Here is a 69,486-nt window from a genome sequence, read left to right as displayed (position 1 = left end):
CACACACCATACACACATAAATATATACACATACCATACATACATACACTATACACATACACACACTATACATATGGATATACACACATACTATATACACATGCACACACCATAAATACACAGTACACACACAAATATATATACACACACTATACACACCACAAAAAATACACACCATACACGCACACTGTACACACACACAGTATACACACATATACTCCATACATAACACACTATACATATACCATACATACATACCATACACACTACACATATGCACACACACCATACATACAAATACACACACTATACATATGGAGACACACAATATACACATACCATACACACACATACACATACCATAAGTAGTACATACTATACACACACACACACATCACACACATACTACACACACACACACACACACACACACACACACACACACTCATTCTCTCTCAGGATGCTCTCCAGGCTGTTTCTATAAGAACTGAGACAAGAGTAGAGAACTTTTTGAGTGGAGATGAGGGTGGGGACAGCAATGGGAGGACCACCAGGAGCCCCATTTGAAGACAGAGCTAGCCTTACTAGGCACTCCTTTGATCCTTCAGGGTGTGACATTCCGAGTGGAGGGTGGTGAGCTGGTGATTGCCCGCATTCTGCACGGGGGCATGGTGGCTCAGCAAGGTCTGCTGCACGTCGGTGACATCATCAAGGAAGTGAATGGGCAGCCAGTGGGCAGCGATCCCCGGGCACTGCAGGAGCTCCTGCGCAGTGCCAGTGGCAGTGTCATCCTCAAGATCTTGCCCAGCTACCAGGAACCCCACCTGCCCAGACAGGTGGGCCTCTGCCTGAACCCCGCCCAGCTCGATGCCCAAGGAACGGCCCCGCCCAGCTCCAGGGATGGCCCCGCCCCACTCCAGGGATGGCCTCGCCCAGCTCGAGGGACCGCTGAGCCTCTTAACTGAAGTCTTAGGCCTCTTGCTCTTCACCTAAGGGAAAGCAGGACCTCCAGGCAGGCGCCACTCGTTATGCCACACAGCCTCTAAGTGTGACACATAACCACGCGTTAACCTGTCTTACATGTAGGCATTCACGCATGTGTGCAAGGGACATGTGAGCGTCTGTGACTAGGAGGTTCTACCTGAGTGTTCAAGAGATTGTCTTGAGTGTCCTGAGTGTGCAAAGGGATGCAGATCATTGTAGACTTTGCACCTTGTATGTATGCAAGAGCTCACCCCTCAGATCTGTGTAAGGTGTGGTTTCTCACCTGCCCTGGTAGCAGCTTCCTCATTGGTGGACTGGGGCTCTGTTCACCTCCTCCTTGGCTTTTGAACTCAGAGCTCTGTCCTCCTGGAGGGTGGAAGGAAGAATACAGGATTAAGTGACCCCTCCATGGGGCCGGCTTCCCTTTGCCTGAGGCCTGACCCAGCCTTGGGTAGTTTCTCAGTCGCCCAATCTGAATCTCTTAGTTCCAATCCCCAAGAAAGAGTATCAGCAAGGCAGGGTAGGCCACCCTGGAGGTCTCACTCCTCCAGGGAGGGGGAGTGGCCAGGAGGGAGTGGCCCAGCTCTCTGTTTGACTCCTTCCAAATCCCTGGGCTCAGGTATTTGTTAAATGCCACTTCGACTATGACCCTGCCCGGGACAGTCTCAGCCCCTGCAAGGAGGCGGGCCTGCGCTTCAACGCGGGGGACTTGCTCCAGATTGTAAACCAAGACGATGCCAACTGGTGGCAGGTGAGCCTGGGGCACTCCTGAAACATCTCTAAGTACGGTGCTGGGAAGGGTCCTCTTACCCAGGCAGGTCTTTGGCATGTGCCGTTTCAGGCATGCCACGTAGAAGGCGGCAGTGCGGGCCTCATCCCCAGCCAGCTGTTGGAGGAGAAACGGAAAGCATTTGTCAAGCGGGACCTGGAACTGACCCCGACCTCAGGTAGAAGTCCCCTCCTTCTCCTCAGGCCCCGGTTTCAGACCTGGCATGGCCCAGCTTGTTTGCTTACTTATTTCCTTGTGGCCAGGGACCCTATGTGGCAGCCTTTCAGGAAAGAAAAAGAAGCGAATGATGTATTTGACCACCAAGAATGCAGGTGGGTATTAATTCTTGTCCCAGTTGCCTAATATGTCATATCTCTCTTCCTCACAAGTGACCAGTGAGTTTTCCCTGCCTCTGATACTGCCAGCCTCGATCCTAGCCCTGCCCAGTTCCCGTTTTTTTTTCCTGGCTGCTTTTTTTTTTTAACCCTTGACGCATTCTGAGAGAGTTCCTCCCCTCCCCAACGGGGCAGCCTGGTGAGCGGCTCCATCTCTCTGTCCCCAGAGTTTGACCGCCATGAGCTGCTCATTTATGAGGAGGTGGCCCGCATGCCCCCATTCCGCAGGAAAACCCTGGTGCTGATTGGTGCGCAGGGTGTGGGCCGGCGCAGCCTGAAAAACAAGCTCATTCTGTGGGATCCAGACCGCTATGGCACCACGGTGCCCTGTGAGTGAGGGCCGTGGAGCGGGAGGTGCGAGGGTGGATGTGTCCGAGGTGGGGTGAGGGGGAAGGAGGGAATGGTCGTGGAGGGGTGCTGAGCAGCACTGAGAGAGCATCTTGGGGACACACGAGGTCAGGTGGTTCCTTTGGGTGTGTAGTGTGCGCCCTCTGTGGGTAGATGGGGGAACTGCAGACTCAGGATCCAGTGAAGGGGATGGCTTTATTTATATCAGGATTTCTTTTCTCAGGGTTTTACTTCTAAAAAGCTGTTTGTTTTGTTGTTGTTTTAAGTGAGTGTCTACCTCGGGTCTGGTGAAACAGGATCAAACTGTATGTGGCCTTCCAGCAGTTAGGGCTTCCAAGTGATTGGACCGCAGGAGGTGGGGATGGGAGGTGATTCCTGGAAGCTATGCCTTAGGGCCAAGATCACACAACCCCCAAGGAACCCACGTGTGGATGTTTTAGGTGGGGTGACTTGACTCACCAGTTAGCCCTGCCTTCCCTCTCCAGACACATCTCGGAGGCCCAAGGACTCAGAACGGGACGGGCAGGGCTACAGCTTTGTGTCCCGTGGGGAGATGGAGGCTGACATCCGAGCCGGGCGCTACCTAGAACATGGCGAGTATGAGGGCAACCTGTATGGCACACGGATCGACTCCATCCGGGGCGTTGTTGCCTCTGGCAAGGTGTGCGTGCTGGATGTCAACCCGCAGGTACTTATAGCTCTTCCGGTTCCTGTCTGTCAGAGCCCTCTTCCCACACTCCCCAGCGCACCTAGATCCCCTTCAGTAGGTCGGATGGCTGCCCTCTACCAGCAACTTCCCATTCTCAGGATGCAGGTCCCAGAACCCCAGGCAGGTGCCCATCCCGTCACCCACACATCCTTCCTGTTCCCAGTACACGTAAAGATGTGCGCCCACCTTCTTTTCCTGCAGGCGGTGAAGGTCCTGAGGACAGCTGAGTTTGTCCCTTACGTGGTGTTCATAGAGGCTCCTGATTATGAGACTCTGAGGGCCATGAACCGGGCTGCGCTGGAGAGCGGCGTGTCCACTAAGCAGTTGACGGTGAGGGCCTCGGAACTGCTGGGAAGGGGGTTGCTGGCGGCTTGGGGTGGAGTAGCTCAAGAGGTAGGATTTCGGGCAGTCATTTGTACAAGTGAAAAGGAGAAAGCAGTGCTCAAAGTTTTAGGTGGAGCCAAGGACACAGACCTGACTTCAGGCCTACTATGTGGTGCACTGTACAGACAGAGTGAGTCCTAGAGGGCCAGTGGGGGGTCTGGGGGACAGAGATGGTCACGGAAAGTTTCTGGAAGAAACTTGGACCTTGACACAGCATTCCCCCAGGAACAGGGCTTGCCGAACTCTGCCCCATGCCTGTTAGGACAGCTTCTAGGTTGGGCTTGCATCTTCTGATGACCTAATTCTGGCCTTGGGAACCATGGCCCTGACCAATGCAGCTAGGGCCTCTGGGACACAGCTAGTTGTCCAGTCCCTTCCCAGAGATCTTCCTTACATCTGGGGTGGGAGTTAACTTGTTTGTGCGTGGGATTGTCTTGGTACCTGGTAGGTCCTGATGCTACCTCATAGCTACAGTAAGGGCCTTGGTCAGACTTGGATCGTTGTCTGGAAGCAGGCAGATCCCTATTGAAATAACCACTCACTGTGACCTCTTAGTATCTGAGCTTTGTGTTATTAGGGGGAGACGATTGATCCTCCCTTATGGGGCTGTGGCGAAGAGCCCGTGGGTGGCTTAATGGTTAGTGCCCCACCTTGTCATTTACAGCACCATATTTCCTTCCTTCCTTCCTTCTATCTTCCCCCCATTCGCCCTCCTCCCCTCCCTCCCTGCCTTCCATCCATCCGGGCTGGATGCAGGAGCAGAGCTAGGGGGTAACAGGGGATCGATCTGTGTCACTGTGGCTGAACGTTGGGGTGAGGTAGGCAGATTGTAGATCCCTCTAATGGTGGAACTGAGTTGGAGACGCTGACCGAAGCTCCTTGTGGGGGGGACAGGAGGCAGATCTGAGGCGGACAGTGGAGGAGAGCAGCCGCATCCAGAGGGGCTATGGGCATTACTTCGACCTCAGCCTGGTCAACAGCAACCTGGAGAGGACCTTCCGTGAGCTCCAGACTGCCATGGAGAAACTTCGCACGGAGCCCCAGTGGGTGCCTGTGAGCTGGGTGTACTGAGAGGCTTGCTCTGGACCTTGTTACTGCCTGGTTGGGAATCCGACTTCCACTCCACCTGTGATACTCCCCCATCCTGCTAATGGTCTTCGTCCCCATCTCTGGTTTTCCCTGGACCGCAGTTCCCAGCAGGGGCTGGCTTCAGTATAGAGGTGTGCACTGCCAGGGACGTAGGTATTCATGGGGTACCTCTGTACCCAGGTGCTGCCCACTCCCCGTGTCTACCGGCCACCAGACACCCTTTTCTAAGGATCATGTTGTGTCCAGGAGCGTCTCAGATCACTCCTGTAATTCCCAGTCCAGGGAAGAACAGAGCTGCTTGGGACCTTGTGGTCAGGAGGTTCGTGACACTGCCGCCTTTTTCTCCTCTGGACTGGCTACAACCACCCTGCTCCCTGGCCCCTCCCACCCCTTACGATAGTCCGAGGAACAGCCTTGGGCTGTTCTTATATGGCCAGGTTCCCAGACCACTGGTAGCTAGGCAGACCCAGGTAATAGTGCCAGCCTGGGCCATTTTAGAGGCTGGGGTCACCCCATCATGAGCCAGTTGCTGCAGCTGGCGATGCAGGTCTCAGCTCCATGAGGAGCAAACATAGACTGGTCCCTCCCTCACTCCAAGCTTCTCACTGCCAAAGTCTCTCCACAGACTTTCTCAATGTGTCTCTCTTGTAAGCCCTGTTCCTCAGACTTGCGGCTGGTGGGTAGCAATAGGACTCAGCCCCGGTTGACAATAGGGCCTAGAGAGCTGAACCCTCTAATGTTGGGACCCAAAGTACCCCCAGGCTCCACAGCCCGCAGCAGGTTTTATTCACTTCAGGCTTTTCACTGGAGGGATCTGGGTGAACCGCTGGCATTAGGGCTTATGAGGGGCGGGGAGACTGTGAGTGGGGGCTTGGAAACAGATTAGCTTTAGTGGCACTTGCCACACAGCTCCAGGGGGTACCATTGGCACTGCAGGCTGGGCAGTCTGTGGCACTGCCTGCTGTGGTGCTGGTCTGTGTTTCTGGCCTTGGGGTGTGTGTGTGTGTGTATGTGTCGCACATGCATATGCACACATTTGGTTGAGTTCGAGGGGGGTCAGAGGATTGCCTTCTCTTGAAGGTGGCTCTTTGAGGTCCCCTTATAGGTTCCCCTCAACTCCACCATGTCTTACAATCCCCCATTCCAGACTCCAGAGCCTGGATCATCCTCTACCCTCCCATCTTCCCTCGTCCTCAGTACCAGCCTTTAGCCCTTGGGGAGGGTGATTTTTGTAAGATAGGATAATCCTTCTAAGAACCCCATCCATGACATCTGGAGACATTTCATTCCTCATTCTTGAGGGGCCCCATGTTCTCACAGGAGACCCCCCCTGGCACCTCCACTCTGTGCCTCCCAGTTCTCCCAAGCATCAATCTTTGCTGCATTGTCAGCCTAAGCTTGTCCCTGAACCACTGTGTGCCCATATCCTAGAGAAGGGGAGGGAGGGAGAATAGACAGAATATTTATTACAAATGCTAGAAATATATTTATTATATTAGGAATCTCATTTGTATTGGCATCAGATGTGCAGACGAGACTAGAGGTGGGCCCCCTCCGCCCGCTGCTCATTTGCATAGCTCTGCTAGCACCTACCTGTGGTTTATCCTTTAGTCAATCAATGTCCTTTCCTTCAATATCTTGCTGTGACCCCTGACCCTTACTTAGCCAAAGGGGACTGCCCTCCTTGCCAGTTCCTTCCTCCCCTGGAGGATGAGCGCAGGCTCAGAGAAGCATCTGTGACAGCCCCCAATCCCCCTTGATTAACCCACAGAGTTCCCCAACCAAAAGACCACGGCCTCTGATAGAGATCTGGTGGGCACCATGCTGGAGAGTTGGTACTAGTTCCTCCCTGGATTTCCAGTGTGGTACCAACCCCCATATCCTCCTCTTTAGTAATGTACAAGGGCCCCTTCTCTCTGAACAGCCTCCTACCTCTCTCTCCCACTGAGCCTGGCTCTACCACCCGTCCATGCACTGGCCAGGAGGGAACAGAGGCTGTGAGCCTCCTCAGCTCACCTGGCACGTGTTAGAACATGTTCGTGCCCACCAAGCTAGCTCACTCTGTGACTCTGTCGTCCCTCCCTTCCTCCCACCGTGGCCTCTTGTATTTGGGGACCTCAGGAGGAGGAGGACCCTGCCGCCCCCGCCATGGTCCACACTCCATCCCAGCCCATTGCTGTCCCTCTGTCTCCCCGACTCCCCACCCCCAGCCATCTAGTTTTTAAGTTTCCTTCTTTTCCTTTGATTAAACGTGACAGCAAGTGTTCCTGGCTCTGTGTGTCTTTGGTTGGGGTTGAGGATATGGTTTTGGGAGAAGGCTAGGGTTCAAGAATACAGCATAAATTATTCCAGAATGGAAGATTGACTGGCATGCCTCTGTGTGTCTACTGTGGCGACTTCCTCCTCTTACCTGCACACGAGGATCCTTCTAAGTTCCTATGCCTGGGGGCTGGTGAGCACGGGGGAGGGGGGAGGCGTGGACTCAGGGACTTCATGGTCAATTCACACGACTCCACCTGGGACTTGTGTGGCCTTCTGCAGACACCCCTACCTCCCAAGACTCTGTACAAGCGCCAGTCTCTCAGTGCTACTGCTCATGGGATCTAGGTGCCCAAATTGTCTTTTGATCCCCAGAAGAGCAACCACCACCCCAGAGTGTATGTGGTCCAGGGGATCCACACTCCTCCACACCTGGAGTTCTTCAGGAGGGAATGGTGACACCCCACCCCACCATTAGCACTGTGGATTCTCTAAGGCTACCTGGACAGCAAAACCTCGTCCCAGCCCCAGGATACTGAATGGAAGGCTGGGAAGTGAAGTGCAGTCTTCCTCTGTGCTCGGGATTCGTGGGCAGCAAGCAGCAGGTCTCTCTGCCACTCCTTGTTTTAGAAGCTCCCTAAGTGATTCGAATGTGTGACCAGGTTTGTTGGCATGGTTAATCCCCCCTACCCCCACGTTTGGGATGGATGGAACTTCTTTCTAGCTTCCAATCAGTATCAAGGTATTTTCCTAAATAAAAGACAGATAATCTGAAATAAGTTATTATCCCCCTCTTTTTTTTTTTCTCTTTTGAGATAGAATCTTTACACAGTCCCAGCTGACCTGGAACTCACTCTGTAGACCAGGCTGGCCTCGAACTCACAGAGATCCACCTGCTTCTACATCTTAGGATTAAAGGCATGTGCCAACACACCTGACTTTTCTCGTTACTAGTTTTTGTTTGTTTGTTTCTTTGTTTTAAATTAGCTTTTTTAAAATATCATTTTAAAATGTGACACATAGCAATTGTGCCATTTTACAATTCAGGGGATTCTCTTTTTAATTTTCTAAATTTTATGTATATGAGCACATGTCGCTGTCTTCAGACACACCAGAAGAGGGCATCAGATCCCATTACAGATGGTTGTGAGCCACCATGTGGTTGCTGGGAATTGAACTCAGGACCTTTGGAAGATCAGTCAGCACTCTTAACCCCCGAGCCATCTCTCCAGCCACTCACGCTGCAAATTTAAAGCGGCTAGTGGCAGAGAGAACTGGTTTGGTAAATGGAGGCACACCCATATGCTGAAATACTACACAGCTGAGAAAGTTTATTGTACAAAGTTCATAGAACACGGAGGGATGCTTATGATGAGACAGCGTGGGATGCGCAGTGGGCTGTGCATGGTGAGAGGACCCCTCTGTAAACGGAGCATCTGCAAATACCAGAAGGGGAGGGGAGGGGAGGGGGTCCTGCAAGCTCAGGCAGAGCCGTCAACAAGGCTTGGTGAGGTTATAGATGATCCTAGAAACAGCACTTCTTTTGTATTCTCCCTACATTTCTGTTTTATATTCTGAACACCTCCCTTCCCAACATCTTACTTTTCAAAACAAAATAGAAAAAGGAAAAAAAAAATAGTTGAGCCAGTTCATCTTTCCCTCACTCAACAGTACTGGATTTAGTATTCTCCTCTAGTAACTAGAGTCTAGTGTCTTCTGTCCCCCCCCCCCGCCCCCTTCCCACTCTGGTATCCTCCTCCTCCTCCTCCTCTCCCTCAGCCTCCAGACCCTATGGAGGAGTAACCACTCTGGACAGGAATGATGGCGAGACTTCCTCCAATGTCCTACCAAAGCAAGGGATACAGGGCCTTGGGGAAGGAGAATGGAAAGACAGCTGATCCCTGGTTGCCTTGGGCTGGCTGTCACCATTAGAGTGTCTGACCAGGGAGGCATCAGGAAGCGCCTACTGGGACCGTACTGTCATGATCTAGGTCTAGGAAGCATATAGGAAACCCCACAGGGAAGGAAGGAAGGAAGAAAGGAAGAAAGGAAGAAAGGAAGGAAAGGAAGGGAAGGAAGGAAGGAAGGAAGGAAGGAAGGAAGGAAGGAAGGAAGGAAGGAAGGAAGGAAGGAAGATTCTAGCTAAAATGGGCTGAGGATTCATCAGACCCAAGGGTAGGAATGGCAGGGTCACTTGTCAGAACTGTGGAGTCCCGGGCCCTGCTCTAGAGATGGTTCGGTGAGTCTTGATGGGTCTGCAGAATTTTGTTTTAATTATTTTTATCAGGATGCAGGTGTTTCATAGACACACATATGTTGTCTCCTCCATAGCAACTGATACAGGAGAATTAGAGGGAGGTGAAGGTGGGATCTTCAGAGGATGGGAGGCGGGACTGTTGCTGGGTACCCATGCCCAGGGAATTTCCTGGAACGCACACAAACTCAGCCCTCATCCATGGAGCCTGGCTAGGCCCTGCTGAAGGCCCACACACCCATTAACTCTTCCCAGGGATTAGAATATGTGGGAGGTTCCAGCCTCTGGCTGGACTTGTTAAGTACCATCCTGGGCTTCAGGGACCAAGACACTTCTCCATCTGGGGCATGAAAGGGAGCCGGAAGAAAGGTGGACAGAGCCGTGGGCTATGAGTAGAACCCAAGAATTCATGAGAACTCAGCTGTTCAGCTTCACAAACCCTGACCGACCACGGGGCATTCTGCAATTACACAGAGATGAACTCGGAGAAGGCCAGTTCCTCCGCAGACGTCTGCAAGGGAGGGGGTGCCATCACGTCCTCCTCGTCGTTGTCCAGGGAACGAGCTGCCTCTTCCTCCTCTGTAGACTGGAGAGATGACATCGAGGTTGAAAAGTGGAGCCTGGTGGTGAGGAGGTCTCGCAAGCTTTTCTAGTGTCATCAGCAGGGGGCGCTGCAGAGCCTCCCTAGCCCCATCTCATTTGTATGTGGTGTAAGCTTTTTTGAGACAAGGTCTCACCAGGTAGCCTGGCTTCCCATCCCCCAGCTCCTCCCTTGGACCACAGACTCCCAAACATTGGGATTACAAACATGGGTCACAATGCCTGACTCAGCCGAGAGCTGTTTAAACTGACATCTAGTAAGCTAATTAAAGGGTTTTCTGAACATGGAAAGGGAAAACGTGAAATTTGGAGGTTGGCAAAATGGCGTGGAAGTATGGCTTTGATAGGCTAGGTGGACCGATGTGGGACGTTAGCTTCTGGGGCAGGCAGAGGATGCTGAAGAAAGAGCCCTCCCCGGCTTGTCCTCATTATCTCAAAGGTATCAGATGGTGTGGCTTCTGAAGAAAGAGCCCTTCTGCGCACACCTGACTGAGGTTCTGTGTCTCAGGAGAGAGCACAGCAGAAGGGTTAGGGTTTCTGAGACATTCAGGAGTCACCGCAAGGTCTATCGTCGAGTCTTCAGTGGTCCAGCCGTTCCCTGGTAGCTGAAAGATTTGATCAGAACTCAGAACAGGCCATTCTTGGCAGGATAAATGGTCTAGAGTCAAGCCTGGAACATCCAAGAGAAAGGTCACCGTTCTGTGGTCACACAACATCCTACATGCGGGTGTTCCCCTGGCAAGCTTCGAACTCTCAGGAGCTCCATTTTCTCGGCCATAAAATGAGAATACGTGTTCCCCCCCCCCCTCCAGGGTCATATTTTCCAGATAACATTATTTTTAAAGGCAAAGCCTCAGTATATAACCCTGACTGACTTGGAACTGGCTAAATAGACTAGGCTGGCCTTGAACTCACACAGATCCACGAACTTCTTGGATACTGGGATTAAAGGCACACATCACCATACCTGGCTTTGTCTTCTGAGACTGGGTCTCTCAAATCCTAGTTTGTAGCTGAAGATGACTTTGAACTTACTTCCGATTCTCACGTCTCTACTTTGCTGAGTGTTGGTGTTACAGATTGGGCACCACCACACCCAGGTTACGCTGACTGGCTTCGTACAAGCACACTTGACAAGCACGCTACCCGAGTGAGCTACATTCAGCCTCCAGTCTCTAGGCAGCATCTCCCTGTCCAGTGAACAGGAGCTCCTGGGATGGTTTGTTTTACTCGAGTTATTTCTTTTGCTTGCAACCAGAGAGAACACCGGGCTGTCTGTTCTTTTTCACGGGCCTCAAAGATTCCCCAAATACAAACAGCACAGGAGGCAGTTGGTCTGTGGCTACCCCGTACTTAGGGATGAAGGCTGGTTCTTTTTCTGGAGTCTGGGGAGATCGGCTTTGGGCAGCACATACGACCTGAGTGTTCCAGCCCTTGCACTTCAATGCGGGCTACAGCAGCCAGCCTCACAGACCTTGGAGAGTGGTCTAGTTCTGATTTTCTCAGGCTGAGTTGCTTGTGGGCTTAGAATTCTATTTCTGTGTTTCTGCTGCTGTGTCTATAAAATGGAGGAAGTAATACTGCCAGCTCTGATAGAAAGGGTGAGGAATCAAGCATGTACTACCCTCCACTGCCTCTGTCTCTGTCATGAGCACCCCAGGCTTGCCTTGAGTGGCAGGCCTCTCTCCTCAGTCTCCCGAGTGCTGGATGTCAGGTGCGGGCCACTATGCATGCCTAGTGCCTTTGGCTCTCTCACAGGACAAGTGTCCTCTTCCTTCTTTGATGCGAGTGTGTGCAGAGAAAATCCCCAGTCCCCACCCCTCTATTCTTTCCCCAACCTCCGCCAAAGACTCCAGAGAGCCAAATGGGAGATAGATCAAACAAAGCACACATCCTCAGCTGGCTATGTTCTGGTGGCTGTGGCCTCTGACCTCTTTGGAATCCATTTCTAGCCTTCCTCAGAATGGAGCTGTTACTCAGTGACCCTCTGCTCACTGCCCTGGGCTCTTTCTTGTCCCTACCGACCTCTGCAGGGGGAGCCCAGGTACCCCAGGTTGGAAGCAGCCCTGCCCAGAGTGGTAGCCATGGGGAGACAACCCCCACTGTGGCTTCCTGAGCCCCAGCCCTTTCCTGATGAGCCCCTTTTCCCAACATACAGCCAGAGGGCTGGGCTTTAAAGGTGGCCTCTGGTAGCAGGCCCCATGACTTTTCCCTCACTCCCCTTAGCCACTGTTGACCTTGTCCCACTTCCTGAGACAAAAAAACAGCTGCTTCCTAAATCAAGGAAGAGCCTGTTCCCACCAGGCCCTCCCCTTGGGGGTTTGGCTGGGAGCCTTTTGTCCTTACTGGCGCCAGGAAAGAAGATGATAGCCACCCCACTTCCCGGACTCCATGTTTGGGGAAGTAAGAGTGGGAATGCCTGCCCCTGGTAAGTAGCTGAGAGGATCTGGGGTAGGGCGTCAGGCAAAGCAAGGTGGGATTTTTGTTTCATGAACCTGGGAAATTCCTTTCTTCCTTTGGAGGTCAGCGAAGGATAGCTTTGGAAAGCTTGGTTCCCCAGGAAGATGGGCACAGGGATCTCTGTACTGTCTCCACTATTCCCCCACGCTCCCGGGGGGTGGGGGTGGGGCACTGATAACTGGGTCCTTGATCAGCTAAGCCAGTATATTCTCAGGACCACTGGAGGATCAGAAACAATATTCTGAGCTATAAGGATCGAGAAATCTGGGGCTGGAGAGATGGCTCAATGGTTAAGAGTACCAGCCGTTCTTGCAGGAGTCCTGGGTTTGGTTTCCAGCACCTGCGTGATGGCATACAACTGTTGGTGACTCCAGTTCCAGGGGACCCCACACACTTTTCTGGCCTCCATGGGCACTGGGCACAAATGTGGTGTGAAGACACACATGCAGGCAAAACGCTCCCACTGATAAAACGTATCTTTAAGAAGAATTGAGAAATCTGAATGCTGCCGTGTGAGTGTGGGTCAGACCTACGTACTCTCTGGGCCTTAGTTTCTTTTGTAAACGTACACTGGAGTCATGTTTGAGGGACTGTTGTACTCTGGTGTGGTGTGGGGTCCCTAGCCCCAGACCTGAAAGGTTGGATTGGAAGTAGAGGCTGGGAGATCAAATCTCCAACAACTGCAGCCAGGTACAATGGGCTCAGAGCTGATATCAACGCCAGACCCGGGATCCCCAGGTCCCTTCTCACTCCAGTGCTGATGTTACCGATTTCTAAATGGGCTGGGAAGGGGTTACCGCCTGGTGGAAAGATGTCCACGTAGTTCTTTGTGACGCTGCCTGATACCAGGTGGGAATCAGGGCTGATGATGGCTACGGATACTGAATGTAGCTCACACCCTAACAGTATACTCCTGAGACTCCCACAGATTCCTTTAAGGCTGGGAGCAAGCTCTACTTCTGTGTGGGCACAGAGATGGGCCCCGAAGTCTGACCTCAGTTCCAGATGGGTTGATCTCAGACTTTGACTCACTGGGTCCTTACCGAGGTTTCAAGGTAGACCTTCTCGTTCTTCTGTGTCTCTGTGGCCAGCCAAGCTGCAAGAGACCCAGAAAAAAAAAAAAGAACCTTGAGGCCAGGAAGGACTTAAGCCCTTCCCAGAAGGCACAGGTTCGTGTCACTGGTGTATGATGGCTTCCCAGAGAGAGCTGGCAGGCCCTAAGGCAGGAAGCCCTATCTAGCTCAGCCCGGTAGGAAGGAGCTGGCCTTTGGGATCTGTGTGAGCTAGAACAGTGATCCAGGAAACTGCGTTCACCTCTTGAACTTGAACACACACAGGGGACATGGACAGCTTGGATCTTAACTGTCCCATTAGATGCTTGGTCCTCAACTTGGCACTGTTGAGAAGTGGTAAAACTTTTAAGAGGTGGTATCTAGGGGAGGTCTTGGGATATTGGGGCGTGTCTTTGCTCAATGGGGGCGTGTCTTTGGGCTATTGGGGTGTGTCTTTGCTCAATGGGGGCGTGTCTTTGGGCTATTGGGGCGTGTCTTTGCTCAATGGGGGCGTGTCTTTGGGCTATTGGGGCGTGTCTTTGAGGGGGGCTGTGGGACTCTGTCTTCTTTTTACTTCCTAGTCATAAGGCAGGCAGTTTTGGTCTCACTGCGATGTATCTTTTTAGAAGACCAAAGAAATAGCCAACCCACACGGATCTGCTTGGCCTGTGCCACCAAGCACAGAGGCCACACTGTCACCCAGCACTGGACTGTGGTCACTTGAAATATTATATGTACGCTTCCAAAGGCTCAACATGAGAAAAAGAATGTAGGGTACGATCCTCAAGTTTCGTTGAGGTTTTGAGATGGGGTCTGGCTGTATTGCTCAGGCTGCTTGCTCTGATTCCTGACTCAACTGATCCTCCTGCCTCAGGCTGGGTAGCTGAGACCACAGGCTTACAACTGCAATGTCCAGGTTTCATTAATGTTCATCACCACCACCACCACCATCACCACCATTACCACGTCTACAGCGTTCTACCTACATGTATACCTTATTACAGACGGTTGTGAGCTACCATGTGGTTGCTGGGACTTGAACTCAGGACCTTGAGAAGAGCAGTCAGTGCTCTTAACCTCTAAGCCATCTCTCCAGCCCTCTTTAATGTCTAAATATTGGTTCCATGTTGAATTGACATGACAGGTATATTGAATTAAATAAACTGTTTTGTTAAAATTAACTTTGCTAGTTCTTTTGTTCTGTTTGTTTGTTTGTTTATAGTCTCAGATATCCCAGGCTAGCATTAAACTCACTATGTATCCACTCCTGACCCTCCCACCTCCACCTCCCAAGTGCTATGAAGGTGTTTGCTTTCATCATGGCTCTTTTAACTTTCACATCAGAAAACTCCCACTTCCCATTTTAATTGTTTTTCCCAGTGCTGCCTATCTCACAGCTAGGTTGTTTTTTTTTGTTTGTTTGTTTGGTTTTTTTTGTTGTTGGTTTTTTTTTTTTTTTTTTGCTTGTTTGCTTGCTTTTTTGGTTTGATTTTTCAAGACAGGGTTTCTCTGTGTAGCTCTGGTTATCCTGGAACTTGCTCTGTAGACCAAGCTGACCTCAAACTCAGAGATCTGCCTACATCTGCCTCCTTAGTGCCGAGATTAAAGGCGTGCACTACTATGCCCAGAGAATAGCAAGGTTGTCAGACAGACCCACTGAGGTCTGCTTGTCTTACTGAGGTTGATGACGTAGCACAGGTGTGCATGAGCCTCCCCCTCCCCGCCCCCCCAGTCACTTACCTTTCTTTCTCCACCGGAGCATGTGGCTGCCAAAGGCAATTAGTCCTGCAGCCAACAGCAGGGACAAGAGTACCAGGACTGGGGCCATCATGCGGACCATCGGGATGGACACACTGGAGGAGAGACGGAAGGAGCCTGTTGGCTGTTTGTTACCAGATCAGCCGGCCTGAAATCTAATTCAACCAGGCTAAGACTGCCAGGGTATTTCAACCCCCAAAGCAGGCTTCCTGGGTTCAAACCCTGGTCTCAAGACACTTAAGGGACAGGTGATTTAACCTTCCAGACCACCAGTTTCATCTCCTGTGAAGCAGGGCTGTGAGGACCAAACGTGTTGGGAAGTTTAAGGTGCTTCGTACAGAGCTGGGTGAGGAGATTCATGGTTGTAGTCCTTGCGTTTGGGAAGAGAAGGCAGGCAGATCGGGGGTTTCAAGGTCGTCCTTGGCTACATAGGGAGCTGGAGGGTAGCCTGAGCTACGAAAGAGACCTATGTCAAACTAAGTGCTCCTCCCACTAAAAATGAATCTTAGTACAGTACCTAGCTACATTCACTGCTAAACTATACAATTTGCTAAGCAGAAACCATCCCATGTTATGCTGGGAAAACTGGGGGGATTGGAATTGAGCCTAGGATCTCATACGTGTTGGGCAGACCCTCTGCCATTAAGCCTTATTTCTAGCCCTCTTTTTTAAAATAAAAAATTATTGGTACCAGTATTGCGTGTATGACTGGGGGTGGGAGAGCATGCCAGGTGCACATCCCGAGGTTAGGAAACAACTTTGGGGAGTCCGTTCTCTCCCTCTCCCCTTCTGTGGGTTCTGGGGATTGAACTCAGATCAACAGGCTTGCTTGACAAGAGCTCTACCGGCTGAGCCGCCTTTCGAACAGCCCTACTTTTTATTTTTAGACAAGGTCTCACAAAGTTACCCAGCCTGGCCTTGAACTTGTGATCTTCCTATCCCAGCCTTCCGAGTAGTTGGAATTACAGACCTGCACGTCTACATCTGGCAAGAAGTAGGAAGACTCATTGGCCCGTGAGCAGGTGTCACCAGCACTGGTTAGATGGTAGCACAGTGCTTTGATTCAGGATCCAGTCAGGTCCCTAGTTAGTCTCCCAAGGAGATCAGAAGGCACCAGGGGCCCGTGTCTCAAAGCCCATCAGTGTGTGCTACGCCTGGGGGGTAGCCTGGGTACAAAAGACCCCAGCCCTACAGGACACTTTCAGTCTTGTCCAAACCTGCTAGCAGTGACCTGCAGCAGGAACTGGGAGTTAGATAGAGCCCCAGAACCTGTTGTTGCAGGCTGGGATCCAGCTGTGTGGGATCCAGGGCTCAGGGCAAAGCATCCAGGGAAACCCTGGAGCTGGGGTGGCTTCAGCAGGAAGAAAGGTGAGTTCTGGGACCAAGGTGGCTCCTTCACCTCAGATAGCCCTGTACATGCCTGGCAGTAGGGCTGCTGTTTAAGAGTCCCTGGGATGGAAATGAGGTCTGAAATCTGCCCCCTGAGCCACAGGCCCTGGCCAGGACAAGAGGACATGTCTGTCTGGAGGGAGGAAAGTAGAGAGTCTTAGGGTTAAAGGCTGACCTTGGGTCCCATGGACTCACCTGGGCTTGGAGATGCTGCTGGCTACAGCCCTGGAGTCCTGTGGTGTGGTAAGGGGCGGCCAGATGACTGGACGGGAGCTCCCTGCATGAGGAGAGGTCGCTGTGTGAGGAGACCTCCCTGCATATGGAGAGATTCCTGGGGGAACCTGGGAGGTTCCTGCAGATCGGGCTGGGGTTGCTGTGTGAGAAGAGCTCCCAGCATATGGAGAGATTCCTGGGGGAACCTGGGAAGTTCCTGTAGACCAGGCTGGGGCCGCCTCGGTGAATACAGGGGCTTTGACCCCTGTCTTGCCCTGTTTGGTCGTGACGACTGTCGGGTGGAGACCAGGAGAAGCTACAAGTCCAAAAGCAACGCTTCAGCATTTCCCCTGACCCTTGAGCCCTGCCCAGCCTGACATTTGAACACGAACCTTCCCAATCTCTCAGGACATCCTCAACTAAAACGCTCCCCAGGAGGCAAGCAGAGGCCTGGGTGAGGCCCCTTTGAGCAATAAGACCCAAGCCAGACACATCTATGCATAATCTATTTCTCTTTGAGAGGACTCTACCCCCAAGACCCTGTTCTATGCCACTCCATAGACACCTTCCTGGTTCTCTTATTCTAGGTCAGGGTCACCTCCTCTCTGACCAAAGAGTCAACTCTCCAGGCTGCTCAGCACAGGCCTTCTGACTCTCTCTCTCTCTCTCTCTCTAAGATTTATTTATTATTATATCTAAGTACACTGTAGCTGTCTTCGGATGCACCAGAAGAGGGCGTCAGATCTCATTACGAGTGGCTGTGAGCCACCATGTGGTTGCTGGGATTTGAACTCAGGACCTTCAGAAGAGCAGTCAGTGATCTTAACAGCTGAGCCATCTCTCCAGCCCACCTGACTTCTGACTCTTATTCTTCAGCAAGACCTGACCTCCTTCAGCTGTCAAAAGGTGGCAAAAATGAGGCCTGAGGTCAGGGCTCACTCCAGATCCTAGAGGAAGAGCTTTGGGCTCAATGGTAACCACTTCCCATTCAAACCTGAGCCATTGTGGCTTCTGAGGTTTGGGTGATCATCTGGGTGGCCCTCTCTGTGTATTTTCTGGAATGGGGAAGGGGCAGGAAAGGCATTGACTCACTCGGTTCTGGGAGCTGAGTCTGCCAGGCTTTTGCCTTGGACTGCAGGCTCCTTGTAGGTGTAAGAGGCTGGAAGGAGGGGGTGGGGGAAGAAGGACAGCAGGTGCCAGCAAGGACAGCATTGTCCCTTTTTCCTAGAGGAAAGGGAGAAGCTGCTCTCAGGGGAGGCAGACATTGTCACAGTGGGCAGTTCCCCCTTCCTACCCCCTTAGCAGAGGTGCCAGCCTTGTCTCTTCCCAGCTAATCAGAAGCCATAACTGGCAGGTCCCAGCAGTTCCTAGGTCTTCCCCACCTGCTGTCCACACTAGTCTCTCATTGGAACACTGTGTGTCCCCTGCCCCAGCCTGTTCCCTTCACGCCACTCTTTGCACGGACACCTGTACACCTCGGATCCTATCACCTCTTTCTTGGGAGCAGTCAGTGGCCCCCAGCAGCCCTGGCCTGAAATGCTATCTACTTACTTTGTGTGTCTCTCAAGGCCTTTGACACTCAGACTTCAAGTCACCTTGTCAATGTTATCGGTTTCCCTGAGTGGGACTCACTGAGCCGCTCAGAGATGCCCTGGGTTCAGGGTCACCCTTTCTATTGCTGTGCCTTTGCCATGTTGTCTCCCTGTGGAACCATTTGCTTACATTTCTGCCTAAAGCCTCTGCCCCACCCCTCCCCATTTTCCATCATCACCTCAAAAGTTAAGCTCCAGTAATATGGAAGAATTCACCCTTTCCTTTGTGTACCCCACTATCCCATACTTGCCTCCAGGGGAGTGAATGGTCACTTTGACTAGACTATGACTTTGCAGGGTCTCCTACGGGGCTGGAACTTCTCAAGGGCCAGGGTCCCTGAGTCTTCCTGACCACACCCAGCCTGGACGTTCTGGGCTTGCTCTCTAGTTTCTGTTCTAAGGCTGTGCCTGGCACTTGTGTTTTTTTTCCTAAGTAGCTGACAAAATTTTCTGTAAATAAAGAGTAGCTTTTACTTTGTGTGTTTCTAAGTCGTTATCCATTGCCTTGGGCCTCAGGAGATATGGGATAGGGGAAGTGATTGTACATGTGCCCAGCCTCACTTGGCCCTGGAAGCGGCTGATTCACTCTGGATTGTTAACTTCTCAGGAAATCTGGGAGCTGTTTGTTAAATGGCTGGCAGGTAGAAATCATGCTGGAGTGTTGCTACCAAAATAGAAACCCATAAATATTATAGACCCCAGTGCCGTTAGCTAGCGAAGAATCCTTCATCACGTGTCCTTTCACGTGCTTGCTTTAGCAGAGCATCCTCTCTCCTGTGTCTGCTTCAGTGAAACATTTCTTCCTGAGTCTGCCTTAGCCTTTCACCCATTTCTACTTCAGCTAAACACTCCTTCACGTGTTTGCCCCAGCAGACCAGTGTCCCCAGGGACTGTGAGGCAGCCACCTACACAGCCTTCATCTTTGTTACTATAAAGTGCCCTTTGAAGCCAGCCAGCTCCAACTTGGGAGGATGAAAATACACGTATATCACACACAGAGAAATGACTAAGCTGAGGGCAAGAATGGACACAAGAGTCTCAGAACTAGAACACTCGCTATGTTGGGTGTGTGGTGGTGTAGGACCTTCGTCTCAGCACTCAGGAGTCAGAGACAGGGAGATCTCTGTAGATCTAGCCCAGCCAGGGCTACATAGTGAGCCACTGTCTACAAAGTAAAATGAATGAATGAATGAATAAATAAAATGCTAATCAAACCATCTCTCTAAAAGGTAAAATAGACAAAAACAAATCAAAATTAGACAATTTTGCACTGGTGAGGGCTGGAATTGATTGGAGAACCTTTCAGATAACAGAACCCACTCACCAATGTTAATTTATTGCTACAGCATTAGGAATGGAACCCTAGCCGGGCATGGTGGCACACGCCTTTAATCCCAGCACCCAGGAGGCAGAGGCAGGCAGATTTCTGAGTTTGAGGCCAGCCTGGTCTACAGAGTGAGTTCTAGGACAGCCAGGGCTACACAGAGAAACCCTGTCTCGAAAAACCAAAAAAACAAACAAACAACCAAACCAAACCAAACAAAAAAAGGAATGGAACCCTGGGTCTCATGCGTGCCAAGCTAATGCTCTCCCGTGAGGCTTTGATATTGTTGTTATTGTCCAGTTCGAGTTGTCACAGAGACCCACTGGTGACTGGGTCCTGGCTCCTGGGCCCATCTTCTGAACAGAGATAAAGGTGGCAGCGATCTGTGTTTGAATTATGTCCACTCTGCTTCCTGTCTCAACCTTAGGCCAGAAGCTGAGCATCTTGGAATCTCTGTGTCCCATTTGAGAAGTGGTCGTTCAGAGAGCTACCTAGCACTCACAGACCCGAGACTGGGCTGCCTGTACTCTGGCCTCCTCTTGTCTTTCTCCTGGGTTCCTCCAAGATATAAAAAGTGAAAGCAGTGTGCAGAGGCCAGTGCATGGTTAGGGGTCACTGTGGGCCGGGCCTGGGGTGCAGCCATAGCTGGCCTGACCTCAGGAGGCTATGGATATATTTGTGACACAGGGGACATGCAGGTACTTCTTTGTCCCCTGCGATGGTCATCTTGTCCCCATCCCATGGTAGTCTCCCCTAACATGTCTAGGCCAAGAATGACAAGGATAGCTCCTAACAGGCAGACTTGCCAGTGCAGAGGCACACCGAGGCTTCCTCTCTAAGTTGTCCCCAGTGCTCAGCAGGGTGTCCCTCCCCACGTCCTGGAGAGGCCTGGTGAGGTTGGTACCAAGACTGCCCCCTTCTGTAATGGGGACACTGAAGCCATGGCTCAGATGCTCTCACCCATCCTAGTCTCCTCTACATCCCCCGCAACCCAGGTAGGGGGAGGAGTCCATTACCTGGAAAGACAATGAGTGTAACCTCAAAAGACTCATCGCGGCCCAGTCTGTCAATCCCACACCAGTACTTCCCTGAATCCTTCAGGGTAAGGTCCCTCATGGTCACGGTCATCGAGAGCTCTTGGGGACTGTCTCGGATGGACATCCTGCCTCGAGTCACCTTCTGGTCCTGATTTGCGTAGACAATGTCACCGCAGCGTGACACCAGGATGCCACCCTGCCGGCACCAATACTTCCTGTGCTCCTTCATCTTCTCCCCGTAGGTACACTGCAGGGACACGGTGTCACCTTCAAATCCACTGATCTCCTTTGGGCCCTTCAGGGCTTCATAACCTGAAAATGCAGCGTGAAAGGAGATGGGATTTCCATGGATCCAAGTACCAGGCCGAGAGCAGAAGTTCCCATTTCATGGGGAGGAAGGGAGGTTTTCCTGTTGGAACATCTTGGGCACCCCATAAAACCCCCAGGGTTCTCTCTTCCTCTGGGGAACCTTAGAACAAACATGTCATTTGAGAGACACAAGTCAGGCTGGCCAGATGGCTCGAGGGGTAGAGGTGCTTGCGGCTAAGCCTGACAACCTGAGTTCGAACCTCAGGAAGGAGAGAATAGATTCCCAAACGTTGTACACTGACCTTCCTCACATGTATTACAGCATTCATGGACTAATGTGTGCTCATATGTGCACACACACACATGATAAACACATGTAACAAAAACCTTAAAAACAGTGTGAGTTAATGTTATATATTATGAAGGGAAAACCAAGCAAACATGGCCAACTGAGCAACTGATGTCAGTTACAAGATGTGATGTCAGTTATAAGATGTGTCCTGATGAACCCAGCCTGGTGGGGCGCTCTTGATTCCAGCTACTTGGAATCAGAGCAAGTTCAAGGCCAGTCTGTCTGAAGTATAAAATGGAGAGAGCGCTGGGGATATAGCTTAGTGGCAAAGCGCTCATTTAGCATGCTCCGGGGCCTGGGTTCCACCCCTCCCCCAAGCATTGCCAAGGAGAAAGAAAGGATAAAAAAATTACAAAAGTAAAGAAAGCTTTGCTCCCTGTGGGTGACAGTGTGGTTTCTTACTGTCCAGCCCTTTGCCCTTTTGCAATGAACGCACATTTTATACATATGTATGTGCATGTATATATGTGTGTATGTATATATGTGTATGTATGTATGTATGTGTGTATACATATATATTATATACATGCATATACCACACATACTCTCTCTCTCACACACATATACATAGACACACACACATAATAACAATAATAAAATTAAAAAGTAAAGCAAGAAAAAAAAATAAAGCAAAGAAAGAAAAAGCAAACTTAGTAGGTATCCAACCAAGTTAGCTGGGCTAACAGGGTAAGTGGATGTATGCTTGCTGCCCTGTGGTCAGAGAGGCTCTGCAGAGCCAGGGAACCCAAGGGAGAAAGACCCTGGGTCTGAGGTGCAAGAGCAGCAAGTGCTGAGCTCAGGGCTGCTGGGCTGCAGATGGGTTGTGAAATAGGGATGTATTCCACCCCACCCCACCTCCTCATGGTGTGGAGGGAAGGCGTAACCACAGACCACAAGAGCATGCTCAGGCCTGCATCTGTATGCCCCTCCATCCCGGCCACCTCTGACCCCTCTCACCTGGGAGCACCAGGCAGCCCCAAAGCAGGACCAGAGGCCTCATGGTGGGTGCTGGACACTGCAGTTGCCTGCAATTGGGAGCTCTTCTGAGCTTTAGCTTCTGCCGGGCTGGAGCCAGGAAGGGAGGAGTGGGAGGCGGGCCATCGAGCTCAGCTCCGCCTTGGAGGGCCTTCTGCTTTTTCCTTTACTCTTTTCCCCCTTCTACCCAGTGCCAGTTACCACAGGTTGCAGACCCACCCAATCTCCAGCCCCTACTTAGCCTTAATCTGTGATTTGCCTGCATAATTCATCATGGCCTTTGGGGACCTCTGATATATTGTTTTTTCTTTTGCACATGCCTTTAATCCCAGCGCTTAGGAGGCAGAGGCAGGTGGATTTCTGAGTTCGAAGCCAGCCTGGTCTACAGAGTGAGTTCTAGGCTACACAGAGAAACACTGTCTCAAAATAAATAAATAAATAAATAATAAATTCTCAGAGGTGTGCATAACCCGACACTGCTACTATAAGAATCACAAACCCTGGAACAACCAGTCATTGCTAATATCCCCAAATACTTCACTATTTGGGAACTTATTAGTTTTTTGACCTGCCCCTGGATCTGAGTATTAAAGTACTAAATATGGAAGCTTATTTGTTAATTAGTAAATCACTGATAATATATTTTAAACTATATCCCTATTTTTAGCATTTTAATTTAAGCCTATTATTTTCTTTTTTTTTTAATTATTTATTTATTATATGTAAGTACACTGTAGCTGTCTTCAGACACTCCAGAAGAGGGCATCAGATTTCGTTATGGATGGTTGTGAGCCACCATGTGGTTGCTGGGATTTGAACTCTGGACCTTCGGAAGAGCAGTCGGCGCTCTTAACCACTGAGCCATCTCACCAGCCCAAGCTTATTATTTTCATTGTATTTATTTTTCATGTGCATGGATGTTTTGCCTGCGTGTCTGTGCACCCTGTGTGCGCAGTTCTCACAGAGGCCAGAAGAGGGCACTGGATCTCCTGAGGCTGAAGTTACAGATGGCTATGAGTCACCATGCGAGTGCTGGGAATAGAACCAGAGTCCTGCAAGAACAACCTGTGTTCTTAACCGCTGAGCCACCTCTCCAGCACTCTATTTTTAGTTTATTAAAAATTTAAAATTATATTTTCGGAAAGCAACTTTATAGAGTCCACCTTCAACATTTTCATAGTGTCCAGGAATCCAGCTGAGGTTATCAGGCTTGTAAGGGCCATCTTGTCGGCCCTTCTTTATTTTAAACACGTGAACTTGTTACCTATGCCTATGAGCCATTATTTTGGGGTAGGGGGAGATCTGTAAGCTTCTTCTCGTCACACTGCTGAAGTGGACAGGGTAAAAAATTTAAAGACCAATGATACAGCCCTTCGGATCCGCATCCCATTGTCTGGGATGCAGTACCGCCACTGGCCACAGGACGGCGGCTTCAGCAGGGCTGAGCTGAGCTCTGCGGGAGCTTTGGGTCAGCTGCTTTGAAAGGCGGGTCCCCTGAACCGAGCGCTTTGTCTTGCTGGGCACTTGCAAAAGTTAATCAGTGGCTTGTTTCCCCTTTGCAGACTTGCTTATTGCTTCAAGGGAACAGAACAAACGCACGCTAGAGGGAGCTCTGAGCCATTTTCCAAAATATCTGTCTTTCAGGCTTTCAAAGTCTGTATGACAGCTAAGCAAATATTTATACAGATATGTAAGAACGGAGGGAAGGCAAGGATTGGAGTGTTACAACTAACTCACCTTCTGCCTTAGAAAATCGCTGTTAATATTTTGGTATGTTTCTTTTCGACCCCTGGGGGTGGGGTAGGAGTTGTTAAAGCCCAGTTGTGAGAGGGGAGTTTTTTGTTTGTTTGTTTGTTTTTCGAGACAGGGTTTCTCTGTGTAGCCTTGGTTGTCCTGGAACTTACTCTGTAGACCAGGCTGGCCTCGAACTCAGAAATCCCCCTGCCTCTGCCTCCTGAGTGCTGGGATTAAAGGCATGCGCCACCACGCCTGGCTTGGGAGTTTGTTCTTGTGGCTCTGGTAATAGAGGGCATAAGTATTACATTTATTTATTCTCATGTTTTAAGTGTGTATGAGCACATGCATGTCATACCATGCTATGAACAATGCAGGACAACGTGCAGGACTCAGTTCTTTCTTTCTGCCCTGTGGGCTCCGGGCACATACCACAGGTCGTATTGTTTGGCTGCGAGTGTCTTTATGAACAGAGCCATCTCTCCAGCAACAGGGCACATGTCTTGATTACACAGTGCTTGGCAGGCATTCCTGCTGTTTACAGACCTGGAATATGTCATCGTGAAACCCTACTGACCTCAACCCAGAACATGACTCCCTTTCCTGTGTACAGATCACCCAAGAAAAGTGGTTTTTGCAGTTTGAAACACACACACACACACACACACACACACACACAGACAATCTACTCTAGCTTTGCATGGTATATTTCTGCACGTCTTTATTTCTAGATGTTCCTTGTTCTTTGTGTCTAGCTTATTCATCATAAGCAGGGCAAGCGCTTGACACTCCATTATATTTTTAGGGCTGTAGGAGCTGGCCCCTGACATTTTTGAAATACGTGCTTTTTAGTAATAAATTGTTTTCTTTTTATTTCTCCCCCCAGCATAGCTGGGATATTATAATATTTAAAGCATTAAGCGCAGAGCACGCACATTATTCATGATTGTCGTTTCAGGGGAGTACGGAAGTTGTTGCCAAATGCTTCCTTATACAGATGGAGCTCCCCCCACCCACCCATACTCTCCTCCTGTGTATTAAACATCATTACCTCTTCTCCCCCTGCCCCACACCTAGCCCAGGAGCTGACCTGGAGGACCTGGTAAAAACCAGATCTTTTAGAGGTTAGAGGTTAGAGGTTAGAGGTTAGAGGTTAGAGGTTAGAGGTATGGCTCATGGATTAAGAGCATTGAGCAGTCAGGGCTCTTACCTGCTGAGACATCTCACCAGTCCCAAAACATCTATTTTTAAAGATGGTTCTTAAATGCTTTAACCTCCCTTGAAGCCCATCACTCACCAGAGGTAGTGGGAAAGAAAGGATATGGGTGGGGGCCGGGGAGTGGACCTGTTTAGAAAGGTTCTTTGGAGCAACCCCTGTCTGTTTTGTCTGGAAATGAGCAGTTCAGCTCACAGGTTAGCAGTGGCAGCTCAACCCACTCGAAAACACTTCACAGATACACCAGCAGTCCAGTTTGGTAGAGTTGGTTTAGCAAACAGAAATCAGCAGCAGCGGCACTACCTAGCAGAGACAGCCAGGCGTCAGCCTTGGCATAAGTCAGCAGGAGGGACCAGAAGAAACATGCATTTGTCTCAGCTGACATCACTCTGCCAGTCAGCCCGAGTCTGAGGAAGTGGCAAGAAACTGCAGCACACCACCAGAAGGCTTTTGGTATCCACAAATGCAGCTCAACTATGCAGTGTAAGGTCATCGGATCCCCAAAACAGATGGTTGTAAGCCACACTATTGTTTCTGGGACTTGAACTCTGGACCTCTGGAAAAGCAGCCAGTGCTTTTAACCACTGAGCCATCTCACCAGTCCTCACTTTTTATTCTTCAATTGCCTGTATATGGGTGTTTTGCTGGAGTGTCTGTGCACCATGTTGGAGTAGGGCCTGAGCAGTCCTGAAGAAGGCGTTTAGTTCCCCTGGCTCTGAAATTACAGATGGTCGTGGGTGCTGTAAATCACACCCAAACCCGCAGGAGGGAAGGCCCATGCTTCTAAGTGCAGCTCCATTCCTCTCTCTAAGCCCTGGTAAGTCTCCCAGAGCACACACCCAGCACCGTGGCGCAGCTAAGCCGAGCATGTACTGTATTGGGGCAGGCTCCCAGGAAAACGAACAAGGAGGTGTAGTGACATATGCCTAGTCCATCCCCCAGCCTCTGACCCTCATTCATCAGTCAAATCAGCCAAGACTTGGGGAGAGGCCAAAAGCACCGACCCAGCAGGCTCTGTCCTATGGCAGGGCACATCAGGACTGGGAAGGGGCTTTCTCAGCAAAGACTGTGCTCTATGAGATGGGAAGCCATTAACTCCAGAAGAGTCTGTCCCAGACAGCTACCAGGCTTGCGGCAGACACCCTGTGGGCAAGAGAGACTACTGCGTGTTCAGCTCTTGGGATGCTGTAGAGCAGCTGAGCCCACACAGGTGTGATGTGTCTCTCACTCGGTCCTCTGTACCAGCTTCCCCATCCCTGGCAGGTGCGAACTGTGTTTTAACTGGTGCTACAAACAAATCGGAGTCTGTTACAGTTTCTGTGTCGATTCTTCTAACAGTTTTCAGGCTGAGGAATAGAATTGCTTTGGTAGCAGCGGGGAGGGCGGCCGGAGCAGAGCAGAAAGCCCAGCTCGCTCAGGGGCTGGCTGAGGGAGAAGCTGTCCCTCATGCTGGTGGATTCTGCATCTGCGATTCAAACAAACTCAGATGGAGAAAGGGGAGCCGGGTGAGTCCAGGAAGCTAGACACTGGCGAGATAGCCATGCAAGCCTGAGGATTTGAATCTGATCCTATGAAGCCACATAGAGATGGGGGAGAGATCTGACCCCACAGAGCTGTCCTCAGACATGCAAACTACGGCACAACCCTTAGAGGTATCATTCAGTGACAGAGAATTTACCTAATGTGCAAGAACCAAGTTTGATCATCATCAAACACACACATACACACATACACACATGCACACACACACACACACACACACACACAGAGGCTCAATAATTAAAAATTTTAAAGGGATTTATTTATTTTTTATTTTGTATATAAGAGTGTTTACCTATGTCCCACATACATGCCTGCTATCCAAGGAAGCCCCAGAAAGGGGTGTTGATCCCGGAAACTGGAGCTATAGAAGGTTGTGGGCTGCCATGTAGGTGTTGAGAACTGAACCTGGGTCCTTTGCAAAAGCAGCATACTGAGCCATCTCTCCAGTTCCAATAAAAAAAATTTTTTTAAAGTCCAGAAATTTTTAGAGAAGCAAAATTTGAGTTTGCTACATGCTAAGTAGTACATTGTCTGCATGTGGACAGAGTGACATGGGCAGACCCTGCTGTAGGCCCCAGCATTTCATAGATCAGACCCTCAGCATCTCTCAGGTGCTCAGGAGTCAGGCATTGTCCGCTACACCTTTGCGTGCGTGCGTGTGTGTGTGTGCGCGCGCGCGCGCGCGCGAGTGCGTGCACTCGAGTGTGTGTGCATGTTGTCAGGGATCAAACTTAGGTCCTCAACATGTGAGGTAAGTGCTTCTATCACTGAGTTATACCCTGGCCCTCATTTTATCTCTTTTTGGACTCTGCCTTTAAGCCACTCAGACTGGCCTTGAACACACTCTGTACTCAAATAGGCCTTGAAATCAGAAGCCTTCTGCCTTCTGCCTCGGTCTCCCAAATAGCTTTTGATAAGAGCCGATGACAGCAGCCCTGGCTCTTCAGACTTATGATGGCTGCATCTCTAGTGAACTTGGCAGTGTTCTCTAAGCTTACAGAAGAACAGCTATTGATATGGTGCTTTCTTTGTATCAGGTATTGGAAGCCACCCATGAACGAGACACGCACAAGTTAAGGCTAACACAATGACATTTTATAGACGGGACTTGAGCATTAGTGTTTGTTAATCTGGGGGAGGTGTACTAGCATCAATGCCCCGGGGATACTGAGAGATGACTATATATTTAAAAATCTCCCTAAGAACATTAACCCAGCCGGATGCCATGTGGTATCTTGGATTGGATCCCAAGGACACAGAAAAATTATTAGAGAAGAGGCATGAAAAATAGTAACATAAAATCTGTAGTCTAGTTAGTAGTAACATACCAAGGTTAATTTCTTGGCTTTGACAACACATCCTGGTTTATGTAAGATGCTAACAGTAGAAGAAACAGTGAAGGCTATTTAGGAACTTTCTGTATTGTCTCTGAAACCTCTCTGTAAACCCTAGATTATTCTAAAATATACATTTGCTAAAACAAAGACCACAAAGAAAAAAAATGGACAGATTATGTCATTATTTAAAGATTTCAAGCAACCAAGAATGAGGGATAGCAGGGTGGGGGTGGGGTTACCAGGTGGCCATGGTCTGCTGCAGAAAAAAAATGAGCCCAGCCTGGCAGTGGCATTTGCTCTTGAGTTCTCACCAATGCAGAAGACACAGCTACAATGGTGACATGTTTGCTGATCCCCAGCTTCAGCCTGCAGCACTGAAGAAGAGAGAGACTTCAGACGATGCAGGGAAGGCCAAGGGCTAGGAATCTAAAGCTCCCGAGGGCAGGGACTCTGAGTGTCACAAACACCCCAGGCTACTGTGGACTTCCATTCAACCCTTGTCGTGCAGGTTTCCTGGGACACTTAAAGTTTTCTCATTTCAATAATAATAATAATAATAATAATAATAATAATAATAATAGCAACAATAAATATTTTAATATGATTAATAAATTAAATAAAATAATAATAATAAAAGTATTATTATTAATACTGTGTATGTGAGGTGTATGTCTATGTATCTATGTATGTGGGTGTGCACATGCCATGGTGCGCATGTGTGCACGCGCGCGCGTGTGTGTGTGTGTGTGTGTGTGTGTGTGTGTGTGTGTGTGAGATGATATGAAGATAATGTTTTCAGGTCGGTTCTCTCCTTTCTCCGTGGGTTCTGGGGGAATCAGACTCCAGAAATCAGGGTTGTCAGGCAAACACTTTTAACCTTCTGAGCCATCTCACAGGCCCTAAAACTTTAAGCTTTGACCTGGAATTCCAAGTGTTCCGAGCCTGGGGGAAATTGCTTGGGGTCCATCTTTCCTCCAAGCACTGCAGGGCACCAGTGAGAAATCCTTCCCAAAGGAAATTAGCATCGCTCTAAGCCTCAAATTATGTTTGACAAATGATTTTTTTAAAAAAAATATGACCTAGTATGTGATCCAAGATTACCGAATCCAGAGGACACCAGATGGCACTAGCAAGGACACGCAGAGACGATGGGCAATAGCAACAGACTCTCAGGGACTGCAGATATTGAAAACAGCAGGGAAAGTCTCAGCACAGGGACTCCTCACTGAGTGCGCAGAGGCAGAGTTCCAGCTCGGAAGTTTTGGCATGGACTGGAGAGTAAAAAATTGACAGCAGATTTGAAAAACAAGGGAAGAGAATATCTAGGAGTTCAACGGATCATCTTGGAAGAGATTAGGAGAAGGGCAGAAGTCCTCATTAGAGGAAAGACCTTTCAGAAGAAACCAGGTTGGTGTCTGTAAATAGAATGAAATTTTTTAATGAAATCAAAGAGGTGCATGAAAAGTGGGGGGAAGCCGGGCGTGGTGGCGCACACCTTTAATCCCAGCACTCGGGAGGCAGAGGCAGGCAGATTTCTGAGTTCGAGGCCAGCCTGGTCTACAAATTGAGTGCCAGGAGACAGCCAGGGCTACACAGAGAAACCCTGTCTCGAAAAACCAAAAAAAAAAAAAAAAAAAAAGAAAAGAAAAGTGGGGGGAGGGACAAGCTTGGCTCATGTACACTTCACTAGAGACCAGGAATGACAGAAGATAGATAAATTGTGACCCGGAAGTCCTGTGGCTGGAAGTCCCATGGCCGGAAGTCCTATGGCATGCATTCTTTATGCGTTTGTATGTGTTTATTTTCTAAGGATTTTATTCACTTAGAGAATTTATGCGTATGTATGTGTGTGCCTACATGAGTTTATGTGCATCATATGTGTGCAGATGCCCAAGGAGGCCAGAGGATGTTGCATCCCCTGGAGCTGGAATTATAGTTGGTTCTGAGATGCCTGATTTGGATTCTGGGTACCAAACCTGGGTCTTCTGGAAGTGTCTTAATTAGGGTTTCTATTGCTGGGATAAACACCATGATCAAAAGCAACTTGGAGGGGAAAAGGCAGTTTATGGTCTATCACGTGGGGGAGGTCAGGGCGGAAACTCAAGGCAGAAGCCTGGAGGCAGGAACGAAAGCAGAGGTCATGGAGGAGCACTTCTTATTGGCTTGTTCTTCATGGCTTACTCAGCCTTCTTTTGTTTGTTTGTTTGTTTGTTTTCCAAGTCAAGGTTTCTCTGTGTAGCCCTGGCTGTCCTGGAACTCACTCTGTAGACCAGGCTGGCTTCAAACTCAGAGATCTGCCTGCCTCTGCCACCTGAATGCTGGGAGTCAAGGAATGCGCCACCACTGCTCAGCTCAGCCTATTTTCTTATAGCACCCAGGGCCACCTTCCCAGTGGTGGCACAGCCCTCAAGGAACTGGACCCTCTTATATCTTAAATTGAGAAAATGTCCCACAGGCTTGTCCACAGGCAAGACTGGTAGGGGCATTTTTCTCAGTTGAGATCCCCTCTTCCCAAATGACTCTAGCTTGTGTCAAGTTGACAAAAAAAAAAAACCAAAACAAAAACAAAAAACAAAACCTAGCCAGCATGAGTATTAAGTGCTCTTAACTACTGAGTCATCTTTTCAGCATGTGTGCGGACGGGTGATCTGGGTCTAAGGGAGGTAGAGTATAGACACCAAAGATACCAAGTAGTGGGCAAAGAAAGACAGGGAGAGAGAGAGAGAGAGAGAGAGAGAGAGAGAGAGAGAGAGAGAGAGAGAGAGAGAGAGAACATCCTTGTCTCTCATCATGCTCGAAAATTAACTCTAGGTATGTACAACATTTAGAACAGAGTAGAGAGCAAATTCATGGCCTTTGGGCAGGGGAAGAGTTCTTGACTTTGTCTTTTAAAATGTAACATGTGTGTGTGTGTGCGCGTGCACGCGCATGCGTATGTCCCCATGCATGAGCAATCACGAGCCATGGCACACATATGGAGGTCAAAGGACACCTCTAGTGCAGTCCTTGCCTTCCATTTTATTTGAACAGGTTGGCTTTATTGTTCCCAGCTGTGTAAAGTTGAAGGCTATTTGATCACACTGTGAACCTTGAGATTGTGTTATTTACTGGGGAAAGAACAAAACCAAACCCTGTTTCTAGTTACGGTGTACCTCGGCCCTTAGCACACACCTTTAATCCCAAACAATGAAGGTAAAGTTAGTTTATAGAAGGAAGCACCCATGTTGGAAAGTGGTGTCTAATTGAGTGGCAGGCAAAGTAACAAATCAGGAAAGATGTGACAGAACAGGATATGCCCAGCTCTTAGGAGAAGAGACAAGAAAGGGAAGCTACTTGGGAGCTGCAGCAGTTCAGAGAGAGACAGAGAGAGGCAGGCAGCTTTACCAGGAAAGTTTTACAGAGACAGGTTGAAGAGAGAACAAGCTACACACTGTTGAAGACAGAAGGAGCCAGAGAATAAGAAGGAGCCAGAAGATGATCACAGATTGCTAGAGTTAGTTTGCGGCCAAGCAGAGCAATTTGGTTAGAGGCGGAGAGAGAAGCCAGGTTGAATCAGTCAGCTTGGAGAGGAGTCTGAGGCAGACTAGCTGAGTCAAACCAGCCAACGGAGTTCAGAAAGAACAAGAAAGGTGAGCTTATTCAGCAGGAAGTCTCAGAGGCTGAAAACATTCTAGGTCTAGAGTAGATTATACAAAGGCTAGAAGCTTCCAGGACTAGGCCTAGGTTAGCAGAGAGAGGCAGTAAGCCTCAGAGATGACAATTACATCAGGCAAATGAAAGTTACTTTAACAGTATGTGCAAGGCTAGCTGACTCACAAGCTTTCAGGGATTCTCTTGTCTCTGCCTCCCATCTAGCCACTGGAGCATAGGAATTTCAGACACGCCCCACTGTGCCTGGCTTTCCTTGGGGTCTGGAGATCCAAATCTCATTCTCACTTGGTGTGAGAAGTGCTTTATCCACTTGGCTCTCTCCCCAGTCCCTATTTCCTTTTAATTTTGAGGCTCTCATGTAGCCCAGGCTGCTCTTGAGCTCATCTGTAGCTGAGAATGATATTGAACTTCTTATCTGTCTTTACTGCTCAGGTGCTGCCCCAGCGCCTGGTGTACGTGGTGCTGTGAATCAAACGGAGGCAAACGGGGCGCTTTGTGTATGCCAGGCAAGCACTCTATCAACTCCCAACCCTGGGAAAGAGTATTTGAGACTCGAAAAATAAAGAGCACAAAGGAAAACACTGATGGCCTTGATGACATTAAAATTAAAAAAAAAAAAACACCCCATCAAAAGATGACACCAAAGAAGCCACAGAGTGGGAGATGTCCACATCACTGATCCCTGAATGGCAGGGATACATCGGAAACAAAGTAAGTCCCTGGGCAGAACGGATACATTGTAAACGAAATAGTGAAGATACTGGCGAATCAGGCACATTCTGAGTCTATTGATTCATGTCTAAAGCTGACCAGACTGAATCCCAATGTGTTGGTAATATGCATACTGTATGATTAAGCCATAAAGCCGGAACGTAGGAGCTGTGAGCCAGAGGTCTTCAGGGGATTCTGGGAGCTGCTGGCGTTTACTTCTCCATCAGGGTGTGTGTTTGCACAGGTGTTCTGAGTTTTAGTACTCTGAGAAGTTAGCTTAGGTACTTTCCTAGGTGCACATTTGAGTTCTTCTCTCTCCTCTTTCTCCCCCACCGTCCCCTCCCCACCCTCTGAGACAGTGTTTCTCTGTATAGCCCTGGCTGTCCCTGGAACTCACTCTGTAGACCAGACTGGCCTCAAACTCAGAAATCTGCCTGCCTCTGCCTCCCAAGTGCTGGGATTAAAGGCATGCGCCACCACTGCCTAGCCATATTTGAGTTCTAAATACTAAGCTATTTTATTTATTTATTTATTTATTTATTTATTTATTTTTACTGTGATTCAGGGGCCTGGCATATGCTAGGCAGGTGCTCTGCCCCTGAGCTGCATAGCCACCTACTTCTCACTGAGATGTAAATGGGGCCGAGGCGCTTCTCTTTATCCTCCTCTGACTCACCTCGCCTAAAGATGGCCTTCTGGGATGGTGCCCATTTCCTCTCTTGGAACTGTTCCTTGTTCCCTCTGGAGCCTGGGCTGAGCCATGCACAGCCAGGAGCACCTGTAGCCGGAGGCAGTCTCTGCCACCTCTTCCCGGATGGCTGGCATCCATCTTTTCTGGATTAGGCTTCCTACACTCTCTCTCGTACGCATAGATCTCTTTCTCCTTCATTCCTCCAGCATGAACCTCCTCCTGCTGTGGCCTCGGCTCCAAGCATCTTAGCTCTGGCTGGGTGAATCACACCTTGGCTTCCCAGTCATCTTGGTCGCCTCTGTCTTTGTACCACCTGTAATGTGGTGGGGGCTCAGCTCTCTGTCCAGCACCCTCACTCTGAACTCTCAGCCACTCAAATCTCCCGCTTCCTTTAGTTGCTATTCCCTCTAACCTCCTTGCTTAAAAACAAAAACAACCTCCCAAAACAAGCCAAGACCCCAAAACTCCTGAACTATAGGACCTATACGTACATATGAAACTTTATTTTATCTTTTTATGCTTTATGTTTTATTTTTCTTATTTTTTATTTATTTTTTATTATTTATGTGTGCGTGAGTGAGCATGCACATGTGTGTGTGAGTGTGTGTGCACTTATGTGTGTGCATCCCCTTGGAGACCAGAAGAAAATGTTGGATCCCATGGAGATAGAGTCACATGGATTTTGAGCTACTCAGTGTGGGTGCTGGGATTTGAACTTTGGACCTCATGATAAAGTACAAACACTGAGCCATCTCTCCAGCCCTCTCCCACCCACTCCCCATAGAGACAGGCAAGGCTATCCTTGAATTCCTGATCCTTTAGACTCAGTCTCCCAGGTCCTGGAATTACAGACATATGCCATGTAGCCTGGTCTGGGGAAATTCTTCGGGCATATCTGTGGGGGCTTATTTTTATTGAGTTTATTACAGGAGCTCTGCCCACTGTGAGTGGCACACTTCCCGCCTGGGATCCCGTACTGTATAAACCAAGAGAAGGTATGCGGCAGACCCATGCATCCCTCATCTGCTGCCTCATGACTCAGACAGGACATGACCAGTTGCTTCACGTCCCTCTTGCTGTGAATTCCCTGCCATGATGTCCTGTATCCTTGAGTAAACCTTCCATTGCTTCTGTCAGAGTATTTTTATCATAGAAACAGTACAACAACCTCTGGCAGCATTGTGCACATATACATCTCGATTTGTTCATTCACTCACTGGCAGGCATTAGTGCCCTTAGAGGATATTCGGGGAGAGCAGCACCCTCTTCTTCCTGGCTCCTTCCATGCCTTTCTGTCCCTCTGGCCTCTTTTGATGCATGAGGGAAGCATACGCCGTGCCACAGTCATAATCCGGCTTGTGCTCTGATCTCGGACTTTCCAGCTTTTAAGCAATAAATTTCTATTATTTATAAAGTACCCAGCCTGTGGTATTTTTGTTATGGCAGCAGGAACTGACAGGTTTTAATCTGCATCTCCACGATGACAAATGATGTTGGGTGAGCATTTACTCGTGTGGCAATATGTTATTTGTGTATCCTCTTTAGTGGAATGTATGCTTGGATCTTTGTCCAATTTTTTTTTCGTCTGCTTGTCTTTTTTTTTTATTATTGAATGACGGGAGTTATTTTGGACAAAAGTCTTTCATCAGATAATATTTCTTCCCAGCTTGTGGCTTTTCTGTCGTGTGTGTGTGTGTGTGTGTGTGTGTGTGTACAAGTGTAGGTGCCAGAAGTCAACCCCAGTGGTGTTCTTCGGGAGCTGTCCATCTTGCTCTCGTGCTGGGACCTGGGGCTCACCAATTACGATAAGCAGATAGGCGGATAGGCAGGTAGGTGGGTAGGCGGATTGGTGGATAGGCGGTCTGGCCAGTGAGATAAGGGACCTGGCCATCTCTGCCTCCCCAAATCTGGGGATACAAGCACATGCCATCATGCACAACTTTTGCATGTGGTTGCTGGGGATCAAACACAGGTCTTTATGCCTTCACAACAAGCAAACAAGCATTTTCCTGACTGAGCTAGCTCTCTAGCACCCAGAGTGTTGATATTGCAGGTATGAGACACTGCAGCTGGTTTCAACTACTTAATTTCTTAATAATTGTGGTTTTGGTTGTTTTTTTAAAATAAAGACTTGTTTTTAATTATGTGTGTGCGCATGCAGATGCAAGTGCAGGTATCTGCTGAGGCCAGAGGCCTCAGATTCCCCTGGAGTTGGAGTTACAGGCTGTTCAGTGGTCTGACATGGTTCTGGGGACAGAACCCTGGTCCTCTGCAAGAGGAGCAAGCGCTCTTAACCACTAAGCCATCTCTTCAGCCCTGCAGTTGAGACATTTATGTAGTTGTTTTAAAATATTTTCTAATAAATCTATGCGTACACCAGTATTTAAATATGTTTCCTTCTAGGAGTTGTATTAATTTAATTAGATTTATAGTGTCTCTTAAAAATTCAATTTTGTCCCGGGTGTGCTGGTGCATGCCTTTAATCCCAGTACTCGGGAGGCAGAGGCAGGCGGATTTCTGAGTTCGAGGCCAGCCTGGTCTACAAATTGAGTTCCAGGACAGCCAGGGCTACACAGAGAAACCCTGTCTCGAAAAACCAAAAAAAAAAAAAAAAAAAAAATTCAATTTTGTATATTGTGTGAAGTAGGGACTGAGTCCTCTCTCTCTCTCTCTCTCTCTCTCTCCACACACACACACACACACACACACACACACACACACACCATGTACAAAACCATTGTTTGAACACCCTCTGTTGTTACTCTAGTAAAGAAAACATCATCTGGCTTTTCAAAATTTTCAAAGCTTAAGCACCACCAGAAAAAGCGCATCTGTGTCAGGCACGTGCCTGTGATCCCAGAAGTCGGAAGGCAGAGGCAGGTGGATCTCTGTGAGTTCCTGGCCAGCCTGGTCTCCAGAGTAAGATCCTGTTTCAAGGCCAAAAATAAAAATAAAAACAAACAAACAAACAAACAAACAAAAAAAACCGTGCACTGGCTGCTTTTGTGTGCCAACTTGACACAAGCTAGAGTCAGCAGAGAGAAAGGAGCCTCCACTGAGGAAATGCCTCCATGAGATCCTGCTGTAAGGATCTCAGTTAGTGATCAAGTGGGGAGGGCCCTGACCATTGTGTGTGGTGGCATCCTTGGCCCGGTGGTCCTGGGTTCTACAAGAAAGCCACGGGAAACAAGCCAATAAGCAGCACCCCTCCATGGCCTCTGCATCAACTCTTGCCTTCAGGTTCTATCCCTGCTTGAGTTCCTGTCCTGACTTCCTTCAGCGATGGAAGTGTAAGCCAAGTAAACCCTTCCCTCCCCAACTTGCCTTTTGGTCACGGTGTTTCAACACAGCAGTAGAAAACCTAACCAAGACCGTTTCTTAGTTTTTCTCTGCTCTAAATGGGGCCTGCTGTCTGTCTACCCATATCACGTCACTGGGGGCTTGTCATAAATGTAGACAGATACTACTTGCCCCACAAGCCTCAGGTGACTCATAAACACAATTTGGAGCAGCTTGAGGGAAGAGGGGGAAATTTCTTGGTGACATTTGCTGCCCTCTTACAGCCTGCCTGTTCACTGCAAGCTGCAAAGACTGTCGACTGCCTACCTCTCTGGGACATGTGTCTCCTAACCCGGCTTAGAATGCGCTGTCGTGTTCTTTGATGCTGTATTTGAAGGGAGGGGACACACCCACCAGACCACGTCTCATCCTCTAAGACCCCCACACCACACCACTGCTCACTCACACAGTGGTACTGCTTCCTGCATACACATCAGTTTCCTCAAATGAAGCGAGGAAATAATTTTGGCTCTATACCTGGGGCTAATAATCGGTAATCCTAGGAGTATATGGGGATAGAGGGAGCACAATAGAAGCCAGCTATTTCGGAGCCACCGCACCTCCTCCCCACGCCCCCGCCCCGGTAAAGCCGGGGACACTAGAGTCTTTTTTCTTTTTTTCTTTTTTTTTTTTCTCTCATTCAGCCCTACCCTCTCCCACCCAGGCAGGCAGCGTCCAGCTGCCTTCTTCCCAGGCGTACTTCTCCTCCCTCGCGCCTCCCCGTCCCCAGGGCAGCGTGCACAGATAAATCTTTCGCAGCACGTAGCATTGTTGCCACGGGTTGGCCTGGCTGCTGCCCGCTGCACACCCCCCCTCCCCCGCCCCCTCCCCCGCCCCCGCCCCCTGCTCGGCTTGCTAATGACCCAGCACAGCCTCTCTTCCTCGATTGGCTTTGAAGCTCCAGCCCCTGGCACAGTGCCTGGCACTTGCGGGGCTCTCAATCAATGTTTGCAAAATCGGATTCTCAGCGGAGCAGGTGTCCACCGGGAGCCGGGGCGCGGGGCGGGGGGCGGGGCCTGCGAGGGGGGCCTGCGGGGCCGCGCTCCTCCCCTCCGGGCCCGCGCTGCGCCCCCGCCCGTGCGCGCTGCCCCGACCCCGCGCGCCGCGACAGGGAGGGGCCGGCGGAGGCGGAGCCAGCAGCGGCGGAGGCTGGTGGCTCCCGCGCGGCTCCGGGTCACCGATCCCAGATCCTGGCGCGACGAGGTAAGAAGCAGCGCGTGGCACACAAGGGACCTGGTGCGCGGCGGGGAGGGGGGGCTGAGCGGGGACCCGCCCCTCGGGTGCACCACTGCCTTGCGGCCCACCCTCCCCGGCGGGGCTCTGTTCCCAGCCCGCGGTCCCCTTCACTGCTCGGCGTCCGCGCGCATCCCGTGCGCCCCGCTCCTTCCCGCCGCTCTGCATCCCAGCTCCCCCCACCTCGGGGGTTTGCCCCCCCCCCCAGCTCCTCTGGGAAACCGGCTGGAGCCGGTAGTGTATGTTTGTGTGGGGAAGTCGGGGGCAGTCGGGGGCCGCAGCTGGAAGCCGCCGAGGGGTGAGCCCAGCGTGGGGGCGGGGGCCGGGTACCATTCTTCTGCCTTCGGTGTGACTGGTGCTCCACGCAGCGGGCTGGCTCCATGTCTGTCGAATGAATGAATCATGAGTCCTTGTCCCTCTCTGAAGGAGGACTTTTTTGAGGTCCACGTGCTACAGAGCACCTGGGGAGGGGAGTTCTTGATATAGGGTACCTGCTTCCGGTAGAACAGAAACTCCGCTCTCACTTCTTCTCGGTCTTCAGACTGGAGGCTCTCTTTAGGTTGGGGGCTGGAGGTGGGGTCTGCGTGGGAGCTCTTGCAGGCCTTAACCAGGTACTTGTTGAAGGGATATTGAGACTTGAGCAAGCACTCTTGGAAGGTACCAGCAGTAGAGAGGACAGAGCTTGTGGTCGAGAGCATACCGCACAAGCAGGGGGACTTTAGGCCAAGGTCAGTCTGGAAGAAGTGATCTGAGTACCTATTCTGGTTCAAAAGTTATTTAGGGATGCCAAGCCTCTGTTTCGTCATCAGTAAAATGGGTGCATTGGTGTTCATCCTTTAAGGTTTTCTGCATAGTCAGAAAAGAGCAGCATCTTTAGTGTATTGGGGGCGCCCAAAAAGTCTTGCTCCCTGCCCAACCTCCTCCCCAAAAAGTGACTGTTTCTCCCCCCCCCATCTTATTTCTTCTGTCCTCACAGAGGTCATAAGCAGATCCTGTTGATGTGTGTTCATTACTGAGAGATTCCTCTCCCACCCACACAAACTGTAGGGACAGCTGGGGACCTGCTGAGCACAGGCATGCCAGTACTGTCTGAAGACTCGGGTGAGTGTCCTTAACCTGGGCTGTAGCTGCGGGGTCTCCCGGGATTGGAGAAAACCAAACCATAAGCAGGACCAGTGCTGTAGCGGTTGCCTCTGACCCATCCGTTGCCGGCCCACCCGGCAGACCTGAGCCTGCAGGGTGAATGGTGTCAAGGCAGGATGGGAATGCTGTCTGCGAGACTTTTCAAGGACAGGAAGTCCCACTGTTACTAGACCTTGTTTCTCTGGCTTCTTCCTCAGGTTTGCATGAGACCCTGGCACTGCTTACCTCTCAGCTCAGGCCTGACTCCAACCACAGGGAGGAGATGGGCTTCCTGAGGGATGTCTTCAGTGAGAAGAGCCTCAGTTATTTAATGAAGGTGAACCCCCGCTGGCTCAGCATCCCCCCAACCCCCATCCCTAAGGGAGGCTCTTTCTGTGCCATCTCAGCCACTCCCCTGCCCCTGGAAGGTTTCTAACTCATTAGTCAGGGCTTTCCAAATATGCTGCTATGGAGAGGACCCAGCCTGTGGCCCTAGGTGTCACCACAACCCCGGGTGCTGTGTATGGTATTTAGGGTAAAAGCAGAAATCAAATGTCTTTGCAGATTCACGAGAAACTCCGCTATTATGAGAGGCAGAGTCCAACCCCAGTCCTCCACAGCGCCATGGCCCTTGCTGAGGATGTAAGTCCCAGATTTTAATGTTTTGACCTAAGGTGGCGCACAACCCGAAGCCCAGAAAAGGCTCTAACTCACCTTGTAACCACTGCCGGGCTGGGGACATCAGAGGTTGGGAGGCTGAGGATGAAGAGAGAGGTTGCTTCCCCCTTCTTCTCCCTTTAGTGTGTGTGTGTGTGTGTGTGTGTGTTTGTTGGCTGGATTCAAACCTGAAGCCTTGTACATGCTAGGTAGGTGTTGCATGGCTGAGCTGTAGTTCAGTCCTCTTTCATTCTAGTCTTTCCTGAACCATTTGGCATCAAGGAGGACCTTGTTAGCCTTAGCCTGGGCCAGGAGACATAGTGATTCCTGCTGACTGTGTGTTCTGGAGAAACCCTGTTCCCTCAGCTGTAAAATGAGAGCCTTGGATCCGATCAGCAGCTCCCCACCTGTTCCAAGAAATGGTGACATTTGTAGGTCAGATAGTGCCTTGTGTCTGGGCTTTGAGAGGCTGGCACGAAGTCCCGAATTCAAGGGACTCATGGCATGTCCCTGCTGACGGGCTCTGGTTTCTTGACTCCTCACAGACTGAGTCCTTGCGGGTTTTGGTTTAGCTGTCCTGGTTGCTGATTTAGATGGACTCCTATATAGATCACCTGATATCTGACTGGTTAGCTGGGTTCTTTCCCTGAGAGCCTCGGGCCAGAGGATGGCCCTGTGGTGGGTGGTATAGTCTGTGGCAGCCCCTGTACCTTGCTCCTTCCTCTACAGTGTGACATTTGGAGAGGGTTACATCACCCAAGTTCGACACTGCCAATTTTGCCTCTAGCTGTGTGACCTTAAAGAAGTCCACTCAACCTCTCAGCCCCAATTTTTTCATCCGTGGAATAGCCTAGAGTCAGAGGCACAGACTGTACAGCCAGACAAGGCTGGGTTTAAATTCTTGCTGTTCCTCTGTGAGCTTTGTGATCCTGGGTAAGATTTATAATCTCTCTGGGCCTCATCCTTAAATAGCAAAATTAAAGTGTTCACAGCATCGGCTTGTTGAGAAGACCCATATAAAGCCTCGTGTACAGTAGGTATACCCTCTGCACATCTGTGAGTGCATTCTGGTCCCTGGTTTGATTTCCCCAGAGCCTCCGCCAGTCTTGGAGTGGCCAGTGTAACATGTTTCTGGGTGCTATGGCCATTCCTGAGAGGATCCTTGTGTCCGAGGCCCAGGGAAGAGGGCTTTCCTCCCAGGGATTCCAGTAGGCACCCGCAAGGGGCACCTTAGCCGCCTGTCTCCTTCTCTTACAGGTGATGGAGGAGCTGCAGGCTGCCTCTGTGCACAGTGATGAGCGGGAGCTGCTGCAGCTGCTGTCCACCCCCCACCTCAGGGTAGTCACGCCACAGTCCTTGCCCACCCACGCAGCTGTGTCTCCTGGGACGGGGGTGGAGAGAGAGCTGGAGCCGGAGTCCTGAGGCGGATGCTTCTGTGTGAAGGATCCTGAGGGATGCCCCTGGGTGGGGAGGTGGCGTTTCTCAGGCAGGAGCTAGGAGCCCCTCTCTCCCCCTGCCCAGCCGAGGACCTCTAACTTTGGCGGGCATAGAGCTAGCCCTTTCCTCCGGCTTTCCTGACAGGCTGTGCTCATGGTCCATGACACGGTTGCCCAGAAGAACTTCGATCCTGTTCTGCCCCCTCTGCCTGATAACATCGATGAGGATTTTGAAGAGGAATCGGTGAAGATTGTTCGCTTGGTGAAGAATAAGGAGCCCCTGGTATGTGCCTTTTTCTCTCTACCCACATTCTTCGGCACCTCACCCCCCAACCCAGAAGACCCGGAAGGCTCCCTCCCCCGAGTTCCCAGTGAACGACAGCCACTTTGCCAGAACACCCTTTTCCTGAGTGGAAACAGTGTCTCTCAGTTATGGCTAAGCCATAACTGCAGCAAACAACCTGTGTGGCCGTTTAGGGTGACCTTGATCAAAGTTAACAGACTCTGTCCAAGGGCTAAATGTAGCCTACAGCTAAATTTTGTTGTTGTTGTTGTATGTGTGTGTGTATGTATATATATATATATGTATACATATATATGTGTGTGTATGTATATATATGTATATGTGTGTGTATATATACATGTATATATATATGTATACATATATATATATATATATATATATATTTTAATTATATGAGTACACTGTGGCTGTCTTCAAACACACCAAAAGAGGAATAGGATCTCATTACAGATGGTTGTGAGCCATCATGTGGTTGCTCGGAATTGAACTCAGGACCATCTGCAAGAGCAGTCAGTGCTCTTAACCACTGAGCCATCTCTCCAGCCCCCTGTTGTTGTTATTATTGTTGTTGTTGTTTTTTATTATACGTAAGTACACTATACTATCTGTACAGTAGCTATCTTCAGACACCCCAGAAGAGGGCATCAGATCTTACTACGGATGGTTGTGAGCCACCGTGTGGTTGCTGGGATTTGAACTCAAGACCTTCAGTAGAGCAGTCAGTGCTCTTAACTGCTGAGCCATCTCTCCAGTCCCCTGTTGTTGTTATTGTTGTTGTTGTTTTTTTTTCCGAGACAGGGTTTCTCTTTATAGCCCTGGCTGTCCTGGAACTCACTCTGTAGACCAGGCTGGCCTCGAACTCAGAAATCCGCCTGCCTCTGCCTCTGCCTCTGCCTCCTGAGTGCTGGGATTAAAGGCCTGCACCACCACGCCGGGCACCTGTTGTTTTTAAAAGCAAGGTTGTGCTTATTCCTTTGTCATGAAGAGCTGAGTGATTGCCCCACCAGGAAGCTTATAATGTCTACTCCGTCCTTTACAGACAAAGTTTGCCGCTCTAGTTCTGCGTACTGAGGCAGTGCAGGCACAGCCGCTCTCCTAGAGGCTAACAGATGAGGGCTGGTTTCACCTTGCTTTCAACGGCAATGGACTGGGCAGAGAGGGAGTTTATCAGATGGAAAGAAGTGGAGGCTGTCCAGAGAATTCAGTACTTGCCTCAGAGAACCTCAGAGCTGGCATTCTCTGGCTCCTGTTTCCCCCAGCTGCCCTGTGGTGGGTGAGCCATGTCTCCCAACAGATGAAGATGTCTCTGTTGCCTCTGCTTCCTCACCTGTGCCATGGAGTTGGCGTACAGCCTGAGATCCCCCCACCCCCACCCCCACCCCTGCCCCGTGCACTCACGGTGTTACGGGTTACGTTGGTCCAGAAAGGAGTATGTGATATACAATGATGTAGGGACTTTGGAGGCCAGGGGGCAAGTGGCCTCGGGTGGGCAGTGGGCAGCCTCTGTAGTTAGCAGAATGTATTTTCTGTGTTGACAACAACATGACCTCTGTAATGACAAACGCGAAATGTTTGCACGAATCATCAGTAACAAATGACAAACGTTCATTGGACACTCACTGTTTCCATGGGACATGCATTTCCCTTATAACAACCGTGCAACAACCTTTCAAGTTAAATGATCTCCCTCATCCTAGAGGAGCCAGGCTCAGAGAGCACAAGGGGACTCTAGCTGAGGCCACAGGATTTCTAGTCAGTGGCTGAGTTGGGTATCAGTCTTGGGGTGTCTCTACTTGGCTCTCCTCCCCCTCATCGCTGTGCTGATGTGGGACTGGAACGTACCTGGTACAGGAAATTGGGAGCTCATTAGTGCTTTTTTTATTTAAATCTGTGAAACCATCTCTTTGTGTTTCATGGGCCAAATCCTGGTCCTGATGCTCTGGAGGGGGCATAATTGGTTCCTGTTGGCAGTAACAGAAGGCCCAGGAACACTGGGACTGGCTCGAGGCAGGTTGAGAATTTGCTAGTACATACTGTCCTCATTATTAAATGTCTCTGCAAGTGACGAGGGCTGCGATGAGACAGGAAACACAGGGTTTAGCATCATCAAAAGCTCCCCCCGCAACCTCCGTTTCCATGAGGAGACCTTTGAAGATGCTTAGCTTCTCCGATACCCAGTTCTTCATGTATCATTTATTTATATAAAAATTTTAATTGCATTTATTTTGTTTGCGTGTGTGTTGCCACAGCACAAGCATGGCGACCAGAGGACAACTTGTGGGAATTGATTCTCTTCAGCAGTGTGGGTCCTGGGGATTTGAACTCAGACTTGGTGGGAGATGCATATATCCGTTGAGCCACCTCACTAGCTGTATTTAATTATTATTCTTTTTGAGATGGAGTCTCAAATAGCTCAGGCTAGCTTCAAACTCATTATGTAGCGGAGGGTGACCTTGAACTCTTAATTCTCCATTCTCTACTTCCTAAATGCTTGGGTTGCAGGCATGTGTGCCACCCCACCCAACGCAAGAGGCCTGATCCCTTGTGCAGAATGGATGATTGCATCGTATTTTGTAAACTCTAAAGTGTAGAGCTTTGCTTATCCCCCACCACCGCCCCTGCCATCCCCAGTCTTATGGTGTTCTTATCCTTGGGAAGGTCTCCATGGATTCACCTTCCGCTGTATCAGAGGGAGGAATGAAGAAGACTTTAAGTTGAATAGAGGCTGCCTTGCTAGAGCCTGCCTGCTCTTGTCTCTCATTCAGGGTGCCACCATCCGACGGGATGAGCATTCGGGGGCTGTTGTGGTGGCCAGGATCATGCGAGGGGGTGCGGCAGACCGGAGCGGTGAGTGGAGCCCGTGGAATGATGGGTGGCAGCCTGGCTGAGACATGGCTCTCTGTCCCCACCTCTAGGGTAACCTTTATGGGATTTGCTTTGCTTTGGGGATTTGTAGATGGGATTCTCAAGGTCCCAAGGTCAATTGGAATCTAATTGAAGCCTAATAGGCTTGGAGTTCTCGTGGGTGATCGGAAAAGAGCTCAGACACTTGGCAGAAGATTGTAACCCTTAAGCTCAGAGAGGGGCTTAGTTGGAGATCCAGGCTGGGCTGGGATAATCCTTGTCACCTGCAGTCACCTCATCACCTTGGGAAACTGCTGTGGACAGGAGTCTGGGTGGAGAACAAGTTGGTCATCATCAGTGCGTGGGAGGTCTGGTGGGCAGGCCTCTCAGTGGAGGGGGATTTCCCCTCAAGGTCTGGGGACCAAGACCTTACTTCCCAAACACTAATGAGCGTGTCGGTAACGTCTGATAGACTGATTCAGAGTTCTGCACTGCTAATGGTGCTGCTGCTGCTGGCCCAGTGCCTGCTCAGAGCAACAAAGAAAGGCCAAATTATGTCAGGACACTTGTCATTAAAGCAGAGGCTAAGTAGTGCTGCCTGTGGTGGCGCTTCCGCCTCGAGTCTCAGCTGCCTGGGAGAAGCAATTGCTCGGGAAGGATGATTTCTGGCATACAAGGGATTAAGACCAGCCTGGGCAACATTGCAAAGGCCTGTTAAAGGAGATAAAGCAGCTCGGGTGCACAGCTAAGATGGTAGGAGGCTTGTTGAGTTCCATCTGCAGCACTGCATAAAGCCACGCATGATGGTGCACACCTCAATCCCAGCACACAGTAGGTGGAGGTCGGAGGATTAGAAGTTCAGGTCATCCTCTGCTACAGAGTGGGTTTGAGATCAGCTAGGCCACCTGAGTTGATAGCTAGCTAGCTAGATGCTTTAGATAGGTAGGTAGGTAGATAGATAGATAGATAGATAGATAGATAGATAGATAGATAGATAGATAGATAGATAGATGCTTTAGATAGGTAGGTAGATAGATAGGTAGATAGATAGATAGATAGATAGATAGATAGATAGATAGATAGATAGATAGACAGATGCTTTAGATAGATAGATAGATGATAGATAGATAGATAGATAGATAGATAGATAGATAGATGATAGATAGGTAGATAGATAGATAGNGATAGATGATAGATAGATAGATAGATAGATAGATAGATAGATAGATGATAGATAGGTAGATAGATAGATAGATAGATAGATAGATAGATAGATAGATGCTTTAGATAGGTAGGTAGGTAGATAGATAGATAGATACATACATACATACATACATACATACATGGGTAGATAGATGCATTCATACATGTACATACACACACACACACGTACTGATGCCTTTAAGGTTCTTTACTAAGACTTAAGAAGGGCATTCTTGGAGTGTGTCTCCAGATCAGGAGAGTCAAGAGATAGGGCGGGAAGATAGCTCAGTTGGTAAAGTGCTTGCCGCCCAAGCATGAAGCCCTGAGTTTGATCCCAGAACCCATGTAAAAACCTGAGTGTGCTCACACAGGCTTGTAATCCCAGTGCTAGGGAAGTGTTAGATCAGTGATCCCAGATCCCAGTAAAAGCCCCCATCTCAAAGAACAAGGTGGGTGGTGCCTGAGGTGTGCACACAAGTATACACACACGTGTACCCATATATCTGTATACCTGCATACACACACATGCACACACACACACACACACACACCAAGCAGAGATGTGGCAGAAGAAATGCAGCTTTCTATGCAGAGGCCCCTATGTGTGCTTGCAGGCTCTGTTACTCCTTGGGGTGTGTCTGCTTCAGGCACCTGGTAGGCGCCTGGCTCTCAGGTATACCCTGTACACGGGGACCTCCCAGACAATGGTTTGAATCCAATGCTGAATGTCAGCCTTTCCCATCTTTAGACCTGTGTCTGCCCTGCAATGACTTCTCAGAGGCACAACTCCAGGGTCAGGGCCGTTCTAGTGCTGAGCTGACCTGCATCTCCATGTCGCCTAGGTCTGGTCCACGTTGGCGATGAGCTCCGAGAGGTGAATGGGATCGCCGTCCTACACAAGCGTCCAGACGAGATCAGCCAAATTCTGGTCTGTATAGCATACCTGCAGGGAGGGAGGTCTTCAGAGACCCAGAGCAGGGGCTTCCCAGAGCCAGGGCAGACCTGTTTATATGAGACCCCTCCCCAGTTTATATGAGGATGGGGGCAGGCAAAATGGTTTCCAGTTTACCTTCCTCTCTCTCTCTCTCTCTCTCTGATCTCCTCTTTAGCATGCCCTTCCTCTTCCTTTACCTCAGCTCTTTTGCCTGGGAACCCTTCCAAGCCTTGGGTTTATCCTAGCCCAGCTGACTTTCAGTCTCCATCTAGGCAGTTTAGGGGAAGAAAGGGCTTTTCAACTTGTGCCTGGTTGTCGCTAGCATGGAAGAAGGGTAAAGTACTTTATAACAGTGAAAAGATTGGGGGGATAAAAACAAAAACATGTGATAGTCTGTTCTGGGGCAGATGAGACAACTTGTCGATCATGGCACGTGCCTCTGCACCTATGACAGGCTCATCCTTGGAGTCTCTCCCACTGATTTTGCTAACCTCTGATGGTTGTGGGGGTGGTGCAAACAGGATGGGCTCTAATGAGTCAGGCTGTCCTTCAGCGCCCTCATGGCGGGGGAGGGGGATACAGGTGCAGCTGACCCTTTGTGAGCACCCTGGGCTCTTGGTGGTGGACATCAAACCCCTCGTATTTAGAGTGAACGGCTTTGTCCTTAGGAGGGTAATCCTGGTCTTCCTCCTGGGCTCTGATACTGAGTTGCAGAGCTCTGAAGGGAAGAGAACTTCCTAGAAAGGTGGGAGTGGCCCAAGATTGGAGCCCTCTGGAGGAGTGGGACCAAGATGGAAGTACTAATCAGGCAGGACTAGGATAAGTAGGCTGAAGTGGGTTATTAAAATAGAGGGGCAGGAGAGATGGCTCAGTGGTTAAGAGTGTTGGCTCTTCTCCTAGAGGACCCAGGTTCAATTCCCAGCACCCACATGACAGCTGACAACTGTCTAACTTCAGTCCCAGGGGATCTGGTGCCCTCTTCTGACCTGCACAGGCAACAGACATAGAGATGGTGTATAGATAGACACGCAGGCAAAACTCTCATAGACATAAAAAATACATTAAAAAAATTTAAGGGAGCTAGAAAGGTGGCTCAGCAGTAAAGAAGAGCAGCACTGACTGCTCTTCCAGAGGACCTGAGTTCAAATCCCAGCAACTACATGGTTGCTCACAACCATCTGTAATGGGGTCAAATGCCCTCTTCTGGTGTGTCTGAAGACAGCTACAGTGTACTTGTATACATTAAATAAATACATCTTTTAAAAAATTTAAAGAGCCCAAAAAACATCAAGAAGGAGGGTCTTAGGACCCCTGAGGTCTGGAGCTATGGGGAGCTGGAGTTCAAGGTATGCCTGTCTTGAGTTCTGCCTAAAATCATCATCCTCTCTGTCCCAGGAAAAGGCAGTGTATTTATTTTCTTACTTGCTCCAGCCCTGTCAATATTAACTATCATAGGCTGATACTTGATATGTATATGATCTCTCTCTCTCTCTCTCTCTCTCTCTCTCTCTCTCTCTCTCCCTCCCTCTCTCCCCCCCACAGAGATATGATTTATTTTTATTTTATGTGCTTTGGTGTTTTGCCTATATGTATGTCTGCAAAGGTGTTGGGTCCCTGGAACTGTACTTACAGAGCTGCTATGTGGATGCTGGGAATTGAACTAAGGTCCTTTGGAAGAGCAGTCGGTGCTCTAAACGGCTGAGCCATCTCTCCAGCTGCAATAGTCAATTTCTTCCTAGCAAATTCCACCAGGGTGGAGGAGTGGAAGCTGCCAGTCTGCCTTTCATTCTGAACACCCATCTATTATTAGGCCTGGAAGAAAGGAAGCAAGACTGAAACTCGCAGACCTGGGCTGGAAAGCCATGGGCCTCTGTTCCCTCTCCCTTTAGGCCCAATCCCAGGGATCCATTACCCTGAAGATCATCCCTGCCACCCAGGAGGAAGACCGCTTCAAAGACAGCAAGGTATGGGGAGGTGGTCTCCCTGGAGCTTTCTCTGCTGGGGCAGGGTGGGTGTTCTGAACCTTGCCAGCCTTTGGGCAAAGTCATCGGAACGGCTTGTCACCTGTCTCCAGCCAAGGACTTTAATAGTCCTAAGTGACTCATTGTACCCTGCTGTTTGGAAACAGGATTCTACATGACGTGCTAACAAAATACAAGCTTACTGTAGTTGAAGTAGAAAATCTGGGCATGGAGAAGAGAAGGTGCCTGGTGACCTGGATTCCGGACTAGTGTAGTAGCTGCCATTAGCTTGGCTGTTTGCTGGGCCGACCTTTGTAGTGACCTCTGTGCTGGGCTCTCTGCCATAGGGTTCTGACTGGAAAGGGAGGCTGTCAGACAAGTGGTTCACTGCTGTGTGGCCTGTGATCTGAAAGGGTCTATAGAGCCAGGGCCATCTCAAAGGCATTTTGGATTGGGTGCTGAGGGTTGGAGGGAAGGTAAGGTTGGAGGTTCAGAGAGGCCAGGCCAAGGCGTCTGTTGGACAGGGGTTTGGAGGCCTGTGGTGGGAAGCACGTTTGGGGACATCTGAGACAGTAGGGCTCGAGGGTCAGGTGGGAGGGGTGTAGCTGGGGACGTGTATTCAGCTGTGAAGTGCTCGGCACTGTCCTTGGCTAGTGTGGGTGTCCCTGGCTGGCAGGAGGGAGGGTTTGAAGACAGATGATTTATTTGGTGGGAAGTGACCCCAGGCTGCGTGGGTAGGGAGGGGAGAGGGAGGGCAGGCAGTCTTACAGAGAGCATGCTACCCAGAAGTCACCACCCACCGAGGATGCCTAGTGCTTAATCCTGAACAGGCTTTCGGGATCAGAACGCGCATGTTGTTCTTCCCAGCCAAGAGCTGGGGAGATGTGTGCTTCAACTCCTACCAGGCCTGGGGAACTGTGTTCTTTTGTAGTTCCTGGCTGCTAGATTAGAGCCCAGCAGACTCAGCAGCCACAGGAAATAGGTCCTTAGGCAAAGGGCTGCAGGTGCTTAGCCATTGAAGTCAGCCAGCCAGCATTAAAGTGGTACACCCCTGGGGATGGGAGGACACCCCAAGGCCCCAGAGACAGCTGCATGGTGGTGAGAAGGCCTGTTTATTGGCTGTTTGGGGTCATGCATCACACTACGCATGTAGAGGTCGGGAGGGAAATCGCAAGGGTCAGTTTGCTCCTTTTACAATGTGGGTTTCAGAGATTGAACTCAGATTATCAGGTGTGGCAGCAAGAGCCCTTGCCTGCTGAGCCATCTGTCCTGCCTTGGGGAGCAGTTAGGGGCGTTCCTATTTGTGCCTCAGGGAAAGGATTGATCCAACCATGAATGTTTTCAGAAAGCTCTTGGTGTAGCCCCTGGAGGAAAGGGGAGTGGGTGGAAGCTGGGGGACAGGGAGGCACAGAGCGAGGCTGTTGTGGAAGCCCAGGTAGGAGATTATTAAGTCACAGAGGGGGAGCTGGAGAGATGGTTCAGCACTGACTGCTCTTCCAGAGGACCCTGGTTCAATTCCTAGCACCTACATGGCAGCTCACGCCCTCACATAGACATACATGCAGGCAAAGATACCTGTGGGTATGAAATAAAAGAACTAATTTTTTAAAAGAATCAGAGAATAGCGAGGATGGTGTCCATTTGATTTCATACTGAATTTGGACTTCAAGTCCAAAGGCTGAAGACTTCAAGTCTTAGGCATAAGGCAGAAAGGGAAACAGAAGGAGTTTTGTACTTTTCACTGGGGTGGAAGGGAGTGGGCCAACCCCAGCCTTGCCACCCTGTGCTGAATGCTTGAAAGAAGGCCTAGGACAGCTTCTGGCCCAGTGCAGACCTCAGGGCTTTATTGGTGAAGGACTCACTGGCCTCTTGTTTTGCAGCCAGTGAAGGAACAACCTCTCCACGACTGTTTCTTCCTAGCACCCTTGGATTAAATCCCAGGGCATCAGTGATATTGGCCCACAGGATCCTGTAGGCTTGATACAGGAAGAGAGTGTGGTACCCTGTCCCCTAGCCCAGTCCTCTTGACCCACTGCTCCATCTGGGAAGCCACCCAGTGCACTATAGTGTCTGTATCTGGGTGAGGGTACCTGTCCCTACCACAGAGGCCCGGGAAGTTCTTACTGCAGTCTAGCTTAATCTTTTGTTTGGGGCACACAAGAGACTCTCACACAGGTTATGTGTGAAGGTGGCTGACCCTGGATCTCTCTTTTATTTACCACCGAAATAATGGGCCTATGTGGTCTAGAACTAGAATCCGTGAAACCAATTGGTAGCACCTGGAGGCAAGAGAACCAGGGAACGGGAAACAGCTCCGTGTCCTGCCCTACCTTCCCTAGGGAGGAGACATAGCCAAGAACAAGGTGGACCAGGTGGAGCTGTCAAAACTGTAGGTGTCGGTTACCAACACAGGATGGATAGACAAGGTGGCCACAGTGGTTTGGTTGCCGTCTGAGCTCCTTCCTCCGAGGACCTCTGGAGTCCTTACTTGCTTAGATGCTGCCCTGAGTTCACCATGCAGTAAAGACGATAGCAGTTACAAATTGTGCCCGCCTTTGCCTTTTGCCTCCGGGATTATTTGTTAACTTAGTGTATGTAGTTAAGCAGGGCGGATCAGTTCCACAGGGAGATGCTTTGGTTGCACAGAGAAAGTCAGATGTGGGGATTGTCTGTACATTTTTTTTTCACGTTCATTTTAATTAATTGTGTGTGTGTGTGTGTGTGTGCATGTATGCATGCTCACATGCACTTGTGTGCACGCCACAGTGTACACATAGGGGCCAAGGGCTAGTTATAGGCCCTCCAGCGAAGGAAACTGGGGGCTCGAACTCAGGTAGTCAGCTTGAGACCGATGTGCCTTTGCCCCTGTTTGTTTGGTTTTGGTGTTGGGGCTGGGGCTGGAACCAGGGTCCCATACATGGTTAATGAGCACACTGTACCCCCGAGTAATGTCCCAGCTGCTCACTGCCCCATTACCCTGGATTTCCTGACTCAAATATCCCCCCCGAGGAGGAAGACCACTAAACAAACAAATGCCTTCTACTCTTGGGACCACATGTGTTTTCTCTCTGTGAATGGCCACTGACATTGTGTGGTCTATGCCCTTGTATAGAAGGGTCCCCTCACTGAAGCCCTTGCCGTCCAGGTATTCATGCGTGCCCTCTTCCACTATGACCCTCGGGAGGACCGTGCCATCCCCTGCCAGGAGGCTGGCCTGCCCTTCCAGCGGAGGCAGGTCCTGGAGGTGGTGAGCCAAGATGACCCCACCTGGTGGCAGGCCAAGAGAGTGGGCGACACCAACCTTCGAGCTGGCCTCATCCCATCTAAGCAATTCCAGGAGAGGTAGGCTTGGGGTACTACTGCAGAGGGGTGGCCGGCAGTCCTGGGTCTCTGCCACCTCTGTCTTGGGGGAGCCCACTGAGGTCAACAGCAGTTGTTCCTGTGTCTGTGTGTGGTTTCTGGCCCTATCGCCAGTGAGATGGACAGTTGACAAATAAAGGTGTGGTCATTTACCTTAGTTTTCACTGTTGGGGACTCTGAATCTAGAACCTGACTAGGCTAGCTCCCAGCTCCCAGCCCTCTGTTTCACTTTTTATTTTTGAGACAGGGTCTCACTAAGTTGCATAGGTTGGCCTTGAACTCATTCTGTAGTCCAAGCTAGCTTTGATTTGCAATCTTTCTGATTCAGCCTCCTTCCAGGGCTCCCATCAGGCCCCAGCTGCACGTTTGAATTAAGTTAATGTATACAGTTGTCCCTTAGTATACTCTAGGATTGCTTCTAGAACCTTCTAGATACCAAAATCAGTAGGTGCTGAAGGGCTTTGCGTAGCATGGTATTGCATTTGCATATATCTCCTCCATCCTCACATCCTCTTGTGGCCATGACTCTTCTCTGGATGATTTAGGATGCTCTAATGTGGCAGTTTGGTTGCCAGTGGTCCCCATAGGCTCATATATTTGAGTACTCGGTCTGCAGTTAGTGGAACTGTCTGGAAAGGATTAGAAGGTGTGGGCTTTTTGAAGGAGGTGTGTCACCAGGGGGTGGGCCGTGTGGTTTCAAAAGCCAACACCCTTCTAAATTAGTTTTCTCTGCCTTGTGCTTGTGGATTGAGATATGAGCCCCCAGCACTACTCCATCACCCTGCTTGCCACCATGATGGGCATAGACTTTAACCCTCTGGATTTGTGAGCCCCAAATTAAACTTTCTTCTATAAGTGGCCTTGGCCATAGCATCTTACCACAGTGATAAAAAAGTGACTAAGACACCCACTCAGTGTAAGTGCTGTGTGACAGATTGGCACACTCTGTTGTGTAGGAGTAAGGAGAAGAGAGTCAGTACACACTGGGTATAGGCACAGGTTGTTTGTTTGTTTGTTTGTTTGTTTTTCCCAAATATTTTCAAGCTGTAGCTGGCCAGGTCTGCAGATGTGGATGGAACTCATGGTCATAGGACCAATGCTACCTTATAAATAACAGAGCTTGTTAAGCATTCAGGAGATGGAGACTAGGAAGGCAGTATTGTCCAAAGTCTTGCCTGTGTCCAAAGAGCACAATGTATGTACCCCTGTGCTTTCTGTCTGTGTATGTGTGTGTGTTGCACACACACACAAAACTTTTTTAACTTGAGACTTTGACATTAGCGTTTCCCAAATTTACATAGTCCTCATTTATAATCTTAGTGGTTATGAAATATTTCATTAGGCATGTTCACTTGATCAAAAGCTGCCAGTACTTATAATTGTTTGTGCTCGTGTTATGTCTTTAAAAATTATTTTGTGTGTGTGTGTGTATGTGTGCACGCACACACGCATGCACATAGCCATAGGATTCAGGCTTTGATTTCCCCAAGTTTCCAGAAGGCTCCCTTCAGACAGTTCTCTGACCCAGTGGATGATGTCTGTTTGTGTCCCTGCAGGCGGCTGAGCTACCGGAGAACCACTGGCACCTTACCAAGCCCCCAGAACTTCAAAAAGCCCCCCTGTGAGTAACTGACAGGTGGGGAGGGGGAGGGGAGGGAAAAGAAGCTCACTGTTGAGTTGTTGGCGGGAGGGGCATCAGAGGCCCGGACTGAGCCTATAGACCTCCAGAAGAAGAAGATGAGAAGAGGCATGGGGGTGGGGGCATGGGAGGGGAGCTGTCCTAGAGAGGAACACTGGGATTTGTAGAGGGCGTGGTGGCACTGCACCAACCTGGTCTGCAAACCTCCTTGGGTGTCTGTGTTTAGAAGATGCTCCGCTTTGGTTAGCTTCCCAAGGAACTTGAATATTAAAATTGGCCGATGTGGAATGGGAATCAGGGGTGTCTTTGCATGGCCTTATGCATCCTAAGATAGCTATGATGCACCCCAACATAAAATTGGAAAACTCCTTAATCCATTATGATTTGTTTTGTTTTGGTTTTTGGTAACTCACTGTGTGGTTCTCAAGTATGAGCTTTGTAGATAATAGTTTGTCTTAATGTCATTCCAATGCATGTACCTCCCCCCAAACCTTGGGCCACAGACTGGACAGCCCTCTAGGGTCCAGGACAGTTCTGTCCAGTGTGGCTCAGAGAAGCCAAAAGGTTGGGTCTTTGTACCTCTCTGACATCTTTGGGAGGTTTCAACTGAGGGGACACTCATTGGACTTGAATTTGAAATCACACAACTCGCTTTCTAGGGCGTCCCGTGTAGTGTTTGAAGCATATTAAGGAGTTCTTTGCCGAGACAGAGTTAGCTGGGTGGCCAGCGGTTATCTGATATTCTTCTCTGTACAGTGCCTGGCCTTGAAAACAGGCTTGCCTGCTGCACTGCCTTCTCTTTGAATTTTTAAAAATTACTGGGTGGTAGTAGCAGGACCAGCCTCAGGGCCTCATACACACAAGGTGCTCTATGCTGAGACATAACCTCTGTCTTGCCTTGGGTCGACATAGCGCTGTGACGTGGGTAGGCTGGCATCCTCATTCCCCACGTGGGAACACGGAGGCTCGAGGGTGATCTTCCATGTTGGGTTTTAGAGGTCTTGTGAGCAGGTCTCAGATTAGTCGAGGGTCTCTCCCAGCACCGACCCTCTGTTACTGCTGGCTCATACCCGAGGGAGGGGCCTGCTCAGGCACCTGCATTTCCCAGGAAGGTCTTAAACTAGGAAAGGAGGAACCGTGTGGGACTGTTCTCTCCACTCCTTTGGCCATTGCCAACGGTTGTGTTTCCAGGCCCGCTGTTCACCGAGGAGGCTGCTAAGTAAATCAGCCAGGAGGCCACTTCTACTGACCATGCGCTAGCTCTCTCTGGCTGCTAATGAGCCGCACACAGGAAGACTAATTAGAGCAGGGCTGGGGGCTTAATAATGCACCACCGCTCAGATCATAGGCTTGTTGGAGCTGGGGAACGGGACATATGGAGATCTCCTCAGGCTGCTGAGGCTGTAGCCGCCTCTCAGCCGCAGGGTTTCCTGGTTCCCTGCACTAACGCTGTCCCATCTGTCTTTTATGCAAACTGCAGATGATCAGCCTTGTGACAAAGGTAGGCTTGGTGTTTGTCCCCCCGTGCACATGAATGATGCCCCTTTTCGGTGGAGCATCTGGGGCTGAGGGAGCTGGTTTTCCTCCTCACACCTGGCCCAGATGTGTGAGGTAGGAGTGGGCTTCAGAGCCGTAGGGCCCCTCCCCGTGTGTCTGGCTTTAAGGGAAGACGCTGGAACCCCAGGGCTAGGTAAGAGTCAGGAAACAGGAAGGCAGGGCTCAGGGTTGAGGCCTTCCATCTTATTCCCATGTCCAATCTAGAACCCAGAAAGACTAGGAGGGGGCGTCCTGGTCCAGCATCCCCACCCAGGGCTGGCAAAGCTGATGGGACCTAGGCTTGGAGAATGGAACAAACACAAGTACTGATCCCGTGACAGTCAAGAGATTGAATTCTCTAGAGCTTCCCCGGATGGTCATCCCAGAGGGCTCGCCTGGCTACCTAGGGGTCTGGGGCCCTTTGGGCTTGAGATGTACCCAGTGTGACTCACCCACCCACCCCTTTCTCTTTGGTTTCCAGAGACCTGTGACTGTGATGGGTACTTTAAAGGACATTATGTGGGTGAGTAGCAGGCTCTCTCTGGCATCCCTCCTAGCCCATGCACGGGCTCAGGCTCCAGAACCTGAGATCTAAGCCCCAGGAATCCATCAGGGCTGCCGAACTTTAGGGGAGGGGGTTCCTCTCCTTGCAAACAGTCAGCCAGCAGAAGGCTGCGTCCAACTCAGGCCCAGGCCCCACCCAGCTGCAGAGCTGGAGAGAGGCACAAAGCGCTGTGTTGACATTAATTTTATCTTCACCATCTTAATCGGAGTTTATTCAGTGTGAACCCCCACCCCCCAAACCCAGTGGTGGGGTTTCTGTTTCCCCCTTAAACATCACAGAAGACAGGCACATGTTTCACAGGGTTTATTACGATGTGATTTCAAGCTCACAGAATCAGAGAACTCCTAGATGGCCCTAAGAGACTTGGGGACATCGATGCTTCCTCATTTCCTTTTCTCCCTCCTGTCACATGGGCGTTAATGTACACATCCTGTCCCTTTATGCCTCGACGCCTCAGTCTGTACTTCCTAAGGACAAGGACATCCTGTGGCACGACTTCAGGATAGCAATCAAATCCTGGACATTTCCTTTGCATACAAGTCTATTGTCTTATATGTAGTTACTAAAACGTCGCCAGTTCTCTCAGTAACGTCCTTCAGGGGCATTTTCTCTGGTCTGGGATCCAGCCTGGAACAATCCACTTGTACGTTGAGCTCCCATTTTACAGATAAGCAAATTGAGGCTCAGGGAGATGAAGAGACTTAACCCAAGGTCAGTCACAGACCAAGGAAAACAGTGACCTTGAACCCCAGTCTTTGGATGTGGGGGCTGCTCTTTCTTTACATCAGCATCCTTCCCGAGTTGGCCATCCAGGGTAGGAGGCTGGGCAGCCAAGTTCCCAGCTAACTGGAGAAGGTCTTTATTGGGGGACCCCAGGACCAAAGCAACCTTATCCTTTCGCCACCTCCCAACTCCCCACCCCACCCCTCTACAGCTGGTCTTCGGAGAAGCTTCCGGCTGGGCTGCAGGGAGAGGCTGTGTGGCTCGCAGGAAGCAAAGGTCCCGACAGGAGCTGAGTCTCAGGTGCTGCTGACCTACGAGGAAGTGGCCAGGTACCAACACCAGCCTGGGGAGCGGCGCCGCCTGGTGGTTCTCATTGGTAGGTGACATCCTGAGTTTCTAGGTTGTCTAGGTTGTCTGGTTTCCTCAGGAGTTCCGAGAGGGACTGAGTCAACCTGCCCTCTGTTCCAGGGTCCCTGGGAGCCCACCTCCACGAGCTGAAGCAAAGGGTGGTGGCTGAGGACCCCCAGCAGTTTGCTGTTGCAGTTCCACGTAAGAGGGCTTGAGAGGGTGTGTGTGTGTGTGTGTGTGTGTGTGTGTGTGCTTGTCCATGCCTGTGCCCATGCCCCCATGAGTGTTTCCCAGAGACTGGATTCTTCATGCTCATCATGACCTTTTTGGTACTTTGGGTGTGAGAGTCCACCAGGCGTTATCTGCTATATGCGTATGGTGGGGGCCTGGGGATGATGGGAAGAGATCATTCTTACTGGCCCTCTGAGACCCTCTGAGATGGCTAGATCAATGCCTGCCTACTGTCTGGCTGGGGAGGGAGATGAGTCCAGAGCACACTGAGGCTGGATAGGAGCAGCACACAGATCCACAGCAGCCACAGAGCTAGTGACGGAAGGTATGGTCAGGTACTGCTGACATGGGAGGCATGGCTGTAGCGGGATGCTAAGTTGTCCAGGTGGCTCGGCACACTCCTTGGGGTTCTAATCCCCAAGGCGGTGGGATGCCAAGGACCAGTAGGTGTGAGTCCTGGTTTGGAGGAGAGAATAAGAGCCAGGTACTACGCTCTTATATGTTGAAACTTGGCTGCCCCTACTAGTCCCCCAGAGAAGAGGTACTGTCACCATCCCATACTGAGGAGGAAGACCCCAAGGCTCAGAGAAGGTAAGTAACTAGCCTAGCATCACACAGTGGGAAGAGGATGGAGCCCGGGCAGGTGACCCCAGGTCATTCTTTAGCGGAGGGCAACATGGCCACTTACCCTGTTCACCCCACCCACACTCCAACCCTGTCCTGTCTCTCACTGTGTGCCTTTCTTTATTCTCTGGCCCTTAGTGATACAGTGTGTATGTCTGGTGGCCACAGAGCAGGAACGCTGTTGTGGGGCAGGAATGATGTTTTCTAGAAAGTTCTGGGGAAGAACAGCTACAAAGCCTTTCTTATATCACATTGCTCTTCCTGGATCTTCATGGGCCAACAGCCTAGCCCATTGCCATCAGAATCATCTTCTAGAGCCTAGTCTGAAGAGACTTGTGGGAGGTAGAGGGACTGTGGAGGCCACTTGGAAGCAGCTCTGAGGACTTCTGGAGGTCCCAGCCTTTGGGTGTCAGGTAGATGAAGCAGGAAGTCAGGAATTGCTCACCCCACTTTTTTCAATGAGTGAGAGGCCTATACTCAGAATTCAAGCCTGCCTGTTTTCAGGGACCCACAGCAAGGAGAAGTCAGGGAGGGCTTCCCAGAGGCAGTGACTTTTATGTTGAGGTGTAAATAGAAGTCTTCCAGGTGGAGAAGAAAAGAAACATTTGCTATACAGGAGCAACACGTGCCAAGGGTCGAAGGTGTGACCCACAGTAGCTGTGCTAAGGACTGGGTACCTTAGTGTGGACAGTGAACCAGGAGATAAAGCTGCAGTAGAGGTTGGACAGATCAGGAGGCTCTTGTGGGCTCATGAGGATGTTTAACACCAAATCAACAGGGAAATAAAAGTCTGAAGCCACTGATATTGGAAAGGGCTCTTAGCTACTCTTTGGGGGATTGGCCCTGTGCCACATGGAAACAGGGTATCTTAGGGGCGGCCTCACAGCGACGCAATTCTTCCAAGTTCCTGTGCTTTTCGGGAAAAGCTACATGTTGCTCTCATTCTGTGAAAACCTGATTGGCCCAGACATGTGTCAGGGTTCCATTGTGGATATCAGTAAGGATGCTGCATTTTAGATGCATGTCTGAGAGCTGGTGCTGCCGGAACCCATCTGTTCAGTATGGTTTCTCTTCTCAATATGAGAATTAACTGCACAGAAAACGGACAGCCCAAGCCTGGGAGGTGGCTCAGCTGGGAGAGCGATCGTCCAGAAAGCAGGAGCGCCTGAGTCTGGTTCTCAGAGCTCACATTAAAACAGTGAGCAAGTCAGATGACCTTCGCTCTAGTGCTGGGGAGGCGGAGACAGGCTGGTACCCCCGGCACTCAAAGGCCAGCAGAATCGGTGAATTCCAGGCCAAGTGAGAGACCCTGGAAGGCACCTGGGGAATGACGGTTAAAATTGACCTCTGTCCTCCACATATGCAACTATGTAAGCATGGACATGCTTCTGCATTTGCATGCATGCATGTGCGCATGCGCACACACAAACACACACAGGTACAGCTTATAGCAGGGTCTAATGTAGTTGTGCCCTTTTGCTCTCAGATGAGAAGAATCCAAGCTAAAAGCGGGCACTAGAGACCTTTCCGTGATTATTTCAAAGCCCCAGCATCAAGAAGGCAGCCCAGTGGAGCAGCAAGACACCCGTGCTTGACACAGGACCATGAGATTGTCCCTGGCTCTGAATGGCTGCGGTTTTGGGTGCAAACCATGTCTGGGCCTTGGGTTCCCCAGATTCTTTGAGGTCTAGGGCTGAGCTCAGTTTGTAGAGGGCTTGCCTAGTGTGCTCAAAGCCCTGGCTTCAGTCCCCCACAGTGCATCGACAGAACATGATGGGGCACATCTATAACCCCAGCACTTGAGAGGTAGAGGCAGGAGAAGCAGAAGTTCAAGGTTGTCTTCAACTACTTAGTGAGTTTAAGGCCAGACTGGACTATTTGAGATCTTGTCTTCAAAAGGGGTGGAGGGGGCTTCTTTTACTGGGGACACGCGATGAGATTGAAGTTCTGATTTGTGCACAGATGTGACAAGGGCACAGGCTTGCTGCTCTTCCTAACCCAACAATCCCTCTTTCTTTAAAAGACACCACCAGGCCCCGGAAGAGCCACGAGAGAGAGGGAGTGGAGTACCATTTTGTCTCCAAGCAAGCGTTTGAGGCCGACGTACATCACAACAAGTGGGTTGGTTGCTTCATGAGCCAGCAGGCCCTCTGATAACCGAGTGTGTCTGTCACTGTCCAATATTATATCAATATTTGTATCAGTATTGTTCCAATCCTTGACCCCATGGGTCACGGGTGAGCTGGGAAGGATAGGGGGAGGAGGAAGTGAGAGAGAGGTCATATTGGGATGTCCCCTTTTCTGACCTTTGTGAAGATGGGGCTTCCCAGAAACTGAACTTGTTCCTCTTTGATGGTGTTTTAGGTTCCTGGAGCATGGCGAATATAAAGAGAATCTCTATGGCACCAGCCTGGAGGCCATTCAGGCTGTTATGGCTAAAAACAAAGTGTGTTTGGTGGATGTAGAACCAGAAGTGAGTTCCTGGGTCATCTGGGCATGCGAGTCTATGGAACCTGGGGGCTGGGGGTGGGGTACCCATTCTGTAGAACATGAGGTTGGTCTAAGGATGTTCTAGCTCAGAGCACTGATGTTACTAAGCATGCTTGACCCTCTCCGTGAGAACTGGATGAAATCTTTATTGCCGCAAACATGCCCTGCTAATCTCATGCATAGGATTAATTTGAGAGAGACCAAGGGACTCTTTGAGATCCAGGACAGTAACCCCTATATGAGACAGATCATACAATAGACTGGTAATCCAAGCATGGTGGCATATATAGTCCCAGAACTTGGGAGGCCGAGGCAAGCCGATTGTGGGTTTGAGGTCAGTCTAGGTTACAAAGTAGGTACATGTCTAAAAACGGGTGGGGGTAGGTTATGGAGGTGGCGTCGTGGTTCAGAGTGCTTGCTGACTTTCCAGAGGACCTGAGTTCGGTTCCTAGAACCCATGTCAAGTGGCTCACAACCACCTGCCACTCCAGTTCCAGGGGATTTGACGCCCTCTGCTGGACGCTGTAGACACTGCACTCAAATATGCACCTATCCACATGCAAGCACACACATTGGTGTAATTTTTAAAAAGTCTCTGGCGGCGGCGCTATTTGGCCAATTGTAACAGGACAGAAAATTATTAGTGTGTGTACCCAGGTAAGGCTGCTGCTGGTGCTCTCTGTTCTCGTCGGTCTCCTGCCTCTACAACTGGAACAAGTATATGGGGAGTGGGGATGGTGGCGGGAGGGGAAGAAAGGCTACAGACCAGCATCTTGAGATTGCTTTGCAGGGAAGAGTCGGGGAGCAGCTTGACCTGGGCAGAGCTTGAAAGCTAGTCCCAGCTCCCCACGGCTGGCATTCTGCCGGCTCCTCAGGGGTCTGGTCACCTTCTTAACCTTGTCTTTCAGAAAAATTCCCATGCTTTGAACTCAACACCAGGATATATATTTTTTTCCCCCTGCTACAGGAGCAGAGCTTTGATACTAGGGCATAAACTGTGAGCTTTCTTTGACCCGAATCGGCTTGAAACATTATTTCCAAAAGCACATTTTGCCTAGAAGTGAACACCTTGCTAATTTGGACTCCCTGAGGGTTGGTAGTTGAAAGTCACAGTCTAGGGGCTGGGGAGCTGGCCTAGCAGCTAAGACACACTGCTTTTGCAGAAGGCCAGAGCTCAGTTCCCTGCTTCCACACCGAGTCGCTCCCAGTGCCTTTAATTCCAATTCCAGAGGATCCATCACCCTGCTTTGGCCTCTTCAGGTGCCTATAATTATGTGCAAGTTCAAGTGTGTATAGTCATATGCACGCGCGCGCGCACACACACACATACACACACACACACACAGTAAAATAAATAGATTTTTTTCTAAAGCACTTGCTGCGTTTACAGAGAACCTAGGTTCACTTGCCAGCGCTACCTGGTGGCTCACAAGCCATCTGTAACTCCAGCTTGAGGGGATCCAACACCATCTCGGGCCTCCAAGGACACAAGGCTTGCACAGGCAAAACATTCATCCACATAAAAATAAAATCTTTTAAAGCAATCAAAATCCAAATTTCAAAGTTAAAAAAAAAACAAACCTTGTTTTATTGTTTTTATATGTATGTGTGTTTTGCCTGCCTATGTGTTTGAGAACTACTTGTATACAGCGCCTGTGGAGGCCTGAAGAGGGCATTGGAGCCCCTGGAACTGAACTTCGAGGCAAGTGTGAGGCAGCATGTGGGTGCTGGGAAATTGAAACTGGGTTCTCTGGAAGAGCAACCAATGCTCTTAAATGCTGAGTTCTCTCTCCAGCACCTCCAAGAGTTAGTTAGTTAGTTAGTTAGTTAGTTAGTTAGTTAGTTTATCTATTTTTGAGACAGGGTTTCTTTGTGTAGCCCTGGCTGCCTTGGAACTTGCTTTGTAGACCAAATTGGCCTTGAACTCAGAGATCTGGCTGTCTCCCAAGGGCTAAGATTAAAGGCATGCGCCACCACACTCATCCCCTTCAAAGATTTTCTTTTTAAAAGGTGATTTTATTGATTTTTGTGTGTGTATGCAAATATTGCATAGAAATTCGATAGCAGTGTTTACAAGTAGAGAACTTTACACTGCACAGACACTCTGTCAGCAGTGTGATTTGCATGTGGGAAAGAGGAAAGCCTACGTGTTTCCAGTCACCCCGTGGGTCATTGCTTCACTTACTTTGCAAACCTTCGCTTCTTTGACTCTCAGAAGGCGGCCTGTGGACCAGACCAGTCACACACAGTGTAGGCAGATTGATGGAGGATGACTGAAACACATGCATGCTGAGCTCAGGTGCCCTTGGCTCTGCTGTAGGCAGATAGATGCAAAGCCCAGATAGATACAAGCAGGAGGTTAATTGAACTCGAGAGTCCCAGCTAGGAGAGACTCTGAGGTGGGGCTCTGGACTATCCCTTTCTCTCAAGTAGCCGCCTCCTCAGAGGAGTTCAGTGTCCAACTCAAGGGTGAAAGAATTCAGTTAGATTTGCCCAGTGGAAGTCTGTCATCTGGGGACTGATGCTACCAGGACTGAAGTCATTGAGGGCAGGAGCCCAGTAGTACTGAACTTTTAGAATATGTGTGTTGTGATAAACAGGTTGCAAAATGCACATCATTTTCTGGAACATCTTTTAGGCACTAAGACACCTGAGGACCCCTGAGTTTAAGCCCTATGTTATATTTGTGAAGCCTGCAATTCAGGAGAGAAGGAAGACGCCGCCGGTGTCCCCAGACTCTGAGGACATAGCATCTTCACTTGTAAGTTCAAAGTTGATTGTTTCTCCTTTGAAGGAGCTGCACTTAGCTGACTCTGGGTGCTTCCAGGAAGAGGGACAGGGGCCAGAGCTTCTATGTGAGGCCATCTTTCCCTTCCTTCTACAAGACTTAGAAAAGAGGGTCACACGGCCATCTTTTCCAGGGAATGGGACCATGCCTTCTGATCCAAGAAGGGTGACTTTGCTTGACTCAGCCCCCACTACAACCTCATGTTACTGTCCTTCCTAAAAGGGAACTGAAGGCTGTCAGAGGCTCCCTATGTGAGTGGGACAGGATATGCCCGGCTGTTGAATTTCTGGGTCAAACCCAAGTGTTGTGTGTGTGTGCGTGTATGTGCAGACTGTATATGCAGGATATCTGTTTGTGTGTACACATATGTGAGGGTGGTAGTTAGAGGTTAGCTTTGGGTGTCTTCTACCAGGAGCGTGCATGCGTGGGTACATGCATGGGTATGTGTGTGCTTGCGTGCATGCATAGGCCGGGAATTGATGTCACGTGTTTTCCTCTATCAATTCTCCACCTTATTTTTGAGGCGGGGTCTCTCACTAAAGCTCAGGCTTGCCATTTTGGCTAGACTGCTGGCCAGCCAGCCCCTGGGGTTCACTATTTCTGCCCTACACTACTCTGCCCCCATATTGGAGCTGTAACATGCACACCCACCTAGCTTAAATATGGCTGCTGGGGATCCAACCTTGGGTCCACATCCTTGCACAGCAGGCAGACACTTTACCCTAATGAACCATCTTCTCAGCCCCTCTTTGTGATGTTAGCAGCCGATCCCAAGGCCTTACCACTAACCAATGCATCTCCATCTTCCCTGCCCCACCTTTTTTTTTTTTTTTTAATTCTTCATAGCCCAGGCTATGCTGCAACTCATGTTCCTCCTGCCTTAGCCTCCCAAGGGCTGGGATCACTGGAACGCACCACCACATCCAGCTTCATATCTCTTTGGAAATACTTCAGGCAGGCCAGGAATATAATGCTGACGTAGACACGCAGTTATAACCAGACATCCTGAGTCCATGGCTCTTGGCTCATAAATCTTTGGTGGCCATTTTGAGTTAGTGAGTGTGCATACTGCCATTGGTTTCTTTCCGTGTGGTATGCTGCTACCACACTCTACTCTCGTGTTCACCGTTAAGGTAATCCATGGGACACAGGCATCCGCCATTAAATAATGGCGGGTTCTGACAGGGGAGCATCCCCCAGACCACATGGTGTCTCTCTCCTTTGCAGGATGAACAGCAGCAAGAGATGGCCGCCTCTGCTGCCTTCATAGATCAGCACTATGGGCACCTGATAGACACTGTGCTCGTGAGGCAGGACCTGCAAGGGGCCTGCAGCCAGCTCAGAGCTGTCATAGAGACACTGAGCAAGGACACTTCCTGGGTACCCATCAGCTGGGTGAGGTAACTTCACCCCATAGCATCGGGTCTGAAGGGACCTTGAAGACCCTCGAGTCCAGCCTCCGTCATGTACCATCAAGGAATCTCAAGTGCAGAGAGGAACAGGACTTCCCACGAACCATCGCCACCGAGCATCAGTGAAAAGCCTTGCTCAGTGTTGGATTTCTGTCTGCTGTTTGCAACTGCAGCCCTTCACAAGCGGAGCTGAAAGGGGCAGTCCACAGAATAGCGTGTTGTTCATTAAAGTCTCGCAGGCAAGTTGGCCTTGATTCTTTGTACCAAAGCTACGTAGCCACTGTCTTTTGGGGGTGGTGGTGGTGAATTTGTATAGTGATTTACCGTGATGTTTCAGCTTTATAAATATGACACTTCACTGGTCCAGCTTTTTTTGGAAATTGTTTCACCCAAGAGGGTCTTCCATGCAACTGAAGACCTTCTTCTGGCTTGCAGCACTGAAATGTTTGGGTTGTTTTTGGTTTTTTGGTTTTGTTTTTTTGGGGGGTGGTGGTTAGTGCTTGCCTGGTGGTAGAGAAATTAGTTCCCTGCCTTTTCACTTGGTGTTGCGTACATGTTTTTTTCCTGCAAGACAGAGGCATACGTACTGGTCCACATGGCTCACTAGTCCAGTCTATAATGCAGCAGTGCCTTCGGGGACTCTTGAGGGATGTCAGGCTGCCTGTCCCCTTTCTGAAGACCCCCCATGCTCCTGATGCTCCTGAAAGTGAGTCCTTGATGTGAATGGATCTGTCCTTTGCGTGCAGCTGTCTCTTTACTGCCTCGGTTCCAAACTGTCTCTATTTTCAGACTGGGGCCCCTGGTGTGCTGGATTGTGGGAGTCAAATGACTGCCATCTGTCAAAGCTCCGTCTAAGCCACAATAAATCAGTCCTGTCAAAAGTGTATAGACTCAAAGTGTGGGCCGTCGTGTTGTCTCTGTCCAGAAGCACTTTGCCCAGGGATTGGGACAGGTCATAGCTGATCAGAGTCTCGCCTCTGATGAGTCGCCGGCGTATGTAGTTTGTTTTTTCAGTGCTGGTTGTGATGTGGAGGTTGTTTTGTGTGTTACCTTCCTAAATACACCAAGCTGACGACATAGCAATCTTAGTCCCATTTTACAGTTGTGGGAAAAAAAATGAGACCCAGACACTTTAAAGCATGTGTCCAAGTTTATAAACAGCTGAAAAATAGCTCAAGGCTGTGAGGTGTGTCTGTAGGTAAAAGGGCCTGACATGTAAGAGTGAGGCCCTGAGTTCAAATCCCCAGGACCCACATAAAAGCCTCATTTGTGGTATGTTCACATTCCTAGCACTTCAAACAGGACATAGAAAGGCAGGAGAGTCCCTAGAAACTTTTCCACTGCTTAGTCTACGTTTACATATGTGTCCACAGACATTGCGCACTTCTGTACCGGCACATGCATGATGGTACACCTGTGTATATTTGAGCCTCACGTGAGATCTTTCGCACAGGAGATATCCCAAACCACTAGGCTATACTGCCTCATGCTTTTGTGGTTACGTAATGGGGGCTCCCTAATGAAACAACTGACTTGTGAGGAAGTACATTCATGGCTAAAATTAATAGTGTGCAGTGTGCTTACAACCTCTGGGAACAAAAAGATGCACTTTATACATGTGTAGGGCACCTTACCCCTCAAACAGGCCAGGCCGACAGTGAAGCACCAGGCAGGCCATTTGCTGTCCATCTACAAAATTCCAGCTAGATTAAAAAAAAAATTATTTATTTATTTATTTATGATGGTTGTGAGCCATCATGTGGTTGCTGGGAATGAAGGTTGCTCACTCCGACCTAAAGATTTATTTATTATTATATCTAAGCTGTCTTCAATCAGCACCAGAAGAGGGCATTAGATCTCATTACAGATGGTTGTGTTGCTGGGATTTGAACTCAGGACCTTCGGAAGAGCAGTGCTCTTAACCGCTGAGCCATCTCTCCAGCATTGCCCCCCACCACCACCCCCCCCCCCCCGGCCCCCAGCTAGAGTTCTTGCACAAGAACTCTTACAGCTCTTTGGCTCAGCATCACCCAGGATCTCATTTGTTAGGACTTTCCTGCAAAAGGGCGGGTCCTTGTTGGATTTTTTTTTTTTATCAAGTGAAACTATCCTCCCCCCCCCCCCCCCCCCCCCCAGGCAGCTGCCTCATGAAGGGTGAATGGAAAACCAGGAGCTGGAATCCACTTCCAGGTGGAGGAGAGTTTAGAAAGGAGCTCATTCTTGGGCCTCTCACGACGTGGTGGAGGAAGTCTGATGTGGGTGATTTGTCCTCCTGGGTTGGGTACCAGTGACCTTTTTAAGAACTGCATGTCACACTAAATTGTCATTTTCTGCTTACTCCCTATTTTTTTAGCCAATCACCAGATGAGGAGGCGGTAACTGGGTGTGGATTATAGGTATGAAATTGAGCTAAATTTATTTGCCATTGAATTGCCTTCCCTCCTCCCAGGACAAGGTGTGTTCACAGCTGTTAGGAGATCTGTGGGAGTAGAGAGGATGAGGCCCCTGGGGCAGAAGTCATCTGGAAGGCATGTTTTTGCTGTTTGTGCAAAGCAGAGAATGTCGTTACACAATGTATCTGTTTGCAAATATATATTGGTGGAGTGCGTGTAAATGTATATTTAAGTCCAGCAGGCCGTGTGTGTGTGTGTGTGTGTGTGTGTGTGTGTGTGTGTGTTCTGAGCCCCCAGCAAAGAGCTTGGCAATAGTTCATCTCTTCATCTCGCTGGACCTGCACACCTACAGCTCTAACACCTCTCAAGAAACATCATTTTATTTTATTTCTTGGGCCTTTAAACTTGGTTAAGTCCTTGGTCTGTGTCTACGACAGCCAGAGAGAATGAGCTCTAGAGGACGTTCCAAGGTCACAAGTGTTAACGGGATCACATATGTGCTGCCACTGCCCGTCCGGTTCCTGTGCGCTCACGGATTACAGGACGCTTCTGCGACTCTTCTGCTTTTACCTCTTTTCAATATACTTCTCAGTACTGGTGTATGCTGTCTTTGATCCAGTGATCTGTAACCTTCCGTGCTCCCCAGCCCTCTCCGTGCAGAAGAGCGATCAGAAGTTATAGCCACCTGCCAATCAGAGCTCAGTTTACAGTGCTTCTGCTATTATATGCATAACCCTGGTGCTTTACAGCATGTGGGCAGGTAAACTGTGCATATAATCGAGTATTACATCGGCTATGTGTGCCACCAGATAGGATCAGGGTGCATGTCACCAAATATTGCAGTGGCTCTCTGTGCCGCAAGTCACAGAATGAGACATCCAAGTAATGACAGATTTTTTTGGTTTGCTTTTTTTTTTTTAAGGATTATTTTTCACAGTTGTGTAGCTTGGTCTTGTGGGGCTCCTAACAGTGGGAGCAGGGGCTGTCTCTGACTCTTTTGCAGGCTTTTGGGACCCTTTTCCTCATATTGGGTTGCCCCATCAACCTTAATATGAGGGGAGGCGCCTAGCCTTACTGAAATTTGATATACCATAATTTGATTGATATCTATGGGAGGCCTATGCTTTTCTGAATAGAAATGAAGGTGGAATAGATGGGGATGGACAGAGGGGAGGTGGGAGGCAGGGCCTTGGAGGATAGGAGGGAGGGGAAACCACAGTCGGGATGTAAAATAACAACAACAACAACAATAGATTATTTTTATTTTGTGTGTGGGTGCTTTGCTTGCCATGTGTCCCAGCACCATGTGGGTGCTGGGAGTTGAGTTTGGGTCTCTGGTATGTGCTCTTAACTACCGACTTATTCCCTCCAGTTCCTGCTATGAGACCGGTCTCACTACATAACCTAGGCTGGCCTCGCCCAAATTGACCTTGAATTCATGATCCTCCTGCCTCTGCTTCACAAATACTGGGATCACAGGCATTAACAATAAAAGCTCTTGATATATTTAATAGTTACAAACTTCAGCATCCACATAAAGCCTATTTTGGGATCAGTTAAAAGCCCATCAACAACATCTGTTTGGTAGACTGACCCATTTCTTACTCCAATCCTGGGTCCTTTGAATCTGTCCTCTAACCATTGCTGCCATCAGGGTTTTAGAACAAGGTGGTAGCAGTCGTTTTCTTCTCCTCTAAATACAAGTAAACACTTAGCATAAAGGGAGTCTGAGAGCTACAGAAGCTAACTAGGAACAGACTGGGGTCTCTGGCAATATGGTGGGGTCCCCTGCACTTCCCTCTGTCTCCCACAGAGCCTGGAGCCTGGGCTTAGGAGAGGCCTCACACAGAACCAACCTCAGGCAAAGACAAACAAGAGCAAGGAGTGCTTGCTCCCTCAGGTAAAGAACCCTATTAGAGTTTCCGAGTTCACTTCACATGGGAACGAGCAGTTGTTCCTGTCCATTAGCAGCAGTGACAACAGTCCTGTTCCTCGCTGCCTTCCACGCAGTGGCTCAGAGACCCAAGCCAAGCAGTGTCTGCTTGCTTTTCAGCAGAAGGCAAGCCTAGTCGCACTAAGGCCCTTCCCAACCGGTCGGAAGACATCTTCAGGGACTGAGCAAGAGCCCCAGAGAAGGAAACAAATAGAACAGCATTGCAAAGCTGTTGCCTTGGAACGTAAAGCAGCAAGAGAAGGCACTGTGCCTCAGAAGGACTATTACCAAGACAGAAGGTTGGTATTGGATCTTGAGTTACCCAGCACAACAGTCCAGATGTTCAAAATGCAATCGCATGAGACAGTCATAACCCCAAACCAGGAAAGTCTCATCCTAAGCGAGGAAAAGCATCCAATGCAGTTGTGCCGACACAACACACATGGACATCAATAACGAGTTCCCCAGCAGCAAAAGAAAACAATAGAAAACCTGAGCAGTGACACAGACCTCAAAGAGATGCAATTAGAAGTTACGGAAGTGAGATGGCTCAGTGGGTAAAGACACTTGCTCCAGAGCCCAGGACCTTCAGAATGAATCTTAGAACCCAGGTAAAGATGTTAGGAGAGGAGCTCTCTTCACAAAGGCGTCCTCTGACCTCCACACTTACACCATGGTATATGTCCCCAAACTGTCCACAGACACACAGATACACAGATGAGCACACAGAACAATTTTTCTTTTAAGTTATAGAAGCAAAAAAATTTACAAAGTAAAACTTAAAACATGGATAAACTCAAAATTATCATGGAGGGGATACACGGTCATAACAGGGCTAGGGCTGTGGCTCAGTAGGTAGGCTGTTTGCCCAGCGTGCATAAAGTCTGAGTGGGATCTCCTGCATCATCATATAAACTAGGCATGGTGGCTCAACCTGTAATCCCAGAACTTGTATGGTGGAAACAGAAGGATAAGGAAATCAACTATATAGCGAATCCAAGGTCAGCCTGGATTGCATGGGGCTCTGAAAGGAAGAATGCTAACATTTATAGTATCTGTGTCCTGGCAGGAGAGGACAAAGGTCAAGATGGCATTGAGAGGAATAATGCCCCTCCCCCGCAACCCCACCGCCACCGACCCAATCTGGAGAAAGACAACCTGTGGCTCAAGAAATGGATCAAGCCGGGCGGTGGTGGCGCACGCCTTTAATCCCAGCACTTGGGAGGCAGAGGCAGGTGGATTTCTGAGTTCGAGGCCAGCCTGGTCTACAAAGTGAG

At 49.7% G+C, this 69,486-nt stretch overlaps 3 protein-coding genes across 9 annotated transcripts in view; 2 read left to right on the top strand and 1 right to left on the bottom strand.

Moving 5' to 3' along the window:
• The window catches only part of Mpp2 (membrane palmitoylated protein 2), a 32,478-nt gene extending 25,534 nt beyond the window's left edge, over nt 1-6,944 (top strand). For 2 of the 3 annotated variants that reach the window (XM_021176838.2, XM_029484244.1), the window contains exons 6-13: nt 609-836; nt 1,604-1,735; nt 1,826-1,931; nt 2,017-2,085; nt 2,316-2,477; nt 2,982-3,184; nt 3,407-3,535; nt 4,484-6,944. In XM_021176838.2, coding sequence (XP_021032497.1) covers nt 609-836; nt 1,604-1,735; nt 1,826-1,931; nt 2,017-2,085; nt 2,316-2,477; nt 2,982-3,184; nt 3,407-3,535; nt 4,484-4,660 — 1,206 coding nt within the window. In that variant the 3' untranslated portion in view covers nt 4,661-6,944. The remainder of the gene's footprint in view (nt 1-608; nt 837-1,603; nt 1,736-1,825; nt 1,932-2,016; nt 2,086-2,315; nt 2,478-2,981; nt 3,185-3,406; nt 3,536-4,483) is intronic. The other variant, XM_029484245.1, reaches the window with a different exon arrangement.
• Nucleotides 6,945-8,243: 1,299 nt separating this feature from the next.
• Cd300lg (CD300 molecule like family member g) lies at nt 8,244-22,351 on the bottom strand. 4 transcript variants are annotated; one of them, XM_021176534.2, is made up of 8 exons: nt 22,235-22,351; nt 20,596-20,928; nt 17,756-17,887; nt 16,646-16,979; nt 15,044-15,156; nt 13,295-13,347; nt 10,277-10,396; nt 8,244-9,777 (listed from the first exon to the last, which is right to left on the bottom strand). In XM_021176534.2, the coding sequence occupies exons 1-8, from the start codon at nt 22,275-22,277 to the stop codon at nt 9,658-9,660; spliced, it is 1,248 nt and encodes a 415-aa protein (XP_021032193.1). In that variant the 5' UTR covers nt 22,278-22,351; the 3' UTR covers nt 8,244-9,657. The 4 variants fall into 4 exon arrangements, with proteins under 4 accessions (XP_021032193.1, XP_021032191.1, XP_021032192.1 ...); XM_021176532.1 differs by lacking the exon at nt 17,756-17,887; XM_021176533.1 differs by lacking the exon at nt 17,756-17,887 and having other exon boundaries at nt 16,646-16,727.
• Nucleotides 22,352-37,587: 15,236 nt separating this feature from the next.
• Nucleotides 37,588-64,779, top strand: Mpp3 (membrane palmitoylated protein 3). Of its 2 annotated transcripts, none has more exons than XM_021176921.1 (19): nt 37,588-37,676; nt 38,683-38,807; nt 39,047-39,165; nt 39,393-39,470; nt 40,743-40,823; nt 41,067-41,204; nt 43,991-44,072; nt 46,115-46,200; nt 48,096-48,170; nt 51,313-51,509; nt 53,084-53,148; nt 54,647-54,667; nt 55,184-55,225; nt 56,202-56,366; nt 56,459-56,539; nt 59,217-59,310; nt 59,558-59,666; nt 62,322-62,444; nt 63,699-64,779. In XM_021176921.1, the coding sequence occupies exons 2-19, from the start codon at nt 38,783-38,785 to the stop codon at nt 63,873-63,875; spliced, it is 1,758 nt and encodes a 585-aa protein (XP_021032580.1). In that variant the 5' UTR covers nt 37,588-37,676; nt 38,683-38,782; the 3' UTR covers nt 63,876-64,779. The 2 variants fall into 2 exon arrangements, with proteins under 2 accessions (XP_021032580.1, XP_029339987.1); XM_029484127.1 differs by lacking the exon at nt 37,588-37,676 and adding an exon at nt 38,058-38,317 and having other exon boundaries at nt 63,699-64,778.
• Nucleotides 64,780-69,486: the final 4,707 nt, after the last annotated feature.

Source organism: Mus caroli, chromosome 11 (genome assembly GCF_900094665.2).
Source record: "Mus caroli chromosome 11, CAROLI_EIJ_v1.1, whole genome shotgun sequence".
NCBI lineage: Eukaryota > Metazoa > Chordata > Mammalia > Rodentia > Muridae > Mus > Mus caroli.
The sequence above is the reverse complement of the archived record's forward strand: the minus strand, read 5'-3'. Positions and strand labels throughout refer to the sequence as shown.

Bases quoted from the DNA above. Each gene is read 5' to 3' on its own strand.
- Cd300lg (XM_021176534.2), bottom strand. From the start codon at position 22,277: ATGAGGCCTCTGGTCCTGCTTTGGGGCTGCCTGGTGCTCCCAG. The intron at 20,929-22,234 runs GTGAGAGGGGTC...CTGCATTTTCAG, and splicing joins GGGCTGCCTGGTGCTCCCAG to GTTATGAAGCCCTGAAGGGC. The intron at 17,888-20,595 runs GTAATGGACTCC...CCTTTCCTCTAG, and splicing joins TACACTCATTGTCTTTCCAG to GAAAAAGGGACAATGCTGTC.
- Mpp3 (XM_021176921.1), top strand. From the start codon at position 38,783: ATGCCAGTACTGTCTGAAGACTCGG. The intron at 40,824-41,066 runs GTAGTCACGCCA...CTTTCCTGACAG, and splicing joins TGTCCACCCCCCACCTCAGG to GCTGTGCTCATGGTCCATGA. The intron at 53,149-54,646 runs GTGAGTAACTGA...TGCAAACTGCAG, and splicing joins GAACTTCAAAAAGCCCCCCT to ATGATCAGCCTTGTGACAAA.